The sequence below is a fragment of the Aulonocara stuartgranti genome (genome assembly GCF_965226115.1).
Source record: "Aulonocara stuartgranti genome assembly, chromosome: 16".
Lineage (NCBI taxonomy): Eukaryota > Metazoa > Chordata > Actinopteri > Cichliformes > Cichlidae > Aulonocara > Aulonocara stuartgranti.
Window position 1 is genome coordinate 2,008,219 of NC_138952.1, and position 72,089 is coordinate 2,080,307.

Here is a 72,089-nt window from a genome sequence, read left to right on the forward strand (position 1 = left end):
ACTAAGGTTTAGTGTGTCTGTCATGCAGCACAGCAGGACTGAGGAAATCAGGAAAACTAAACACTCTGAACGGATTTATTCATTTTGGTGTTTGAACACTAGATGGCGCACTTGGAGCAGAAAGTTGATTGTTGGAAAGTTGGTCCTCTTGCTCACTCCATCTCGTCTGTCTTGACAGACGTCATCAGAGCACTGATGGCAATGATAATGATAATAACAATTTAAAAAATAGAGTAAATTAAAACAGTGAAAATGGAACTATAATCAAGCACAACATAGATTCACCAAATTTAAAGCAAAGGTTTAAAACAATAAATGGCCATAACTTGTAATCCATGCACGTTTAGATCAATCAGCCCCTTATTTCTCTCAGTGTGGACATTTGTTTTGGATTGTGTGTGAGAAAGTGAAGACAGTTATACTGCATTTTTGCTCTGGAGCTCTGAAACTTTGTGCATATACTGTTGGACCTGTTGCAACTGCTACTTTGCATACACTCACACTAAAGCACATACATGAGCACAGACACACACACACACAGACAAAAACGTCGTGAGACAACAATGGCATGCAAACGTGAAAAATTAGGGATACCCAGGGGTAAACGAGGCAGTAAAACAAAACAAGCACGTCTGATTTCTCTGAGCACAAAAGATTTGGTGAGTGTGTGTGACTGTGTGCGTATGTGCTCTGCAGCATTTGTAGGTGTGTTGCCTCTGCTGTCCATGCTCAGCTCCTTGGTTTCATACTAAGAAACAAAACATGTTCTTTCTTTGGCTGAAGCAGATTTTCAAATTTGATTTAATGGTGGCAAATTCTCGTTGAGTGTTCTTTTCGAGGGGTTTGCAGAGCTAGCGATTTCAGCTTCAGATAGTCGCTAAATTTCCATGAAAGCATCCTTTCTGAACATCACTGGGTTGTTTGCGATGAAGAAAGAGAAAGTTAAAGAGGAATGAGGTTTTAGAGAGATTGTGGACTGGTTTCAAACCCATCATTGTGACCACTGGAGAATTTAACCCTTCAAAGCCTGAATCATGAAATTATTGCTAGAAAAATCCTTTTGTTTGTTTGGTTTTTTGTGTGTTTTTGAACCTTCTGACCTTCATTTGCATATATGTGTTTTAATTTGAATCATATTTGACACATCTGGCATTTGTGTTAAATGTGTTTTGAACAGAACACTAAATCCTGGTTCACAAAACACAGACAAACAGTGAAAACTTTAAAATACCCGTTGTAGTTTAAAGTGTACATTTTTCTAATGCTGTCATTATTTTTGTTACTTTTCTATTTCCTGAAAATTCTTATAAAACTTCCAGAAAATGATCAGTGTATTTACAGAGCAAGATAATTCTAACCAGAAACTTTATTCAGAGTTTCCAAGTTTTAAATTGTAGTCCAAAGATATAAAACAGACATAAAAAGGATGGAAGAAAAAACGATTTTTGCATGCTGGCCGGAGAAAGGGTATAATGGTATAAATGCAAGGACACGAAACAGCAACGATATCAAATGACGAAAAAAGGTTTAACATAGTAAAACCTTAAATAGTTTCCTTTACGCACATTTTATGCAGATTTAATGAAGGTTTGTAAAAATCTTCACTGTCGAGCTGCGAATAACCTCAAAGCTTTAAAGGTGGAAACAAAAGGGGAAGAGTGTGTGTTAAGAGTTAAAGAAAACATGACTCTTTCATTCTCTCCATTTCCCAAAAAATACACCCCCAAAATATTTTCTTTTTCCTTCACCGGGGGGAAAAAGTCAAGTTTAACCTCTCACTCTGGTGCCTGTTTTGTTAAAGGAGCCTAAGTGAAGACTTATCTCTTCTGCAGCATGTGTTCACTGTACATTCTGCGAGTCATTAGGGTCATCCAAAATAACGGCAGTTCTCACTACCTGAGGATATTTTTGTTCTCCGAAAAGAAGGATTTATTGATTGGAATCACACTGTGGCCTCAGCATGCAACACAGCTACAATACCTTACAGCAATAAAAACACATTTGTTTCAGCTCTGATGACGTGAAAAAGCAAACATAATAATTTCTACTGCTCATCAGGGTCGCGGGAGGAACAATCCCCCTTCCCAGGCAGGGGGGATACTGAGGTCAGCTGAAGCCTTCTGAGAGGCACAATCTCTCTACCTTGTCCCCCTCCATGGATCACCATCTTGGAGGAAGGGTTTGTTGTTGGAGACAACGTCTCCTGCACGAGAGGCTGGATCAAGTTTGACACTAATGAGCCTCACAAAGACCAAAATCTATATGCAGCAACCTTACCTGAGGCAGGAATACCAGGGTACTACCTGGGGGAACAGGTGGCAGAGCCCACGGCAGCTCAGTCCAAACAAGAAACTTGGATCCACCCACCACAGGAGTGGTCCAATCCCAACTGCTGAAGCTGGCCTCAGGTACAGAGACCATAAGATAATGTTTGCTTGTTTTGTAGGAAAGTGGTGATTGTGACTGCGCCAGGCGTTTGGGAAAAATAAAGAGACGTGAGTGGGACACAGTAACGCTTGCATACACGTCCTTTTTCACTCCTCTTATTTTTAGCTTTCTGTTTTTCAAAACATGCCTCGAATCATATGCTATTGATCTCAAACGCAGATGGTTTAATTGGAAGCCCTGTCATTTGTCCGAGCTTGATGTAATTGCACAGTTGCTGCTTTCTTCGCAGTATTCGTCGAATCCTGCCTGCATGCAAAAACATACAAACTCTTGGTTATTGACAGTCTCGCAAGTACCCACGCTATTTTTCTCCTCTCATTCTGTCTCCTGCACGTCTTCAAAAACACAAAAACCCAAAAACACACACATGAGCGCAGAGCCAAGAATTTGCTTGTTAGAAGTTTGTTACTAGAGCTGAGCCTTGTAATTGACTAACCTCTGCTCCGCCGCTCTCCTCTGCTTTGCTCATTTTCGTCAATTCGGTCCAAAACTCTCAAAGAAATGTGAACTTTGCCTGAACTCCCTTCTCAGAGAGACACTGAGAGCGAGGGTGTGACAAACATAACTTATGTTGGTTAATAAACTGCACATGCACAGTGTGCGGTCAGAGTGTCATTACCCCATGTGCTGAGGTAAAGAGTGAGGTACAGAAAAGCCAAGAGGCAGAGAGATGATGAGGGATTTAGCAAAATAGCCACGAGCTATCTTTAAATTACTGAATGTTGTAATTATACCTGAGCTTCTATCATCAATCAGATCAGGCTAAACTACCTTTTATTTTATTTGTGTCACGTGTGTGACTTTTGACTCAGTGAAGGTAACCAGGACATCCACTCTGCAATGTCTGCAGCGGTGAAGTTCATCTTCAAAAGGTCACTGCAGTAAAAAACAACACCGGGGGAGCTCAAACTAAGGAAAGTCCATCACTGCACCGCGTGATAGGCTCTGAGGTAAAGACACAACGCTTCAACCTTTGACTTTACAAGTGTCAGAGACGTAATCAGACCAAAGTTACCGAGGTTTTCAACCAAGCACGAGGGGAGCGGTGCAGACGAACTTTGCAGATAAACGAAAAGAAATTTTTATCCACATAAAAACAGCAACTTCAACACTTTTTTTCATTGCTTGCTTTCTTGCCCAGAGTTAAGTGAGAGTATTGCCGCCGCTCCCACCTGATACAGTTTCAGAGCTCACCTTTATCCATGAAAAACTCTCACCAGCACCACTACTGCTTTGATTAATCAGCAGAAAACCTGCCCGTGTGATTATCAGGCAAGTGCATATCAGCAGTTTGCTGCTTTTAGCACATTTTGTGTCATTTAAATGCACTTCAATGTTTTGCATCATTTTGCAAAATCCAGTTATAAGGAGTGAAATGTTGCCATAAAAAGCAAAATAACTAAAGTAAATCAGCATTTTGTGCAACTTGGACCTGTTTGAGCTCTGAGCAGATTCTTCTGGTATAAGTTTGGTCTCTAAAAGAATATAGCATACAGAATATTTGTTAATATGAATAATAATAATATGAAGAGGTTTTTCAGTAGTTAAATGCATATAAAACCCAGATCATTTCCTTTCTGCTAATCATATTTAAACTGCACTTTCAACCTCTGAAGTCAGTTATGTTATAATGACGAGTGTTGTTGACACGTCGGTGCGTGATTTTAGCTTAATTATGATCTAAATTAAACCCTAATGAGACAAATCATCAGCATATCTAACAATCATCATTTTAAATGTAAATCTGCCATCTAAACCTTTGTGTCCATCACACACGTTTCAGAATATGGAAAACAGTTTGGGACGTCTTACTTCACAACTGGGGTAAATTTAAAAATGTAACATTTATTACAGATAAAAATCAGAGAAGACCTGACCTCTGGAAGGGAAATACTTTCTGTTGAGCCTGCAATGACAGGCACACATCAAATTGAGTTTTGAACTGTGTGAAGCAACACATCAAGCTAAAATACGCAAACTGGAGTACAAAGGGAAAAATGTCAATCTCATGTTTCTGTATATTTCAATATAGTGCTAAATGAATGCTTTTGATTGGACAAGACCATAAACTACATATTCATACGTGCTATATGACGTTATGTGTTTACACGGCACTCGCTGCTGGGAAAACTTAGCTTAGTCGTTTCTCTCCCTGCAGGACAATAAAGATTCAACAGCACCAGACACTGCAGCTCAACAAGAACACAGGCGCTATTGGGAAAACTCCGTGTTTTAGTTTATTATTGAATTAAACCTTCAGTGGTTTTGTATTTCATGTCGCCTAGCAAGTTAGGGTGAACAGTGCAAGATAAAAATAATAAGGGTAACGGGAAAATCGTGTTAAAACAAAAGCCTTGAGAAACAAAATTAGGAAGCTGGCAAGTGGACTTGACAAAAATAAAGTCTTTAGGTCTCTAGACACAAGAGTCAGAGAATGTGAGAGGAGCTCTGTAATGTTTCCCACATAATTTTTAATAAATGCAAGCAGAAACACACTCACAGTGGTGAGGAAAGGGAAACAGAGGTGTGTGTGTGTGTGTGTGTGTGTGTGTGTGTGTGCGTGCGTGCACAGGCCCAGTCTGCATGTGCATGCTGTCTGAAGTACATTTTTACATACGTGTGACTTGTGCACACAAAATGAATATGCAATGCGTGTGTCAAAGTTTCCTGCTGGGACCCGTATCCATATTTTGAAAAACAAGCCTCCAACTTATCATCTCCGACGTATTTCACAAACACTACTGCTGAAATTTGCTGTGGGAAGTTTTTGTCTCCGCCTTCTGACAATGGGAATAATTACACAATCACTTTTGGATGAGTTACTAAATAACACACTTGTCCACACTGATGTAGAGTACGTGTAATATCCATGTCTACGAGCAAAAAAGCATCATGCATGTGTGTGTTTAGCCCCTCCTCACACTAAAGCTGTTTGCCCATTCATGAGGATGACATTAACTCCAAGTTGCTGGAGCATCAAAACATTTCGACTGGCTCTTTCAGAAACTCAGCGGCTGTGGCTTACTCTCCTTCCATGGGGCTACTCTTCTTCATGTCACTACATATAACACAAACTTTGCACACTGTCGACAGACTCTGTCTCACTGTGTGAGAATGTTTGGCAAAGGCCAGAATGCGATGGCCAATGTTCTGCACGGTAGCTCTAAATAAAGAGATTTGTGGTAAAGTTTGTCCTTCTTCAGTGAGATTCAGTTTGAACATGAATATGAGATTAAGCTTAAATGAGCTCAATATTTCTAGTCAGTCAGAAGTAAAAATTTACTTGACAAATTTAATTTTTGATTTAATGTCTTTTGGTTTCTTGTCTTATTAATTTCGTCATGTGATCTTTTTCCCTCTGTTTTCCTCTTTTTGTTTGGTTTCCTGTTCGTGTTTTACAGCACAGAAAAACCTTTTAAACACCTTTTTGCAGGTTGGCGTACAGGACGGCCTCGCTGCGTTACAAAAGAGGCCCTCTGTGCTGCTGTTTTTGATTCTCCAAGTGGAAAGAGGGGGGTAAAGTATCAGTCATGTTTATAAAGAACTGTGATTCAGAAAGTAATTTTATTATCAGTCATGACGAGAGCCAGAGACACAAAGGGCTCCAGATGACAGCATGCGACACATCCTGCTGAAGTCAGAGACCCAAAACCACCAAGTCTATTAGCAATCCAGCTTTCCTTAGATGCCTTGAAATAATTAGTCACAAAGTTGCCGTCCCCGCCAAATCTTGCAGATCAGGGTGCTGTGATAAATCCCACTGGAAGAAAACTTGATGTGGGATTGTTTCCCTGAGCTTCTAAATTTGTGTATCGCAACTTAATTGCGTCTGAACGCTAAACTTGTGTAGTGTTTTACTACTTTGGTTACTCCGTGCTGGCAGAATGCTTGCTTCACTGCACTGGTGGGGAAAACCTTTTTATTTGTGGTTTCTAATTCTTTACTCTAGCCTGCTCATAAAGCACTGAGATGAGCGATATCATGTGGTGTTCATCAACCAGGGAGCTTTTTCTTAAACTTTATAGTCGTTTAAACAGAACGATTAAAGTCCATGACACACAGGCAAGGTTTGGACAGCAACGGGAGCCAGCAAGTTTAACAACGCCTCAGTTCTTCATGCTTTCATGCATAAGGACCTTCAGATTTACCAAACTTTGCAAACCAACATCCAGCTTACATCTTGGACTGTTTTCACGTGGATGCTTGAGATGGTCCGTGAAAAAAACTCCTTCCTCGGTTCTGAGAAAACTGTCCGCCCTGATGACGTCAGCAGGAGTGGTTGTGACTTTACTGGTTTCTGAGTTTGAAGAACTGACCTCGAGATTCTACCCGTTCTAAACAGTGACACTGACCATCACCATCACCAGACCCTAAAACCTATCAGGTAACTGTTACACCAGCTGTTCCACACATCAGGGGAACAGCTGGATGGTTTTTCCACGGGCTTTTAAGAAATCCGACTTCCTTTTGCAACTAGAAGAGGTGCCCCCTGTTGGTCAACAGAAAAATGCAGATTTAAGGCGCTTTGCTTCAATCTTTTCGATCTGAAAGCCACCTCCATCCTGTATATGGAGCAAAGTGCATTCAGTTTATAGCTAGAAACAATTATGCTGCTGGTTGCATTATAGAAAGTGCAGTAGGCTTTGTGGGGCTTTACCCACAGCGCTTATACATGGAAATATATCTCAGGTACTATTGCCTTAATGTTGGACTGTTTTCTCAATATGTCTGCGTAATTTCACGGACGTGGACTCAGTGGAGCAGCCCTTCAACCACGAGTCTGAAATGAGTCATGGACTAATTTTTTGAAATAGTGGGTCAGTGGTAAGTTACGGGACTGATTATAAATCTCATTATAAATAATGTTTTTTTTAAATAAATAAAAATAAAAATAATTCATGAGGTTTGGATATTCCCTTAGAGCTCATAAACACCTTCAGCTTTAACATTCTTTTTTCCTCTTTGTCCACTTCTTAATCAAATTCATCATCGTCTTTCACAATCATCTAAGCAATCCACTAAATCAAACGCAAAAGAAAGTTTCGGTTTTGCGCGACTTTCCTCTTCATCCCCCATCCTCATCCTCAGCACCGCTCCTCAGAGGGCGCGGGCTAAGTGTTTCGGTTTTCTTATCTAGAAGGATCTCTATCCTGTTTTAACGAGGCACTTGACCTCCCTCGGCGCTCTCCTACTCCCTGAGTGACGCAAAAAAAGTGGGCTGGCGAAGCGCTAAATGCAGCAGTTTAGAGGACTATCTGTGCGCTACTCCAGCAGACTTCACTTGGAGCGCCTATATAGGTTCAGTCGTCTGTCTCGGATGTTACACCAGAGCCTTGTCGGCGGAGATACCGGCATGAGAACGGATGCGTTTGAGAGGTTAAACACGGACTTTTCCTCAGACTTGTAACAACCCCCCGCTTCATTCATTAAGTTGGGAGGTTGATGAAACTTTTCTTGAATGAGTCTCCCGCCGCTGGCTGGCGCATCTGGATTCAGGTTAGTCGGAGCTGTCAAGTCCAGAGTTCAGTTCTTCAGCCGGAGCCTTTTACCCCGTTTTTAAACTTTGTGGCGAAATACTGGAATTAGTTTAAACCAAACTCTTAATTTTGACAACTTTTTGTGAACATTTTTTATTGCAAGACACAAACATGGAAAACTCGGTCCTGAGAATGACATGCTATCTGGTGGCTATCTGTCTCTTGGATAAAAGGTGAGTGAAATTAATACGGAATGCAGTAATTCTACTAAAACTTTAAGTCAAGCTGCTGTTTTAACGCAATTAAAGAACATCTTTCATCGAGCCTCCTTATTTGAACTTAAAAATCTGTTAACAGGATGTTGTGAGATGTCAGATTTATTTATCGACGTAAAATTTGTATTTCATTCATTCAGCTAAATGTTTCACTGACAGGTTGTCTGCGCCTAAAATATAAATATAATGAAGTGTAAACAGTTGTGTGCTTTCTTTTTTATTTCTATTTATTCTTTATTATCTTGAACACTTTTGCCCACATGCTGGTTCCAGCTGTAAAATTTGGAAAGGCAGCTTTTGAACTTGTGCTGCTCTTTACTCTCAGAGCCGGAAACACAACAGGTACCAACAGAAGTCAAACTGGAATTGCAAAGCCACAAAAAGCAATCCCACACTGAAAGTGTAACATGCAAATGAATAACATGCAGTGGCAAGTTGTTTTATTGATTGATTGATTGTTTTTTTTAATCGCTCCAAAGCTACTTTGCTTAGATAAGCGGCACACTGTGTGTGTGTGTGTGTGTGTGTGTGTGTGTGTGTGTGTGTGTGTGTGTGTGTGTGTGTGTGTGTTCCAACACTGACGACTTTTTCTTCTCTTTGCTTCGTGGAGAAGTTTTGCAGAAGACACTCTCGCAGGTCCCACGTGTTTACGAGACTATAAGCAGAGTGTGTGTGTAAATGCTGTCTCTTCCCCACACCTGTATTTGCGTGTGCATCTGGGAGTGCGCGTGGCTGTTTGTTGGCTGGCTGCATGTGCGGCACACACAAACCTGTGTTTTGCCTGTAAAGATCATGAAAAGAAAAGCAGGACAGCTTTCAGTCATCAGGAGCGCATCGTGTGTTTTTCTTATTGCTGCTGTTACTGTTCGTCTGTGGAGCACAAACGCGCTTTAGAGGCTGTCAGCTGAATTATTGCTGTTCACACGATTAACCTGAAACAGAAGCTGAGACAGTTGAGTGCAGAGACACACCTTACTGCTAATAACAATTTATGTGCTAAAGTATTTCCTCTGGTTATTTTATGTGGCAGGTACGTAGGTTTTTATTTTTGCCTTAATTCATTGTGCTGCAATAAAAACATCCTGAGTTAAGTATGCACATTTTTAAAGACTTTAAAGGCTTAATCATTTTTTTAAATATTACTTTTATTTAAACCAATGGCAAAACAGATGCACAATCATAAAGTGAATCAATCTGAAAAGTAGAACATACTAACAGATTAAAGAGTACAGTTCCCCTCCGAAACCACCAGCATCTGGAGATGTTTTTATCAGCGCTACCACATAGCACACACATTTGTGTATTTTGGGGGTTTTACAGGAATCGGTTAAACCAGGGACCAACAAGTCATGGCAGGGTGCAATGGAAAGTGGGTGTCGAGGTGACACCAGAGGAACATTAAAAGAAAACTTACGAGTCTCGCTATAACGAACCTTCGGAGACTAACATCAGTACACAGAAAAGACAGAAGATTTGACTTGCACATCTATCTTGTCAGTAACCTGATCTAAACTTGCTCCGTGCAGGGTAGACTCCAATGAAATCTTGGGCCTGAAGCTCCCCAACATCGACCCAATCCTGAATGCCAACACGGTGTGTCTGACACTGCCAGGTTTGACAAGGCGCCAGCTGGAGGTGTGCATGCGTAACCCAGACGTGACGGCTTCAGCAATCCAGGGAATCCAGATTGCCATCCATGAGTGCCAGCACCAGTTCAGAGGGCACCGCTGGAACTGCTCCAGCCTGGAGACTAGAAACAAAATACCCTACGACAGCATAGTCTTCAAAAGAGGTCAGTTTTAACCCAATTTTTCTACTTAAAAAATAAACTTTTAAAAGTCCCAATATATGAATTACACAAAATTTACCACACAGTATTGTCTAAAGCGGGTGAATGAGTTTAAAAGCTTCTTTTAGTGAACTATGAAGGTGAAATGTCACCACAGGTTACCAGGTATAAGTTTGCTCTTGAGTCAGACTGTGGTTTCCTCCTCAACTGCACTTCAATGAAGTACCTTGAAAGGATGGGTTTAGAAAGATTAGCTGCCACAGAGATACAAAAGCTCCCAAACAAAAGTTAATATATTTCCTCAAACAAGATTATAAAAAGAGATTATTTTCCACGTAGTTATAATTCATCAATGTTAACTCGGAAACAAGTCCTCCAAATGAACAGGTTATCTCTAGTTATCTCTCGTTCCTAGCAGACTGGTATCTGCTTTCTAACCACCTCGCTGAAGCTTCTCAATAACCCATTCAAAAGAGCAGGCAACTTCAAAAGCAGTTAGTCACCTTCAGATTACCAAGCCTCATGCATATCATTTTCCTTGACGCTTTGTAGGGCTTGGAGCTTTGCAAGTCAGCCACAAAGGATGAAAGAGGAGCTTTAGAGTTGGGAAGCCTTCAGATGGTGTCATCGCAGGTTATTGACTGGAAAAGGCATCAATTTCTTAGTAGCCTGAGCACCTGGATAGATGCAACACACAGTGCGGTTGGTAGTTTGAGTCTTCAGTTTAGCTGGCCTTCGATTTTACTTTCATCTTAGGAGTTGCAGAAAATTGGTTGAGATGCTCACGTGTATTGCTTTGGCTTAGCTTTGTGAGTTTTTAGTGAAAGTCTTTCAAGACAAGCGTGAAAAACTGGCTTTTTTTAAAATTTCCCAAAGAACGTTTCTCTGAGACACTAATGATGACCTTACCTATCATAAAAAAATTCCTACCATCTCTGCAAGAAAAACCCTGGTTTGTAACCCTCACTGAGGACTATATCCTATCACTGCCATGAAATAACACAAAATATATAATAATTTTAGCTACAGTAAATACTTTCTCACCTCTGGTCTTGCTTTCACTCCTAACTGACTCATTGAAAAGCTGTTTGTCATTATTAGCAGAGGCAGTTGCTCGTTGTCTGGCATCCCTGGTTTGCCTCGGGTGCAGAAACTCCAAACCACTGACATAAACAAGCTCTTTAAATCGTGTGATTCATCTGTTACATGTTGATACGATCCTCTCCACGCAAGCTAAAAAATGGATACAAGTTGACACGCTGCAGCCATCATTGCGTGCAGTTACTGTAAGCATGAATGCTTTGAATAAGGGATGTTTTCAGAGGTGGATTATACAGAAGGTGAGTGCATGTATTCAGTGCAGCTCCTCCTGAAAAAACTCAAATACGCTCTCACTCGAGGCTCGTGTGTACCAAACTGGTATTTTCTTCCCACATCATGTAGTGCAGCAACAAGTTTATCTGTGGTGTTAAAAGCTCAGAATTGAAGAAAGTACTTCCAACTGGAAAACTCGCTTACTCGGCTACGTTTGCAGGGCTTTCTCAAATCCTACATGTGACGTTCTAAACAGGTTTTTGAATAGATTATCAGGTGCTCTACATTTTAATATTTATTCTGGTGTCACTGCATCGGATGGTGCTCGAATCCTGTCTGCTGATGGTTTCTCGATAACTTTTACGGGTCTATGTTCATTCCCATTTAGCCCGCATTAAAAACTAGGCTAAAGGGAGGGCCCAGCAGGACGGAGATGGACAGAAATAGGAGAATTGTTCCCTCTCTTTCTGTGCCTTTCTGCATTTCTTTTGCCATCTCGTTCTCTGTCGCCATGTCTCTGTGTTCCCTGGCTGGGCTACTCCTAATGCTTTTTCTTCCCTTGCCAGTGCAAGTGCTTGTGAATTTGCTCTCAGCACTTTCCCAACTCTCCGAGGCAAAAGCACAAACCTGTTTAGTCGGTTTCTGTAACACAAAGTGACAGTTTCCTTTGAATCTTTAATTCATTTTGCCACTTCCTCTGCCATCAGTTCAGCCGGGCGTGCCACAGCCGGTGAATTATTTGTTAGATTGGTCAAGAGCTAAAACGGGCTTTCTAAGTATGAGGATGTGCTTAAGTGCCATGCTGCGCTCCTCTCCTGCTCAGTGTGGGTCAAGGTGGTTGGGTGGGGGTGGAGGAAGGTTGGGGGCTCTGATTGTGAGTCAGTGAGTCAAATTATTTATAGACGGTACAATTTTGGAGTGTGTGCATTTATTTCTGGGGTGTATTCAAAAGTATAATTGCTCCTATTTACATGTTAAATATTAAGGAAGCTATTATGTATTACTGTATGATATCAGTAGATCACATGCATTTCCTCTTAAGAGTCAAAGCAGAGTGAAAACAGAGATTAAAGGATATCGGCCATGTGAAAAATGAGGATTGCCCAATATCAGCAGTTTGCTCACAAGGTGTTTATAGCTTGTTTTTACTGCCTCCAGTTGGCAGCTTGTAAGGATGATGACTATCAGCTTCTCAGCCAGCCTCAGCTCACTGAGCTATTGAGGAGGATGTTACCACCGGTGGAGACGTTATTTCAGTTAGAAGAGCCATGTGAACATCTACTGTAGTTGGAAGCACAGTCATCATTCAGAATATGACAATATCCTGAAAACGTCCTTTTAAGTTTTAGAAACATTGTTACTGGACTCCCTCTGACTATCATGAGAACAGCATTTATTGTGCAAAGGCAAATATTTCTATGCATACAGCAACAAAAGTGTAAACTCTTACACCATATCTCACTAAAACAAATTAATCAGGGTTTTATTTTCAAATTTATTAATAAGGAAGTAACTTCAAACCCTGCTTAAAGGGGCAGATCCAGTTAAAAGCTTTTTTTATTTGACTCCAACAAGCAGCCTGAATCATTTCCCCTTCGAGCTCAGTGCTATAAACCCCTAAGTGGTTTCTTTTCATGTTTTCTTTACAAGTTTCCATTATAACCGTAGCCGGTGGGGCTGCTTTTATACAACCTGAGGGTACCTTGACAGGCAGTAAGCTGAGATCTAACAATAAACACTATAGAGGGCAGGAGTGCAAATGATTCTGTCACACTTTATCCTTCGGTATTCACGGATTCCACAATTAGATATGGATTTCTTTCTCTTTTTTTTAGCGTACGTCCAGTGCACGTGTGTGTGTAAGTGTAAGGAGAGGCTGCTATAACAGCAGTCTTATGATTTACAGGTCAGTCGTCGTCAGATACACTCTTACATGTGCTGCATGCGAGTTACGTCATGAAGAAAAAAAGGGATGCATTTAACTCTAATGTCATACGTGGATATTACACGCACACAGTCATTCATCTGCCTCCTTTACATGGATTAGTTCCTTTTGAGTCAATTTAAAATGATTACAAGGTGAAAGCTGCGGTACGGCATAATGAGCCTCTCTAAGTTAAACACATGTACAGCTCATTTGGTGGCGAGTTGTCATCCAAATAGAGGAAACGACAAAAGCAAAGATCAAAGTACAGCCAGCAATCAGCCCAAATTCAAAGACTAGTAACAGCCGGGTTAACAGTTAATAAGTCAATTTTACTTATATTGCACATTTTAAAAAGAACCCGGTTACAAAGCATAATAAACACAATAACTGAAAAAGTCGTCTAACCATGGTTAAGAACAATGGCTAAAAATAATCCAATAAGGGAGCAGTATGAAGGACTGACAGGGAGCTTGGCCCAGTCGCCTCAAGTTTGTAGGTGAGAGAAGTTGTTGGAATGACCTCACGGACCTGGAGGTAAAAGATCTGTAATCTTCTGTGGAGCTAATCCATGGAGTCAAGCTATCCTTAACAAGAGCAAGATTTTAGCTACAGCTGGGTGAAAGATCCACGGATGGAGTACGTGTGTGTGTGTGTGTGTGTGTGTGGTCGTGGAGGTTGTCACAGGAAGGAGTCACAGCTCTATTTAGTCACAGTGTGCGAGTACCCCGTGGGTCCTCTGATGGGAGTGGTGGAGCCTGCGAAGTTTGGAACACTGAATTGTTATTGTCCCAGATGTTTCCTCCGCTCTGAGTCTCGGCCTGTGCGTGTGTGCATGTAAAAAAGAAAAAGCTCTGCGTGTTATTTATGATGCATAAAATAAAGAAAGCAAAATGTAAATGTGCTCTCAATCTCGAAATGAGGAAACTTTGAGCATGTAAATGTCGTGTAACACTGTAACTGAAATACAACTGTGGGGTATTTATAAAAATCAAAAATGTACAACAAGTAAAGCTTTGAATTGGTATCTTAGTCATATAAATGATCAGTCACTGCACATTTCACTTCTCTATCGCTCTTTTAGCCAGCAGTTTTCTCATTTCACTTTGGTTCCACATATATGATGATGTATTCTGCTTAAGAGTTATTAGAAATTCTCAAAGTTTGTCAACTCTGTCTCAAAGTGAAACACTTGCCTCTATAGCCACTGACATGGTCCTCCGGTTAATCTTTGTAAGAACTGATGATTCTTATGTTACTTCACACACAGCAGTAAAACACTGAGCACCATTTGAGAGCATACAGTCCATCTGGCATTTTAAATGAAAACATCTTTCCACTTCCAAAGTGTTTCCTGGTTCTGACACTTCTTATTACCTTTTACTTTCACATTAGCTTAAAACAACATGACTATGCTGCCCCTCTACCTGCAGGTTTTCGAGAGAGTGCCTTTGCGTATGCCATTGCAGCAGCGGGAGTGGTGCACGCGGTGGCCAACGCCTGCTCCATGGGCAAACTGAAAGCATGTGGCTGTGACGAGAAGCGACGAGGGGACGAGGAGGCTTTCCGTATCAAACTCCATCGCTTGCAAGTCGAGGCCATCCAGCGAGGGAAGGGTATGGTGCACGGTGTTATGGAGCACTTCCCGGCTGACCTGCCAGGGCCCCAAGACTCGTGGGAGTGGGGCGGCTGCAGCCCTGACGTGGAATTCGGAGAGAAGTTCTCACGGGATTTCCTGGATGCCCGTGAGACCTACAAAGACATCCACGCTCGTATGAGGCTGCATAATAATAAAGTTGGGAGACAGGTGAGTGAAAAGTGTGTGTTTGTGGGTCTTTTTTCCCCACGTTTGCATAACTGCTGCTATTTTGTTGTACTACATTAAAAGATTTTAACATCAGACACACAATTTACGACAGAACAAATGAAAAAAAAATAAGCTCAAAGGGCCGATTGTAGATACTACACATCCGCTTCTGTCCTGTATCAGTTTATCAAAAATGACAGTGTTTTCAGCTGTTATGAACGTTTTAGAGGGTCAGGGGTTGTGATTCAGAAGTGTTTCATACTGCTACTACTACTACTTATGTGAGGTTTAGGTTCATGTGGTCGTTGCAATTGAGTCCTTCCTCAATAACGTCTAAAGATTTAGAGAACTGGTAAAATAAGCAATAAGAGTAAAAGTAAACAGTTATCAAGCTTTAACATAGTTATATTAGATTGTATGGTCACAGGGGACGTCAACTCAAAAGCATGGATGATGCTCAACTAAGCAGTAGAACCAGTAGAATCTCATAAAAACTACTTTTAAATCTCAGAAGGTTGATTCTGTTCATCGGGACGTTTTCAGTGGGAGAAAAGTTTCATCATCATCATCATCATCAGGTGACTTCTTCAGTCTTAGCTGACTGCAGGTTTCACTCTTATAAACAGGACATTTGCACAATCACTGAAACCAGCACCACTGAAGGAACAATGAGCTGTGAGGTCAGTTATTAATATGCAAATAGTCCAACATGTAAAAATAAAGACAAGATGATAGTTTATTAAATTTTAATGAAATTTGCACATTGTTTCGGTGAAGTTTAATAAACTCCTTGCTATCTAAAATATAACAGGACACCGGAGTAAATTCTCGAGCATCTCACACTTCTGATGATCAGCTGTCTGCTTGACGTTTATTCAGCTGTGTAAAAACTAACTTTAATCTCAGACAAACCGATTTACTCAGAAACAAATAAAATACTGAAAAAAGCCAAACAACAACAGTTTTAAGTTATCTAAGTGACTCATATATCATGTTTAACCTGAGTAGCGAAAGACGGCGGTGGGTTTGAAGCCGGGAGTCCGGTGTTCTCACGGCTCTAGTGAGCCTAGCCCCCGGCTAGCTATCGAGCTAGTGGGTAACAGACGTCTCCGAAAATGTCGGAGCGCTTTTGAAAATATGCGGTGTCTTGATAAACTGAGCAGGGCCGCGATGGGTCGCGGTATGAATTCTGGGACAGTTTCTTCTTCTTCGGGGTTTAACGGCAGCTGGCATCCTTGTACATGCAGTGCTGCCATCTTCTGTTTCAGTCCGTTATTACACCTTTAAATCCTACTACTTATTCCTGCGTCTTTTGTGATCTTACAAAGCTTCAAACGACGTGTCGACTATTAAATCAGTCGTCGACGTAATCGTGACTAGTCGACTAATCGTGGCAGCCCTAGTCATGTTATGGGACTAACTGACCTTTTATGGTCACTTGGATGAGCGACGAATCGTTTCTCCCACCGAAAACATCCAGATGAACAGAATCAACCTTTTGGGATTTACTTATCTGGATAACTGAGTGCGCATCAAGACAAATACTTTTAAAGTTTATTGTCTTTGTCCCACACTAAGCTTGTCTAACAAAAAGTGACTCTCAGTGTTTGATGTTTGATGTTAGAATTCAGAAGCAACTTTTGAAGCGCACTTTATGAATTCTACTTTATGCCTAAGGTTTAGTGTAAGCTTAACTGAAACTTAAATTTATGGCGTGTTGTGAAAGTGATGAAAATAACTGTGTTATTTTGTTATTAAGGGTAAAAGTAGCACGAGCTTGAATGGTTTTGACATATTTGTCCTAATTATTAGCACATTACTTGAAACACCGTGTCTAAACGGTTCAGTAGGACAACTTGACTGAAGAATCGTCTCTTCAGAGAAAAAACAACTTCACCATCAAGCCGGTCGTCTTCGCCGGTCGAGGGCGAGCTGTCAGCCCAGATGAACTGCTTTGTTAAAATGGGCCTCATATCCTGCTGGTCATTTTAATTAGCGTCAGATCAGTCAGGATGTCATCCAAAGCAGCAATCATCCAAAACACAGCACGTCACTGATTGTGTGGTTTACAGTACAGCGTTCGGCGTATTTGGGGTATTTAGGACACAGCACAATACACTAAATGAAAAGCACCTGTATTTTCAAAACTTTGAAAATTTTGATTGGGTTTCAAACGATGGAATAGAAAGATGTAAATGACCGTGATAAGCAACGTCCAGTACTGCGAGGGCAGCAGAGACGAGAAACGGGCGTAAATTGCTCATTGTTCCCCATTTCCTCCAGAGTAATTTGGGCCTGTATCTTTTCATCAGTTTACTTCTGGTTTCCTTGATTATGCAGACAAAACACAAATGTGGAGTGCGTAAGCCGAACTCAACAACAGCTGGCCTCCCTGTAGTAGAAAGAGTGATAAGGTGACATAACCTCCAGTCAGTACGGTGGAAATGTGAGTAAACAGAAGCGGGGGCTGAAGTGAAATGAGTAATGAAACAGTGATTCATTTTTCTTTTGTGCATGTTTCATTGCGTGCATGTTGCTTTTAATTATTTTGAGGTAGAAAACTGAATCGTGCGCCGTGTTATTGCAGCACGTTCCAGGTTGTCTTTCTTTTCTGTCAATCATTTGCTGTGTATTCATTTCTTCATTCAGGGAAATCTGTTCCTGTGAGCTGTGGTTTGGAGTTCTTCTATGTGCTAACGAGAGCAAACTAATGGGCTTTAAAAAGTTGCATTTATAGCACATACAGTAAACTCACTGGCAACGTGTTAGTGCTGAGTCAGGCCCTCTTTTGCCTTCAGATCTGCCTGAATTCTTCGAGGCACAGATGGAAACCTTCCCCCGAGAATTTGATATTAAGAAGACAGCGTCAGATTTTGTGCTGCACATCCATGATGGGACTCTTCTTTTCACCACATCCTAAATGTGCTCTGTTGGACTGGGATCTGGTGACTTTGAGTACAGTGAAGCAGTTTGATACGATTGAATCTTTGTGACGTGTTGCGTTTTCTGGCTTGAAGTAGCCATCAGAAGATGGTCATACTGGGATGGGCGTGGTCAGCAACAACACTCAGGTAGGTTTGGAATTTAAACTATGCTCATGTGGCAGGAAGGTGCCCAAAGCGTGACAAGAAGTTACGCGCCATGTGATCGCACCATCAGCAGCAGCCTGAACTGTTGATACAGTGTGAGATGGATCATGTTTTTTACACCAGATTTTGAGCCTACCATGTAAATCTCACAGCAAAAATCAAGGCTCTCAGAGTAGTTAATGTTTTTCTCGCCTTCTGATATCATTTTTGGTGAGGCCGTGCAAATTGTAGCCTGTTCTTAGCTGACATGAGTAGCATCCGTGTGGACGTCTGCTGCTCTTCTTAATTGTAGCAAGCAGTTATTTATCTGCTATCAGCTCAAAGCAGACTGAGCATTTGTCTCTGACCGCTGGCATCAACAAGGCATTGTGACACAGAAAAACTGCTCCTCACTGAATATTTAGTCTTTTTGAGACGTTCTCTGTAACTCGTTGTCATGGTTTTGTGGGAACATCCCAGTAGATCACCAGATTCTGAAATCTTTAGACCAGCTCATCCGGCACCAGCAACAATCAATTAAATCACTTTTCTGATATTTGATTTAAACATCTGAAACTCTCCCATGGATGCCGTTTCTTATTATTTAATCGTGACCTTTGACCTTAACTGAGCCAAGTGAGGCCTGCAGTTTTTTTAGATGTTGTTCTGGGCTCTTTGTGATGCACTGGATGAGTCGTCGCTGTGCTCTTGGAGTATATTTGGCAGGCCGGTCACTCCTGTGAAGGTTTACCACTCTTCCAAGTTTTCTCCATGTGTGGGTGATGGCTCTCACCGTGGTTCACTGCAGTCGCAAAGCTTTACAAATGGCTCTGTAACTTTGAGCCTACTTTACTTTGTCAGACAGGTTCTAGTGGTTTAAATGATTTCTTGATTCAGCAGGTCTGGCAGTAGTCGGGTCTGGGTGTGGCACTTAAATTGAACTTAGCGTTCTAAAAATGTGGTTAATCACAGTTAATTCATGATTTAACAAGCGGCGCAGTTACTTTTTCATACTTTTGCATTAATAAAGGAAATCATCATTTAAAAAGTGCATTTTGTATTTATTTGGATGATCTGTGACTAATATTAGGATTTTTTAAAATCTAAAACATGAAAGTTTGACAAATAAACAATATATTTGTTACACAGGCTGTTAGCTAAGTAGCAGAGATAATTCAGTAACTAGCGAACGTCCCATACATGCATTTTCCATTTGCTAGCTTTGCATAACTTGTTTCCAACATTTGTTGCTAGGAAACATAATAATAGATAACCAAATTTTTTTTTAGTAAAAGATATTGAAGCGATTACACGTTATTTCCTTTTTCCTTTGTTTGTTGGTGCAAATCAACTTTATCATTTTTTTACAATGACACCTGACGATATATCAGATATCATTGTCACCAACTGTTGACTCTAGATAATCTCCTTTGACTGACGTGATGACTGACACAGATACCAGTGACTTCATTAGCCTTATATACAGCGCTTCTTTATTATACATTTGGCGTAACCTTAATTTGTTTTTTTTAAAGAAACAAACAAAAAGATTAAAAACGAGTTTATCAGCCACACTTTCATCTTGCAGGTGAGAACAGCAACAACAGCTCAAAGAAAAACAACCTATAACTGGCAACATACACTTTAATTTCCTTTACAGTTTAGTGTTTAAAGGAGGGTATTTTGAAATTCTGTTTATTGGTTTCCTTTTTGTCACATGACCTCGTTGGAGTAAAAATCGTTTACTGTTGGCTAATCTGGTACATCTGGTTATCCAAAACTGAAAACAAAAACTATTAGTTGGACTGGAGTGGGAGGATTTTGAGATTGCAAAACTTGCTCAGTGGATACTTTTATGGTAAATATTCTTAAAACTAGTCTTCAAATATCAAACCCACCCCAACTACAGGGGCTTCTCAAAGGGTCTCACCAACTTGTTGGGTTGCAATAACTGCTTAAGTGATGAGACACAGAGGCCGTCCTGTGCTGGAAAAAAGGCAAAGATCAGAGAGAAAGGGAAACCAAGAGAGGAGGTGGAGCAGAGGGTAAGGTTAGGAAAAAGACAGGGAGTAACAGAGGACAAATTTATGAGTCATCACAGAGGTGGTACTGTGAAATACTGATAGGTGCAATAAAACCCTCGCAACACACACACACAGCTCCTAGAATCAAACAGAAAGTACTGACAGGTGGGGCCTCCTCAAAATAATGGCCACCCTTCTCTGCGTGTCTTTTGCTCCCACCTACCCGCCATCACCACTTCACCTCCTTCCACCCCCTGCCCGACTCCCCTCTTTCAGAGCAGCAGTCTGTTAGCAGAGGAATGCGGTGGTTTTTAGCGGGGTGTGCATGTCGCCTCATGCCCACCCCAAGGTTCTCACGACGTCCCGTCTTGTTTTTAGCCCTAATTAGTGGCTGCTGGCAGTTTGGAAACAGATGTTTAAAACCCTGCAAAAGATTTTAGACTTCAAACACCAGGGCGGAAAGTAGAAAGAGATTCGCCCTTCCTTCCCTCCCCTCTTCCCCCTCTCCTGCACTGCCTCCTCCAACCTCTTTGCAACAGGCCTTGCTGCAGAAATATCAGAGTACACTTTATGTATGCGCACAAGCTTTAATTTAATTAAAATAAGAGATTTAAATAAATAAATACTATATAACAATTATTACAGAACCAGCCTCTCCAGCCCCTCAAGCACAGTCCCTCCCTTTGTTTGTTCCTCTGGCTTTCTCCAGTTAAACAAACAAACTCCCGTTCAGCCGTTATAAGAGCGCTTTTAAAAGGCTGGCGACATGTTTTAAGAGTTTATGACATGGAAACTCATCATCCCAAAGTACATTTCTTGGCAGACTCACAGCGTTCTTATCAATCATTTAAACAGCACACCTCAAAACAAATGCTTGGCACACGTTCTTGTGTTCGTGTTGCAGAGCTTAGAGCCATTTCGAGGTGCTGTTGAATCCTGCCTGTTCATTAGGCAGGTGGTGACAATGCTGGCTATGTAACAGTCTGCTGAGTTACTGGCAAACATCTTCTTCATAATTACAATTTACCATCAGGGCCTGACTTCAGGGGAGTAAGACGAGATGGTGTGTTGCTTTACCGGGAGTAAACTATACGTTTCAACTCCTCTTCAACCCCTTTTCGAGCATGTGCAACTGGCAACTCGCACTTAAACATTGGTAAACATTTGAACGCTTGCCATGACTAAATCATAATAAAGTTGTGTTCATGATAGCACTTGTGTCTCTGGTATTTCATGGACGCAGGTGAGCTTGCAGCAAGTGCAGCGCTACGTGACGGGGTGCAACACTGCAGTTTTGGCTTTGAAGTAAGAATAAAATTGCAGGTACCCTTCATCACCCGTATTTGCGAGCATGTCAGGTTATGACGGGATAAATAGGTGTGTTTGTAAGAGGGACTTAAGTCAAATCCTTCAGATCTAATGGGATTGCTCAAAAATTGGAAATGGCTTAGCAAAGATGGTGCAATATACTGAAGAGATGGGGAGTTTTGGTATCTACCCACACTGTTAGCCCAAGAGTAGGAGGACACAGAGAAGTGCATTGTATTGTTAAGTAACACTCTGGCAAAGAAAACTGCATGTAATTAGATTCAATAAGCCAGTATTCAGTATTATTTTGTAGTGTTGATGTTTCCGGGCAATTGAAGACTTACTTTGTGAATTTCAAGGCATGACGCTCCTTCAGCGGGGCACCGAAGCTCCTGTAAGATTTATCAAAGTCATAATTAAGTCATTATGAATCTGAGCAGCAACCCTTGGAGAATCATCCCAACCAGCTAAAGTGGGACTCTTACATCTCTTCACGGCTAATATAACCCTGGAGCGATGATGATCTGTTCTTTGGAAGCCAGTTGTGTTAATGGACTCTGAAACCACACGTGTGCGTGCGTGTGTGTGATCAAAAATAGAAAGATTAGCCCTGCAATCCTCAGACGCCATATCATCAGAGGAAGGCGGGGCATTCCTCAGTCCTGACAGTACCGTCTGACCTAACACACACTCTGTGGCATGTATGCATAAGCATGCGTACACACAGATACACACAAAAGTGCACAAGGAGGCAAACGCTCCATAGTTCAACAGGTGGAAGTGCTTATGCTGGTAATAACATTTTATTAGAGTCTCTAAATAAGTAGCTGTGGACAGCGTCTGCAGCTAACAGAGAGTAAACGCTGTACATACAGCTGCAAATTCACACGCGGTCTGTGGAGCGCAGATATGGAGCGCGTTTGCTCAGGAAAAGCATGTCACTGCGTCTGCGTGGTTGCGTGTGTGTTTGTCTGCATACGCTTAACTGTTCTTTTGAAGCGAGGCGTTTGATTTGTTTAAAGTGATGTCTGGGTTTAATGTGTTGCTGTGGGATTTGTTTGTGTGCTTTGATATCGCTCCGGCTTGCTGCTTGGCTTTAAAAGTCCTTTAGTAGGTTTTCTTTGAACTGACAAACACAAGGCAGCATGCAGACTAGTCTGCTGTTTATCCACTTAACTGGGTCGACGGTGGGACACGCAGACGTTAGATTAGGATTTTCCCAAATACAGTCGGTGGTGATGACACGAGGATCGGCCACCGATTAAATTCAAAGCACCCAACGAAACAGGGAATATCATTTTTATGACCGAGTTGTGTTATTAGAATATTGCAGAAATTGTTTTTTAAAGTAGATGAAGACTGATAAAAAAAAGACGGAACTTATACTCACAGACAAACTAAGACAATGTTACTTTGTGTCGAGCTGCAGGACTTTCCCTGAGCTGTTCACCAATTGTTTTATTACAGATGAGTCAGTATTGACTAAGGATGACAATCCTGCTGTAACATTAGGCTAAAAGGAGTGTGGTAATACTTTTACCTTTAGCATACTGCGATCCTGGATCACAGCGTGTGTTATGAGAGAGCTGCCAAGGGCAAGTGCACGCAAGAAATGGAAAAGTGCCTCATTATGTGCTCTATGAAAAAAACAAAAACCCTCCAATTACATACAGAGGTTTGTTAAGCACACAGGTAAAAATTCACTTGACACATGACGTACTTCTTTTTTTTGTAACACAACACGAGTCATTAAATAAGCAAATGTGTAATAATACTAACAATATTAATAGTAACAGACTGGTAAGTTGTCCACGGTGGACCCTACCATCTCCCTGTGATAGCTAGAAGAGAAACCCCCATCTCCCCCCCACTCCCACACCACATGCATGTATATGAATGGCAGCCATCACTGCCTGTTAGTGCCCTTTTTTTGTTTTCCAGTTAAACGCATAAAGTGCCTAAAATACTCGTTCTATTAATTAATGCACTCTGACCCATACTCAGGCGCTCTTTGATCTCTACTTTACTTCATCCACCCGTGCTCGTTGCACAGTAGTCTGCTTGTACTTTCCCCCAGTCTACTGTGTTATGTAGCCTACGGTCCTGGTCTGCCACCAACATGCTGTATTTGATCTCTGTCTGGGGTTATTTTATAGATGCCTGTCTCTCTAGCCAATTAAAACCTGCCAGATGTTTGTCCCTAACTGTGGTCCACTTTGAAGAAGTCTGTTGTGTATGTGCTGGGTAAACCAAAGCATTAGTCATAAAATGGCATTTATTAATAAATTCTTACTCCAGTGCTTTGAAAGGATAATGTTTAATGCAGATAACTATTCTTCATCAAATGCGTTACAAGGATTTAAGACCCAAGAACGCAGTGAGCCGCAAATTAAGATTTCTTGTTTTCTCTAAAAGCCGGCAGCTGTTTTATTTGTTTAACACATTGTCCTTTTTTATTCTTCCCAAACTCTGGCTGCAGTACCTGAGCACACTAACAGAAGTAAGTGTCACTCAAGCTGTGTGTATGTCCATCTCTCGTTGCCAAGACACTCCCTGCTGACAGGTTTGATACTGCTGACCACAATCTAATCTATACGGCTGATAGGCAGGCGATTTGTGATAACACCCACGCACACTTCTCTCTCAAACAGCCTTTGTGTATCTAATCCTTTGGCTCATCTCCTCCTGTCAGCCTCTTTTCCTCTCTCCACCCTTCACCTCTGAATTTACCTCACATTCCTTCCTCCACGGGCCCTAAATGCCCTCGGGGTTCATTTTCAGGATCAAAGATTTTTACATCTACAATGACACATAAAAAAATAATTTAATCAACATTTCAAATGTAATCTCGGTACACAGTGAAAATACAATATTACTGCACATGACCATCTATGTCTGCTGTGCATGTTTCCTGCACAGGTAGTGTAGAGCTGCGTGCAGGAGCAACAAGGTCAGCAACATATTTGGTATTCATGTTAAATAAACAGCTGTTAGCCAATGCCAGTAACTTTGTTTTCTTTCAGAGAAGGGTTAAGTGATTAGCGTGACAAACCAGGGAAGGACAAACGGTAACCGGTAAGACCGACTCGGGCAGTGAACACAAGTGTGTGCATTATTGTTTCCAAACTATCAGACTGCCAGAGTGGTGTCAACAAAAGTTTGGCCTTTTCAAATGAAAATGTAGCGCCCATCATCTAACTAAATATACTGATATATATTCTTACATTTTTCTGTGTTACTTGTCTGTGTCTCCTTTGTTGCGCAGTGTAATTGCCCCAAGGGACAGATGAGTAGGAGCAACTGTAACCAAAAGGAAAAAATAACAACCTTTCATCTGGTCATTAATCAAAACAGCCTCATTCTTGGAGCCATCTAGATCTGGAAAAGTACACTTAATATGTTGATAAATGAAGAGGGACAGGGGGAGCTCATTATGTTAGAACGGTTACCAACACAAAACCTCATTTTAGACCAGCTTCTTCTATAAATAGATGAAGTCAACAAGTGAATGTTGTTGACTTTTTTTTCTGTTCGTCATCTGTCAATTCATCCTTCGTGAAAAAGAGGAGTTAGCGCTCAGTGAAGCCACAGCAATTATTAGATGTGACAAAGATGTCGTATTATTAAAGGTAATGTCATTCATCTGGGTAAAATAACTCACTCGGGTGCCCTCGTCTTTCTTTCTACTTGCATAAAATGTCCTTTACCAGTGCTCCTCTGATGATCAGATGAACCAGCGTCACACTGATTTCATGTTACCTCGTACGTGCCTTTCATCTGCACGTCAGAAGAATATCTTACATCTCCCACACACATCAATCACTTTTCACCAGCAGTTATTTTCTTTTGTTGAGGCTTTTTTCAAACTTTACCCAGTCAGACGACAGGGTGTGCACCATGCCTCGTGTTTAAAGAATAAATACACCCTGAACAAGAACTCAGACATTATTCCTTTGATGCTGCTTTGACAGATGTGTTAAAATTTAAATGGAAAGAAAGACGCTTCCCTGTGAATCTAGCCAAATGTTGCAAGATGCAGCAGAAATGCAGCAAAAATTTGGACACCAAGTATCGAAATCTCTTGCAAATCTGTTTGGCTGCTTTCTCACTTTATATCAGAAACCAAAAGCAAAACAAAAACTGCAAAGTTAATATTGCTGCATCGGTCTGAGTTATCAGAGTATTTGTAGTTTGGAAAAAAGTGAGTGGAAGACTTGAAACACCTACTTGCCTTTTAACCAGCGTGAGAGCAAGGTTCAAAATGTTGTCTTAGAGATGCTCAGTGTTGTCGTTACAGGAACTGTCCATGTGCCAGCCTCGGTCTTCACATATCTGTTCAGTTCTGTTTTATTTATGTTTAACAGTCATCTCAACCGTGACTGTGACCCGGCGACTGTTGAGATCAAAATGAAAGTTTGGCAACAGGTGCCATCGAGGAAATCACGGGTACATGGCTGATACGAAACCTTTGCAAGATGCCCTTTAGTTCTAAAAGTTAGGGTATGATTGTGACCGTGCAGCGATGGGTCGAATGCATGCTGCTCATGGATGTGAAAAGCAAACGTTGATGCTGTCTTTAGTGATGCATCAGAATTCATTCACAGAAGCCTAGAAATCTGTGGCCCATTTCTGCAGAGTTCCTCACTCTTCTGACTCTTTGAGCGTTCGTATCATCAGCCTTCTCCCGAGGAGGAGCGTGCTGTGCTGATTTCACTTCTGCAGCTCTCTGTGTGGATTTGCTTTGTTGCACTTTGAAATTTAGATATGGAAGCCAGTCGTGCTGTGCAACTGACTGATTATGCACAGCACGCTAATCTCCATATGCACTGAGCATCTCAAGAAAAGATTTTCTTTTATGTGAATTTCTCCACTCTGATAAACATGAAAGATGTTTTTAGGGATGCTGCTGTTCTTCTCCGGCAACAATATCTCATATTGAGAAAGAAACTTTCTCTTTAAGCTGGTTGTTTTGTTGTTTTACTGTTCTTTGAAAGCTCTGTCCTGCTGTGAATATACCATCAAACAGTAGCAATGTGGATGCAATTATGACTCCTAGGTCAGTTTGTCTCTTTAAGGTTTAAGTGGGTTGGAGCGTTTCATGATTACAGACTTTGCTGTGTGTTTAAGGCCAGCACGTTTGTGATTCTGGGGTTGCCTCTGGCCTCATGTAAAAACTGAGCCAGAAGTTACAATGTGAACTCAGTGCAAGTGCCGCTTGAGCAATTATAGTGTTGTTTATCATAAAGCCGTACAGCGTCTAGTACAGCGTCTCCTCGCCACTGATCACAGCGTCTTGAAACTTTCCTTTCAACACTCCCAATGACAGTGTAACCATGTTTATCCAAAAAGCACACTCCTAAGTCACTTTCTGTTATTGTAGCACATTATGAACATACAGTGATGGGCAAGGTTAAAATATTTTGCATTCTTTTGCACGATTGTTATAATATAGCATCTAAATGGCTTTAAAGTGTAGTATCGGTGCCTCCAACGTTTAATTTTCTCCACTTAAAAGACTCATTACTGGCAAGCTTGAGTGATGGCAGAAAAACATATCTCCAAACATAAACATGTATTTTCAAACACTATATGTAGGATTTTGCAGCTTTAAACGGATGCATCACATCCTGATGTGTTTGTGCCGTTACTCATGTTTTTAATATTACTGGTCACCTTTGAACTTTGCCTCGGTGGCAAACACGAGGGTTTTCTTTTCATGTGCATTTCACATGTTTGTCATGAACAGATGACTCACGCCTTTACTTGGCAATGTTAGCTCAAGTCGGAAACCCACAAAGCACAGCATGAAACAGTGTGCTGCACACACACACAAAAACCCTCAAAACATTACGACGTTTACAAATTGGTCCTGCTACCTCTGCATAAAACAGACGACTGGGTATTTGATTTTTGGCTTCCATCCTAATTGGCCAATTTTGGTAGGTAACAAGATTTTAAGACTTAAAAAGCTCAATAAAGGTTTATCTCGTGTTTTTTCTGTACTTTCTATTTTTCCTCTTTAAAAGATTAGATGGTAGTTTTACCATAAAATTTACAAACACAAAAAACAGAGCTTAACAATACAAAAGCAGAGGAACAGCTCAGGCTTTTCACCACATACATAAAAATGTGAATATAGACAAATAGCCACAAACACCTTTTCTGAAGCCATGTATTGATTTTTGTCTGATTCCACCTAAAGTGAACAAGTGTGGGTGAAGTTCTTGTTTTTTCATGTGTATGAGAGAATAAGCACCCTTATTGCTAGCACATGTGTAGCATGTCTTTAATTGTGCGAGTGTCCAGCCTGCGCCAGTGTGTTGATAGGGGTGGCAGCAGTATCATCTGTCAGTACTCTGGGTGGCCTGGTGTTCCTGTTGGTAATTGGATCTTAAAGTTTAGGGCTGGTGATGACTGATAAACATTCACGTGCACACACACACACACACACACACACGCACTGAGATGCACCGAGGGTTTGTCATGAGTGATATATGTGTACGCAGATCCCGCACCGTTCGCTATAATGGGATATTTTGTTTGTTTATGTGTGCAGATTTGGATTGTAGACTCCATAAACATTCTTTGAGGCTTAATGTAAGAATTAAATTGTGTGCAGTGTAGTAGTGCAGTGTTTTCGTATACTGTATCAGGGCCTGCTCAATGAGCAGATCTAGCTGCTGATGTCCGTGCAGTTCCATTGGACAGCCTTAAACTATTAAAGTGAAAATATGTAAATAGTGTTATGCTCTGATGCCTAATGTGCAGCTACATGTGGGTTATGCTCAGAGTCTCTACCTGATGCCAAAAGATGAATAATGACAGCGCTATCTGTTTGGGTGATACCTGCATCCATGTGTGTTATTTGATAGCAGCATATTTAACAACATACTGAGAGTCAGACCACCTGGATTCTTCAGTATGGAGCCAATGTTCCTTCAAGCATTTCATTTCATTACTAGGACAGTGGCTTGCATGGTGAAATAAAGTTAGTACAGCAACACCCTTCATCTGTATATGTTAACCTTAAAACAAAACCAGTAATCGAGGCAGGTGTTAATCTTCTTTTTTTCTTCTCTCTGCTCTTTTCCTCGCCTCTGCTTCCTTCCTCACTCCATCCTACTCTCTCTCCTTTTCTCTGCGTTTTTCCCAGGTGGTGCTCGACCACATGAGAAGGAAATGCAAGTGCCATGGGACCTCGGGGAGCTGCCAGCTGAAAACCTGCTGGCAGGTCACTCCAGAGTTCCGGGTGGTGGGTTCAATCCTCAAAGAACGCTTCCACATTGCCACGCTTATCAAGGCTCACAACCGGAACACTGGACAGCTGGACCACTCCCATCACAACAACCATCATCACCATCATCAGCACAATCACCATCACCATCGGCGGCGACCCAGCATCAACGAACTAGTCTACTTTGAAAAGTCACCAGATTTTTGCGAGCGAGACCTGGGCTCGGATTCAGCGGGCACACAGGGCCGGATCTGCAACAAGACCAGCCCGGGCATGGACAACTGTGAGAGTCTGTGCTGCGGCAGGGGCCACAACATTCTGCAGCAGACGCGAAGCGAACGCTGCAACTGCAAGTTTCACTGGTGCTGCTACGTGGTCTGTGAAGAGTGCCGGATAACAGAGTGGGTCAGCGTCTGTAAATGAAGAAACACACACCAAAAGGCTAAACAAACAAAACGGAGAGAAAGAGACATTTTTTAAGCCAGAATATTACTTTGAAATGGGGACGTGACCATAAGTTGTGTGCCCGTTCTTTTTTGCGGTGGACTGCAGTTTTTCTTTGCAGAGAAGATGTGCAAGAACAGAGTGGGAAGCAGTTGAGCCAGCAGAAAGATAGAAGTGTATGTTGGTAAAGAATGTGCACATGCAGCATATGTGAAAAGGTGCCACAACTCAAAGACCTTGGATGTATACTGCCTTCATCACGAGGTCGAGGAACATAGTAATTTAAAGATACAAATCTGAAATAAATTCAATATATTGTGACTGGCACAGAGCTGCATGAGAGTCAAGTGAGCAAAGAGGAAGTTTAAAGTAAGTAGTAGAGAGAAAGTTTGCAGGGGGAACATAAGATCTGCACAAAACTTAAACTCAAGTATATTTCTGAAACAGATCGTACACCAAAAAGTTGTCCCTCGATCCTCAATTGCAAGTACCATCACTTATAGCATAGCATAAATCCAGCCATGGTTATTATTTACCTTGTCTCCTTGTCTTTATCTGCTACATGTAGAGGCAAAACGTCAGGACTCATAGTGCACACAGTTTGACAAAGCACTTACATATCTGGGGCACTGAAGGATTTTATACCTTGTTTAAGGACAGTTCAGAATTTTCCATATTTATTTATAGCAGCTATCATGTTGCACATGGAATACGTTGAATGATTGTCTGGCTCAACTGAAAGTCAGTGTTACTACCCCTGCCAACACTAATCATAATGTTAAAAATGTTAAAAAAGAGGTAGAACTGATTTGATTGCAATGCTGCCTTCATGAGCAGAACACGACAATGACCTCTTTAGAAACAGCAACGATGAATTTGAGTGGCTGAAGTCTAAAGATCAAAAGTGTGATCTGAAACCCGGATTGGTGGCGCTGACTCCAAGTATCAAAAAAACACTTCCTTTTCTCTCATGGTGGCTGTCTAGATACTGTAAATGTTTCCACTAATAAGCTTCAGACAGACCAAGAACCGTGTCTATACACTATAAGATTCATTTCATAGTCCCTGTTCGAAAACCGTTTGAGGTATTCAGAAATCCTTGAAGATGTCGCACAGCTCCAGATTTATGTCATCCAAAATGTGTGGTCCGTGTTGTGTGTGGTACGTAATGTAAGAGGACCGAGAACGGTTTTCATCGTCAACATGATCTGAACAGCACTGTAAATAAAAATGAATAATGCTGCACCGAATACCATCAATAATTTTTAAAGTGCCTCAGGAAACTGAGTGCGCACAAACACGCTCCAGTTCCTCACACTATAAACATCCAAAACTGTCATCAATCAAATGTTTCCTGTTTTGTGATGCAATGTAATGTGTGCAACACTGTAAGCTTTGTGTAATATATCTACACTCACCTACTTCACACTTCTTTGATGTGTACTACAGGGATATTCTGATGTCAACTTCTAACTATCTATAAGAAAAAAAGAACATTGATATGGATTTCTGCCTGTACACATTTATAAGATCATATTTGGTTTCATGAAACCTGTATGAGTACGGCTCCTTATCAGACAGTGTAATTTATTTTGAGTAAATATATTTCTGTGTTGAAAGCAGAGAAAAAAATCTGGGATTATATTTCCAGTGTAACAGTTTATTTTGATCCTGATAAGTAGTTTGCACATACTTAACTGTGTCCAGGAAAACTCTGGGAAGATATCAGCAATATGCATTTTTTCATGTCATAAATGTATGTATGTGTGTATTTGTATGTTTTAATATGGTTATTATCTAAGTTATTTTATTTTTGTGGATAACTTAATATTTGTAAGACAATAAAGACAGACCATAATAATGAAAGAAGCTTTAATGTGATGAATAATAAAGAACCTGAAAACAGTGGATTTTGGGAAAAGAAACATGTAATGTTTATTATTTCATGAACCATGCTGAAGATGATGAATTCTTTGCTTACTCAGTGCTACAGTATGTTAGGCGTCAGGGATTTTTATTTCTTCAGTTTCAGCTCCATGAAAAGTCGATAATCCCCCTGATGATCAGATCTTTCTTTATACTGTAAGGTCAAGACCCTACAATACTACAGAGAAAACTCCAACAATGAAATTACCCCCTATGAGCAAGCACTTTGGCGACAGCGGGAAGGAAAAACTCCCATTTAACAGAAAAAAACCTCGAGCAGAACCAGGCACAGGGAGGGGCGGGGCCATCTGCGCCGACTGATTGCGAATTAGGGAAGAGAGACAGGACAGAAAAAATCAAACACGTAGTTATTTGTGAAAAATGGGTCATTCTGAAGATCTCAGTCAATCCGTGCTATTGTAATCGGTCGGTCTCCGATTACACATTCGTAAAATTTCTTCCCTACTTCCACGATCAACTGTAAGTGGTTTTATCAAAGTGGAAGCAACTCAGTCACAATGTGGAAAACCATGTTAAGTTACAGAGCAGCATTTCTAAGAGTCTAGTATGTAAAAGTTAAAACTTGTGGGAGCATTAAAGAAATTCTTTCAAGGCATTCCTAAGATACTGCATTCACAAGAATGACACATACAGATGCACAGCTAGACAAGCAGACAACACGAAGCCTCTGGTAATGGCTGGTGCTGGTGTAGGGGGGGAGGGGGGTCATAAATCATTTCAAACTTTTTTTTTTCCAGTGATTTTTCTGAAGATCAGAGCCAGGAAAAGAAAATCTGCTGAGTTTTCTTTTAAATAACTTAGTTTGTTGCAGCCCCAGGCCTTTGTGCAGGTTTGCAATGTGCACATGTGTTTTTGTGTTGCAGGAGTTTCCTGGGTGGAGATTCAGGAGATGGTTAAAAATGCAGAACACCTGGCTAGAGCCCTGCCCTGGTATTTAAAATCTCTCTAGGCCTTCCTGGTGTCCACTTCTGCTGCGTCTTCATTCTGGTCCTGCAGCAGTCTCTGGGCCTCATTTGTACATCATGTCCTATAGACTTGACAACTCATCTATGCACTGCTTTACCCACTAATAAGGACATAATGGTAAATATTACATTTTTTAAAGAAAAAAAAAACTTTGGTAATCCCTATTCAATGGGTAGCATGTCTCTGTTCTTTGTTGTGACCTCGGAGCTAGTTGAAACAATTGGGGGCCCATCCGGGATTTGAACCCAGGACCTCTCACAGAGATTCAAGAAACCCGTGGCTAGTGTTCTGCCCAGGTGATTAAAATTCTGCCTCTCTAAGCCTTCCTGGTCTCCACACCTGCTCCATCTTCACTCTGGTCCTGTAACAATGCTTGCACCACCTCAAACCCCATTTGGTTCTTTCTTCTGTGTTATCTACATTTACTTTTAGGATGCACATGATGTCCCATATTTGCCAACTCATCCATCCACCACTTTACACTGATACAGGCTTTCCTCCACATCATAAATATTATTAAGTTTAATTCATCTTTGGTAGCCACTATTCAGTTTTTGATATAAGTCCATTGAATGTTGCGACCTAGCATTTGAAACACAAGTAAAGAAAATCTGAGTGGCAAAAGAGGGCTAGAAACAATACCTTTAATTTGACTCAACATTATGTTAAATGTAATCTGTGAATATGTGTTTCTGTGAAAAGAAAGCAAGTGCTTTGTGAGCAAGTGCATAGAAATTTTAATTCTTTCTACATTATTTATAAAGCCTAGAAAAAATACCCTTATTTGAAACCATAATTGTAATTACAACAATTACATTAATACTGCACTAGACATTTTATCAGGAATCTTGACACATACCCAGAACAGATAAGACCACATGTCTGTGGTCAAGTGTAGACCCTCCCTTACCAGTTGCTGCTTGCGTGCAGAGAGAAATCCTGTTGAGTGTCCTGACTCACTTATATATTCTGCACCCTAAGGGAAGTGATGAAGTCACCAACTCAAGTGTAAGAATGCAAGGGATACACTTTCAAAGTAAACAGATGTGCAGTAAAACGGTGCTGTTTCAGAGTCGTGCGATTCTATTCTTAACCAAACCTACAACTCTTCTCGCTATCCGGAGCACCAACTGCACGTGTAGCATGCATGGTCCCTCTTACATTGTGCTGCCTGGTAAAAAAGCTGCACAATAAATAGTTTATGTGAGACGGTGTTCTTGCAGTGACACAGTGTGAACGCCACATGAGTGTTTGTTTATGGAAGCATGTGTGTTTCTTTTTGCATGCGTGACAAGTGACAGGGTGGGTGTATGCATGCTAGTATTATGTGTTCACAACAACCTAAAGCCACGGCTGAGTAACCAACTCCAACTGCTGCGGCAGGCTTTAGTTGCAGCCAAGCCAAAGTTCAGCTGATCCTCTCTATTGTATCTGAGAAGTATTACACAGACATTCAAAATGCTTACTTCTTGCTTTAATGGTTTCAGGTTACTTGGAAAGAAACGCGTGGCAAAATGGACACGTAAGAACCTTATCGTATTTGATATATCATAAACATATATCATTATCCTTGGTAAACACGTGCTTGATATTAGATTACCTAAAAGAGCGAGAGAGAGAAAAACATTAATCTTCATGAGAATAGCTCGAGCTTGTGAACGTCAGAAACACCAGGCCCGGGCTTGTGTGCTGAGTTTATTTGAACAGTGGCTGTTATTTTGATAGAGAGCAGGTTCCAAAGTGACTGCAGATTTGAGCTGAAACAACATCATGCTGGTGAATGAGATTTATTATGTTATTATCCCTTGACATGAACTGGCATGTCACTTCTTAAACATTCTCTTATGTTTTCAAGAAAAAGGTCAGGTTCTTTTGCAATGAAGCCTAACTGGATACTCACCATGCATATAAATAACAGGAAGTGACATCTGTCTTCACTGGGCAAAACCAGGGCTTAATCTTGTAAATCAACATCTGTGAATGAAAATATTGGGTTTCCTACGTAACATTGGTTGGGAAATGCACAGGTTTTTCTGCCACTTCTGGGGATAATGCATTTCGAGAAGACTGATTGGTTATGTTCTGCATATCAAACTGTGAGCAAACACATTCATCAACTTCAAATCTAATTGCTTAATTGACGTTGTTCGATCAGATGCCTCGTAATGTAAACGAACTACTGTAATAAAATTCTGCATATTACTTCGAGCAACAAGGCCACAATTATAACTATGTTTTTGTAACTGCTGTGGATGTGTATGCACACAGGAGATAACGACAACGATAGCGAGTCCAGTCATGCCTTTCTAGCACCTTATATTTTTGTGCATGAGCATTTACGCATGTAAGTGTTTCTAGTGTTTCTCTTTCTCTTCATTTTAGGGCATGCTTGTATTCATGTCAGTGTGCGGGCCTTTTTGTAGCAAAGTTTTGCAATCCACAACAAATCTAGTCTCTATTGTCTGTTCCTGTTCCCACCCATAGCTGTATCCTCAGCCACTGTCATGCTGGGTTGTTTTGAGTAGGCAACCGAAAGTAGATGCATTACCATGAATCGAGCCACGGGTCTTCCTAGTAAAAATAATCACTTCAAATAAAGACATAGAGATGGATCAAGAAACAATAGTAAAAGAAAGTCGTGAAAGAGGAGGTCAGACACAAGGAGACAGACAGCTCATTGCTGGATGAGGAATAAATGTTTCTTTTCCTTTTTTTTTTTTTGCTTTTTCCCTCAAGGGTTGCAGGAAAAGAACAAATGTGAGGGACCAGTCTCTACAAGAAAACTCACTGAACATTATAACAGTAACGCATGCCAAAACAGCAAGTTGAGTAAAATGGATCAGTAGTGTGGCCAAAAGTATCATATATTAGCACAAGTGATACACTACAACAGTGATCATTGAAGCTCTGTACTATCATAGTTGCAACAGGATTTTTATCCATTCATTTTCTTCCACTTTGATGGTTGCTGGAGCCGGTCCCAGCTATCATGGAGTGAGAGGCAGGTACAACCTGAACATGTTGCCAGTTTAGCAAAGCTAGTGCACAGAGAGAGAGACAACCTTTCACACCCATGAGCAACGGGAATGTCTTTTGACCCGTGTGGGAAAACATGGGGACTGAGGCCCCAGCCAGCTGGTGGACTCAAATCCTGGATGTCATTGCTGTGAGGCTGCAGTGCTTACCATCACACCACTTTTCTGCACAGTGGTATGATGGTAATTCTATTTCAATCAAATAGAATTAGAGACATAAAAGTGCAGTTTGGTTGTCTGTAGTTCAGTGCTGGCAGATGGTGATTTATTCAGCCAACGATCAGTAATATATGAAGATAAATAACTCAAGAACTTCTGTGCATTTATTTCCACATTAAGTCACTACATCAAGGTTACATAACCAAATGCATCGTGCCAAAACGAGGAAAAAAATACAGAGCTAAAAATTTAACCATGAAGATACTCCTAATATGAATTCTTACGTTGCTAACGCCAGTGTTTGTGATTTTATTTCACATTATAAAGCTGGAAAAAAGCAGTGTTTCCAGTGTGACCTGGGAATAAAAAGACCTTCGGGCAACATTAGCATCCTACCAAGTATGTGGAAATTCAGAATGTTCTCAGAGCAGGCAGACAACTGCATGGGAGTCAATGCATGATTTACAGTCATAATCTCAATGGGATAAAAACTACTTGAAAAGTTTTTTCTTCCCTTAAAAATAAGGTTTCAAAAGTTTGTTTTCCCTCACTGATTACACTTCTACCACACATATGCAAAGTTCCATGCAATTAAGGCTTCCAGCCCTCATGCTGTGCTGCCCACAGTACCATTTAGTCAAGAACAAGTTTGTAGTCATTTAGCCAGTATGTCTTCTTTTCATGGCTTACTCCTAATAATTTGCTATGAGTAACCAGACCAAACTCTGAAGGGACTACATAAAATGCATGTTTCAATAAAGTTTGGAAGTTCTTGAATGTCATTTTAGAAGAACAACATCATAGATACTCTGCAGATCAGAGAAGGCCACACAAGTGGCAAATTTAATCACATCAACTGAAGCAGACCAGCCCTTCAGGGTTAAATTATTTCTAAGTTATGTGCTATGAAAAGAGTTCACTGACTTAAAGTGATATCACAGCGTTGATCAAAGTGTGCTGCGAATCACCAGGTCCTGCAGGTTTTAGATCTCACCCTGAGTCAGCACACCTGAATCAAATGATTAGTTCATTACCAGGCCTCTGGGGAACTTCAAGACATGTTGAGTAGGTAATTTAGCCATTTAAATCAGCTGCGTTGGATCAAGGACACATCTACAACCTGCAGGACACCGGCCCCCGAGGCCTGGAGTTCCCCCAACCCTGCTCTAGTTTATTCTATCCTACCCTTGTCTATGGGTGAGGAGAAGATAATGACCAGAGCTGATGACAACTTATTAGTCAACTATAATCATCACAAGCTCCCCCACAAATGCTGATTTCTCTGAAACAACAGACAGATGATGAAAAAACTCAGATTTCTGTGTTTTAATGGAAGGGATGATTCTGTATCTCCACCTCTTCAGCGGTTAGTAATGTGACAGCCAGGAAAATGGAGGTAATCCAACTGACACCATGTCAGATGATTGGATTCATCTTTAGCCACAATAAAAGCAGTGAAATAACCAGTGTTGGTCAAGTTACTTGAAAAAAGTAATCAGTAACTAATTACTGATTACTTCCCCAAAAAAGTAATCCCGTTACTTTACTGTTTACTTATTTTCAAAAGTAATTAATTACTTAGTTACTTAGTTACTTTTTAAAAACACGATTTACAACCTGAAGAGGTGATAAAGTGATAGATCTTTCAGCCCAATTCTACTTTTTCTGCATAATCCATCATACAAAATGTAATCAAATGGAAAAGTCTCTTTTTAAAACTTGTTTTATTAGTTTTAATCTTTTAACTTTATGCATCAAGCAAAGATTTAATTATCTGCAACATTCTCTGACTTGAATAAATTAGTTTAACATGTAAACCTATTTTCTGCACATTCCAGCACATAAAATAAAATATTTTTTGTGTTTACACTCAGTCTTTGAAATAGATGCAAGTAAAACACAGCAGAAAATAAATAAAGTCAAAGACTCAGTGGTCCTGTTGCTCTATTTTCACCTGTAAAGCAGGAGTGGGGCAGGCGGAGGTTTACCCTGGTGCAGGTGTGCCGCGGTCAGTGGAAGAATCCGCGAGTTTCTCTGTGAGTTTCCCATTACGTCGTAGCTACTCGGTGCTTGTTTGGAAGTTTAGGGGTTTTTCGCTGTAAAAAGAAGTTTTCTTCCCACGCACAGCGGACACTAATGTTTTTGTCATTTTTTATGGAATCAAACTCAAAGTAAGGTCAGTACTTCCACGCTTTAAACGCTGCACGCTCATACTCTCTCTGCACTCGATATATGATCCATTGTTGATCTGCACACAGCTGTTGTCACGAACGTCGCACTCACTTACGTCACTGTCGTGAGACATTCTCGCAACGCAGTAACGCAGCGTTCCTACGGGAAAGTAACAGTAATATAATTACCATTTTTGCAATAGTAATCCCTTACTTTACTCGTTAGTTGAAAAAAGTAATCGGATTCCATCTCTGGAAATAACTAATTGAAAAGTTGATACAGTAAAGATGTCAGCCATTATATCAAACCTCCCCCACACTGCATTAGTCGCTGTGAACTGTCTGGCACAAGCAAGGGTGGCTGAAAACGTGTTTGGAGGCTAGTTAGGATGGAAACATGAGCTCTCAGATTCAACTACTTTAATCTAGCATTCTCCCGACTGAATTTATTGCCAATTTTCTTTCTGTTTGAGTTCCTTTTCGGTCCTTGTCTGTCTCTGTTGAGTCTCTGTGTCCAGCGGGAACATGGAGTGCCATGTTTGATAGTAAGAGACTACTACATGCGTCCTCTGATGGAAGTAGAGAGATCTTGTTTTCCTCACTACCCAGTGGAGTTCTCCATTGCACCACTCACCAAAGCAAATGTAGACTGCCGTAGGGAGAACTGTAACACAGAGATGTATCAGTCATGCGATACCTTCAAATAAAGAGAAATGCAAGTATAACGGAGAACATACCCACCCGATTACTCTGCTGAAACATCAGCCAAAGCTCATATGTACTTTTACTTTTTCTCCAGCTGAAATAGTTGTCCTTATAAATAAATGTATCTTGTCTGTCAGCTTGTATCTTTACTTGATGATTTGCTCGATACCGGCTGGTATACACTGATATGGTAACATGGAAAGTACTGTGCTAAAATCTATTCTCCACATGATAGATCGCAACACTTTCTTTGCCAATTCTTGCAGCAAAGATTTCGGTTCAAACTTTTTGCAGGACATTTCTTCCCAAGCCTCATGTTGCGATTACTAATTCATCATTCCTACACCTCGAGGAATTGCGTTCCAAAATTAAATGGGATGTGACAGGAACAGAGAACATTCAAGGTAAAGCCACATTATATCATAGGCCTCTCCTGTATACAGTCCTTTCAGCTTCTTTACAAATGCTTGATCTGCGCTAACGCTGCAGTTTGATCTGTGTTATTAATTCATGCGCTCTTCCACCAGGGAAGGATCGAAAAGGAAACAGGGATCATTTTTAGCGTGCCTTTTCTCATCAATAATTGAAAACAGAGGCCAACAAGTACATGCTTTTAACACCATTTGGAACATGTTCCGCTCGACCTAAGCTGACACTTGCTGGATCCGAGTTCCACTTTCTTGAAGCCTGAGAGGGAATGAGATGGTGTAGAGAAACATTATGGGCCTGCTGACGAAATCACTTTCGCTCAGCCTCACAGGCACACACTTACACACAAATACACATAGTACAATCTCATCCTTGTCAGCTTGGGAGATGGGGAGTGACACAAGGAGCAATTTTCTAAAATATTGATCAGCGAGGGTCAAGCATCGCCTCACAAGAGGGGCTATTTATGGAAAAGGGCTAGCCCCTCTGGTCCACTGGTATTCCCGAGGAAGATCCTTTAGCTTCAGTGACGCATCGTGATCCAGCTGAAATATTGCACTTAGAGCTCGACAAAGTATAAGACAGCAAAATTTGGGTCGGGCTAGGCTAAAATGCTGACTTCAAATCAGGACAGTGGTTGGGAAATGACTCATGATTATTTCACAAGTCTGTAAGAACAAAAGTACAAACAAAAGATTGAGAAACGCCTGTCAAGCCACTGCCTATTCGTTTGAGCAATAGCAAACAAACATGAATGCTTGAGGTATTAAAAAGTGCCTTAATGCACTGTTGTCACGGCTCCCAAAGAAAAGAAATAGCACCAAAGCTCTACATTTGGCAGTTTTGCTTTTCCCGTAGACTATAGAAATAAACTTTGAATGTACCAGTTGGCAGATTTTCTTGTTTTGGATAAAGACAAGAATGGGATCAATTTTCCCAGCAAGGCATCAAATGACCTCTTGTTCCTTAAAACTGTGGCTTTACCTTCGGCGGTCTAGTCTCATCTCAGATGGCTGATATCTTGATTGTTTCCCCCAAACAAAGGAAAGACTTTAATGTGCCATTATTTGTTCTTTTATCTCTGCATTCCTTCCTCATCTGTCACACATTCTCCCGAGTTGCTGGAAAACCTTGTGCTACCCGCCATGCCTGTCACCACATGAGGTGAAAGTAACACGGACATTTTTCTATCTACCGTATTTCATGACTCTACAACAAAGCTGTAATAAGAAATATTAATGGATTGACCATCATCAAGCATGCGTGACTGGAAAAGCACCTTCAACAGTCCTACAAAGTTGACAAGGAAACAACATTTAATGTAAATCAGACAAATTTTCCAAGGTGAAATTTGATTTCTTTTCTCTGCTTCCAGGCGGGGATGAGTTGTCTTCCTCAAACCAGTCAAACTGCTGCATCATCAACTAAACCTTCAAACATCTGAGACATTATAATTAGTAATTTGAGCATTAGTAACACTGTGAGGAACAAGCAGTGCTACCCTTTAATCTTAAACTGTTCAGAGGGCTGTTTTATGTCCTTTCTCCTTTCCGCTTCCTACCTTCTTCTTTCTACTGACCCATGATAGACTGCAGCCCACAGCTTTTAACCAGACCAGACGCTTAACCTCAAAGAAAGGGTGTGTATGGCCCTGCAGACAGATCAGAACACAAGTGGTGAGCCAAACAACTTTGTCAGTAATTTCTCATTTGTAGCTCTGTAATTCCTTGTTAAATTCTACTGCAACCTGCAGTGCATCAAAACATTATAATGGACACTGAGGATCAGTAGAGGAGTTCAAGTAACTGAGCGGCACTGTGTCTGCAGAGCTGGTGGTCCGCTCGGATTGTCTGCCCAGTCTAACAAAATTGCATGCTTTGTTATGGACTTGTCATGTACTTTTCAGCTCAAGCTGCTTGTACTCGTGCGTGACTTGCATTATGCTTCAGGATACATCTATAGTTTTTAAAAAAGGCACTGTAATAAAACCTGCGCATTCGCAGAACAATGTCATATAATTATTATTCTGGTTTTAATGGAGATTCAATGCAGTGGAGGAATTCCACTTATCTTTTGCTGGGAAGTTCAAAATCCTTATCATCAACTTCATGGCACTGATCTCAGTCATGGTCATTAAGAAAACTGTTCTCAGCTGTAGTGAGCACATAGCTTTGATGGGAATCTGAGAGAAACCTTTTTTCTTCTTATAATCTAAATATTGAGCTCCACTCATCAAAAACACTTCTAATTAATCGGCATGTCAGAAAAACGGTCACCGTTTGGATCCCCTCCAAATGGTCACCATTTAAAGCACTAAAACTGGCTGATGCACATCAGTGAGAGGCAAGAGGTAAACTAGTGGCTGCTGTCAGTAATGCATCAGTGCGTTTGTGATAAAAAGCTCTAGTTTCTCTGGCTGTTTATGATTGATAGCCACCCTATCATGTATCATAGACTAGGGAATAAATAAATTTAAGGTGTAAAAAGAGAAGCTAGTGCAAACCTGCCTTAATTCTGCATTCTTTCTAATGGCCAGCAGGGGCAGACTCTTGTGGTTGCAAGCATGGATTGCAAGAAAAAGATAAACGCAGCCACCACAGTGGTTTGTGAAGCTCTGCTTTTGTATTTCTGCCACGTCGGAGGTTTTGGAGGATGCCTCACCACGTTTGTACACCCCTGCATTGCTGATCAAGTAAGGCTAGAAATGTTGATAAGAAAGGACTGGGTGTATCACAGACACAGATAATTAGTGTTGGCATCATTTTATTTTGGCATCCACCTGACAGTCATAGCAGCCACACCCTAACTTTGAGCTTTAATAAAGTTTATAAAAGAAGCACAGCTCCTGTACAGTTACTATAAAGAAAGAGATACGGTACAGAAATCCAAACCACTTTTAGTACAAGACTAAAAACAGACGGGGACCCGTTTTAACAGACGGGTCTCTGGATTGACTCTCTTTGGCTTCAAGTGGCTGCATGTGGGACTGCAGTTTGTTTTTTAGAAGTTTATGGGAAAACTACAACCCTGCTCCCTTAATCTGTGGCCTCAACACCTTTACTGATGAGTTTTTATTTTCATTTTTTTATTATAATCCCCATAATTCACAGTCAGAAGGAACAATAAGCATATGAGTGTCTTGTCTGGTGTCAAATTACTAAAACAGCGAAGACCAAAAGGGTCTGCTCAAGGCTCCAAGATGGGACTTCACTATCCAATACTCATACATAATACACTATACACGACAGAACAGCTGCAGTTCTTACACGCTTACATGAAAAGTGATGTCTTTTACTTGTCACATATCATAAATTCATTTCTAAGATTTTTTTCATTCTTTGTCGGTCCATAAGATAATCATTACAGTGACTAATACAAGAATACGTGGTTATGGACAGGCTGTAAATTACAGTGTGATTGGAACAATGAAAGACTTTGGTGTGCATGATGATTTACCACATAGTCCATTTTACATGCATAAATACATCAAGTATGTGTTTGACTTGTACAGCTGCCAAAATGAGAGTGACACACTCTTAAGCCTTCCTGAAGCTATCCTGCACTGTGTGTGAGCGCTGAAGGTGCTGCTGCTGCCGCATGCTGATGTTAAAAGTTTCTGTAAGCTACTGTGAGAACCACACCATACATTTCTCCTACATGTTCTCCTATTCAGCACTTTCATTTCATTAATTAAGTGCTATTGAGTCAGACAGATGTCACGCTTGCCCAGTTTTTCTCTGTACCCTTCACTCCTTTTCAGTGAGCTGCAAACAGAGGCGTGGTCTAAAACGGGTGAAAGAGTTGATTAGATGTAGGATAATCAGTAGCAATCTATTGGTAAAAAAGCCGAGACAAAGACATGTCCCTAGGCCATTTCTACTACCTTACCTAAAGTTCACTGTGCATGCTGTTTCTGCACAGACCTGCCAGGCTGAGCTCAGCCTTCATTCCTCACATTCTTCCGTCCTCCGTTCCCTCCTGTCCATCCCTCATTTCTCTCTCCTATGATCCCGCAGGGCAACCCTGCCTGCAGACTGTGGTACAACATGACTGGAACACTTGGCCTTTTTTTCCACTTATTGTGGGTTTATACTCTTTAGTTGTCTGCTCACACATACTTTACACTCTGGCTTTACTTATACTACCTAAACTATATTTATCCTATTGTACCATCCACTTTTTTACTTTCCATACGTGACTATGAAACTAACTATCGCCCACTTAAGTACATGCTTCTACAACTTTTCAAAGTCAAATAAACTTTTTGGCAACAGAAACCGATATTATTTTTGATTATGTGTCCAAGCCTTTTGAGTCTAGCACGCACACACTCACATTGCTTTTTTACTCATACATATGCAGCATGAAGTCTATTGTTAAAGTAAAGGAAAGAGTGTCTAAAACTTTCACCTTCAGTTTCATGCAGGTGACTGGAGTGAATAACTGATCTGTCATTTCTCTGGTTTTGCAGCATCATTAAAATCATGTCAGTATTTACAGTGGCTTGCAAAAGTATTCGACCCCTTGAACTTTTCCACATTTTGTCACATTACAGCCACAAACATGAATCAATTTTATTGAAATTCTACGTGAAAGACCAACACAAAGTGGTGTACAGGTGAGAAATGGAACGAAAATCATACATGATTAACAAACAAATAAATAACTGCAAAGTGGGGTGTGCGTAATTACTCAGCCCCCTTTGGTCTGAGTGCAGTCAGTTGCACATAGACGTTGCCTGATGAGTGCTAATGACTAAATAGAGTGCACCTGTGTGTGATCTAATGTCAGTACAAATACAGCTGCTCTGTGACGGCCTCAGAGGTTGTCTAAGAGAATATTGGGAGTAACAACACCATGAAGTCCAAAGAACATGCCAGACAGGTCAGGGATGAAGTTATTGAGAAATGTAAAGCAGGCTTAGGCTACAAAAAGATTTCCCAAGCCTTAAACATCCCACGGAGCACTGTTCAAGCCATCATTCAGAAATGGAAGGAGTATGGCACAACTGTAAACCTACCAAGACAAGGCCGTCCACCTAAACTCACAGCAGAACAAGGAGAGCGCTGATCAGAAATGCAGCAAGAGGCCCATGGTGACTCTGGACGAGCTGCAGAGATCTACAGCTCAGGTGGGGGAATCTGTCCACAGGACAACTATTAGTCGTGCACTGCACAAAGTTGGCCTTTATGGAAGAGAGGCAAGAAGAAAGCCATTGTTAACAGAAAACCAGAAGAAGTCCCGTTTGCAGTTTGCCACAAGCCATGTGGGGGACACAGCAAACATGTGGAAGAAGCTGCTCTGGTCAGATGAGACCAAAATGCAAAACACTATGTGTGGCGGAAAACTAACACTGCTCATCACTCTGAACACACCATCCCCACTGTCAGATATGGTGGTGGCAGCATCATGCTCTGGGGGTTGACAAAAAAAAAAAAAGGGAGGAGAGGGTGGGGGATTCTCTGACCGGCTGGAGCAGCATCTAATAACCAACTTGCAAAACAAAACAAAATAAAAACAACCCAACAAACACGAAAACACCAGACATCATGATACAGACTTATAATTTGCACCAATGTTTTTTTTTTTTTTGTTGTTTTTTTTTCGAAATTCTGTACGCGAAAAGTGAGCGCGAGAGCCCTCGGTGCGCCTGCTCGCTGCTGAAGTCAAAGTAAACTTTATTGTCATCTCCGCTACATACAGTGCAGTATATAGAGAGACGAGACGACGAGGCTCCAGTTACAGCAGTAAACAAACAATAAATATAAGAAGAGTAAGAAAACAAATATACACTTTAGGACTCGGGGTAAAGGATCAATAACAATTTAAAATTTACAGTTTGATGATTTAAAGTCTCTCACACAACCTGTCGAAAGGGGGCGGGCTGCTTCCAAATAGAGCACATTTCATTCATAATGTTGTAAATCCAAGCCCATCATGTATTCATGATTTGAATCCTGGGTTGTGCGAATTCCCAGAAATAAACCTTAGACAAAGTGAATCTGTGAACTAAGGTGTAGGTCTATTAGGTTATGTTGTGGTGATCCTCGGGTTGGGGGATGGGTGTTCATACTGGAGTGCAAAATGAAAACCAGTGGAAGATGGACAAGAAAAGTTCAAAGTCATCAGCTGCTCAGTTTAGAAAAAAGAGAAAAGAAGAGGAGGAGAAACGAGCAAAAGATGCAGGTAAGCAGATGTGTGATTGGATAATGGCAGGTCATCCTGAAACAATCAGAGTCAGAATACTTTAATCCCTAAGGAAATAATGTGGACGCTACCTGAAATTGAACCTCCCCCACCCTCATTCAGATCTGGTGTTTGGACCTATTTTGGTTTTCATGTGAAGCATGACCCTGATGGTGAGCGTGCCATGGACAAAAGTAAAACAGTATGTCGGATGTGACACTCAATTGGTGGGAACTAGTGCGTTAGCGCAGTTAGCTTCTTAACGTGTTGACGCACGGGGCAATCCGCGGTAACTCGTTAACGGAGGTTTGCCGCGTTATGGCGTTAATGCAATGACAATGCAGTCAGTTGTCTATGGGCAACTGACTGCACTCAGACCAAAGGGGGCTGAATAATTACACACACCCAACTGTTCAGTTATTTATTTGTAAAAAATGTTTGGAATCATGTATGATTTTCGTTCCACTTCTCACGTATTCACCACTTTGTGTTGGACTTTCCCGTGGAATTCCAATAAAATCGATTCATGTTTGTGGCTGTAATGTGACAAAATGTGGAAAAGTTCAGGGGGGCCAAATACTTTTGCAAGCCACTGTATGAAGGAACACAGATAAAGTATAATTTCTCTATTCTGCTCCTCCCTTCCCTTTCAAGTGTGACAGAGTGAGGTGATCAGGTACAGATTAAGAGGAGAATCAGTGATGAGGACAGATTTGAACATGTCAGGAGGGGAGTGCCAAGGCTGCGTTGCTACCACAGTGTTGAAACCTGCTCCATGCTATGTGTGTGTGATTGCATATGTACGCACACATACAGCATGTACCTCTACAGTCCAGAGACCTCACAGACCTACAGGCAGACTTTTAAACACAACTCTTTGTCTTCACTAGGATATTAACTAATGATGATGACTAATGTCCGCAGGTAAGATTATAGTTTTAATTACCCACTTGAGACTTAATTTATCATCTCAAGGTCAGTCGATTGCTACCTCACGTATTTCATGATCACTAATCTTACCATGACGTTAGCTTGCCTACCACCGTGGATGTGTGACAATCATGGAAACAATGTAGGATCAAGTGAAACAGCCCAGCCAGTGACCATCTGGCTACCACCAGCATTCTCTGACTGGATGTGCGAAATTTCTGGAGGTTGATGGAAGTCACTGGGAAAATGATTGCTACAGCCCCAGTCACACATTTGCCTTCAAAGTAAAAGTTGCACCTTTTGAAACAAGTTGACTGTGACACTGAGCTGCAAATTTTACTTTGAAGTAAAGTTTTACTGCAGCTCGGCTAGCAGTTAGCGAGTGTTTACAGACCGACATGAAAAACTACAGGTAGCCATGGCAATCTGCTAGCAACCGAAACATTCGCTACCGGGTTTTGTTGTAGCACCTTTTTTACAACCAGTTTCACTCAGCAACCTCCAGGAGCCTCTGACAACCAGCCGGGAAATACAATATGGTGGTAATGTGCACATGTCAGTAACGTAATGAAGATCCGTGACAACATTGAAGAAGATCAGTATGATAGTAACTCCACTGTGGCTACAATAATATTAAAATAAAGCTACAAAAACTGTTTTTGTATGAGTTAGGCGATACAAGTATCTTATTCAATAAAACACCTGTTACCTAGTGTAATTAAGCTAAAAGGTGCAATAAACTACAAAGAAATTGAAAAACAGGTATATTCCTAAAATGTGTAAATGAAAATAAAATTGCCTGAAATAGTTTCCAACTACAGGAAATGTTTTTGAATGTCTTCAAAATGTTCGCATGTTTTGTCTGTGAAGGTTCTCAGTCATCCAGGTCATCGTAGTCAAAGGAGCTTGCAAAGAAAAGCGTCTGGACTTCTTTAAGTTGCTTGAAGACGTTTCACCTCTCATCCGAGAAGCTTCTTCAGTTCTAAGGTCAAATGGTGGAGAGTCCCAGATATAAACCTAGTGGGAGTTTCCCCCCACCGAGGGACAAAAGGACCCCTGATGATCCTCTAATCGCCTGACCCAAGGTGTGAAACTGGGTGTGGGTCCCAATCAGCCAGAGTTTCGGGTGAGTTCATTGTGAAACCTGGCCCCTGAAGGTACAAAGTCAAACTTTCAATAGCAATAGGGGCCGCACAGCGTTTAGCACTGTAGTACCTCACAGCAATTCAGTTCCACCGTCAGGCCGGGGTCTTTCTGTGTGGAGTTTGCATGATCTCTCTGGGTACTCCGGCTTCCTCCCACAGTCCAAAGACATGCAGTTAGTGGGGATAGGTTAATTGGAAACACTAAATTGCCCATAGGTGTGAATGTGTGTGCGAATGGTTGTCTATGTGTTAACCCTGTGACAGACTGGTGACCTGTCCAGGGTATACCCTGCCCTAAGACAGCTAGGATAGGCTCCTGCGACCCTGAAAAAGGATAGGCGGAAGCAATAGTTCCTGCTGGATTACGTTTATTCCAACATAGGAAGTGCTATGAACAGCTGATGAGATCAACAAAGCCTGTTCCTGGACTATATGTTTTTGTTGTTGCGTGCGGTTTTGACCTGATTTTGGCAAAGCCATTAGTGGAAGAAAACTGCGACCTGGGACATGTTAATTGCTCAACCTTATTTGGTTGCAGTTGTACCAGGAGATCACAGGCTCAGAAGGGTTAATGGTTTTCAATCAAATTCCAGTGCGTTTGTGTTCACATACTCAGAAAGGTAAGGTTGACTACGTTAAAAATGTTCTTCAACTGTTTAGTTCTGGTCCTGACTGTTTTTCCAAAAATGCGCAGAATAATGTTTGCAATGTAATTTTGTAATTCTGAAGCTGATTTCCTGCCATGAAAGAAAATGACCCTAAATACCTGACTGGCTGCAGTACACTAGCACAGTATGTCATTGTTCGACATGTTTATTTCATTCGTGTCATCTCCAGCACCTGAACATGATGACACCATATTTGGCCCATCCTCACCTGCGCCAAATGTCTTGCGAACAGCATTCCTCTTTGTATGAGGCAGCCGCTGCTGTGAGTAACCACCTCTGTACCACTGACACAATCACACCTTTTGGCTGGATGACGTGTGCGTGAGGTAACTGAACATTATGTCTGATGTAGTGAGTGAGCGAGCAGTCACTTTATGTGATCAGTCGAATACTTGATACCCACACGCACCAGACATCTGGAGGGCTGTGCTTTTGCTGGGGTTATGACATTAGGAGTATACTGTTACAGGGATCGACAAACAGCAGGAGTGTGCGTATGTTTGTGGGTCTGTGCGTGCTTGCAGACACTTACATTCACTCACTAGTGTTAATGTACTTTGCGATCGTGTACACGCGCGTTCCAGAGTGAAGGGAACAAAGAGATCAGAGATGGATCAGACACAAAGAGGGAGTATTTAAGAGTGTGCCTACCTCCCAGTGTCACAGCAATAGCCTTCATCTCACCTAGACAAACCACAACAAGGCATATGGGGGGCAGCGGGATGCCTCATTGGTATATGAATGATCACTCCCGCCTAAAGGGGAATTCCACCGTAAAACAGATTTTATGCACAGGTGGGTAATATAGCAAACATCTAATCTTTTATAGCAGTGAATTCACTTTGAATGCATGACAAAGATACTATAGTGAAGCAGTTTGTGTGTGATGACCACTTCTGAGTTCACTTCATCTCATGTACCCTAATATGGGAAATACTGATTTTTTAAATTCTATTAATTTTTTTCCAAAAGTCCAAAAAATATCATTTTTTTTAGCCCTTTCTTATTATGCATATTTTCTTTCTCCAGATGTTGTGTTTGCACTTTCACCTCTGTTAAATACAAGGAGACAATTGTTGTTTGCTTTCTTTTTGTGATGGTAGTTTTCTTCTAGCTTTTTCTTTGTTCTGTCATTATGGTTTAAAAGAAAAATGTGTTTTTTTCTTGGAAAAATAATTTTCAGTTGTGTCACACTGTGAGATGAATGTGTAGTAAATTGTAGCACAAATTTAAAAGAAAAAAGTTCATGTGGTCAATCTCACATGTTTTGTATGGTTTGCTTGTTTTTTCCTCTTTTCCCTTCCTTATAATGTATCTTGATGTACATTTCAATTTCAATTTCTTAATTTATTTTGAAGAGTTGATTTATAGATGTGTTTGGAAACATATCAGAGTCTCTATACTTGCCAAAGCTCCAGATTCATCATCCATGGACGCGTTTCCTGTTTATACCTCCCTTGTTCACGAGTCTGCTCGGTGCTCTTCGGGTCTCAGAGACATAACTTTTGTCATCAGCTAGCCCAAAAGTGAAACTAGGGGAAACCATGTAAGTGCAAGTAAACAAAACAATAAAAACTATATTTATAGTTTAACTGACTTTACTTGAGAAAAGCTGAACAATTAAAACAAGCAAAAGACTTCTTTGGTTGAGATTTTTGATAAAATATAAATAACATTAATAAAGTGCTACTCTGTGCCAAACCTCAGAGCCATCATGTCACACTGCACACCTGGAAGAAACACTTCTTTATCTGTGTCTGGTTTTAAGTAACGTGAAAATGAGACAATACTGGCACCATGAGATAAAACAAAGAATTACAGCATCACGTCTGTATCATTTTTTTGTACTTCATTAAGAATAAGTTACATGTAACAATAGCTTTTGAATGAACACCACTCTAGGTAGAAACCTCTGCTGTTCTGACACCAGTGGCAGGATAAATGGTTTGAGGAGAAATGGAGACAAAGGCATTTAATTGAAAAAATAAATGAGTGTATTTTTTTGCTGTGTAGCTTGGCAGGTGTAGAGATTGTTTCTAAGAGAGGAAGGGATTCAATTCCCAACATCTCACCACCATCCATCCGTCCATTTATCCGTTCATTCATCCATCCATCTAACCACTCACTAAGGGCATCCAGTGCAGTGCAAGTCTCTAATCTGTGGGCCTGAGCAGCTGCTGCCTTGTGGCTGACAGACTGCAGGGCTCTTATTATTGTACAGACATGCATGCACTCACACACATGCAAGAACACATACACATGCATATACACACATACATACACCAAAGTCCTCTAATGTGGTAGGCCAGCTGCCAGTGGCGTGCCTTCCCCTCACCAGACGCAAACAGTGCTGCTGCAGCTCCTGGTACTACTTCCAAACTCAGGGGACTTTCCAGAAGAGAGGTGAGTGGGAAGAGTAGAAGATGAGAAGGTATGTTTGTGTAAGAAAAAACAGAAAAAGATTAAAAGTTGGGGGGAAATTCAGAAGCACTGAGAAGGAAAGAATGGTGGCATTACTCAACTATGTATCAACTGGCTGAACGTACCAGGAATGATAGTCAAAGGTAAAAGTTTTCTTAGGTGGGTCTTACTATGAAAGGATCGTCCTGGATTACACATCCCAAATTCAAAAGGCGGTGCCTCTTTAGTCTCCCCCTTCCTTCTCTGATCTAAACCAAGACCTTCTGGATTTTTCTGTCTTTTCTAAAGTTTCTTAGCTTCAGCTAACTTTGCTTTTGCCTCGTCCCCCACATTAGTGATCTTTTGCTAACTTAATGAAGAAACTATTTAGCACTCAGTCATGCATTAGTGCAAATGTCTAAATGATCTTTAATTCATACGTGCAATAAGCCTTCAAGCAAATCGGCTATTCGGGAACTTAAATGGAAATATCCGTATTAACTCAAGAATATAACTATTCCTTGCATGCCCAACCCTGGCAAGCCCATCCCAGCAGACTGCACATCTGCTGGTGAGGTCAACAATCTCTTCCCATCGCAGTAATATGAGGATGATGGATGCTTTGACCACAGAGGTTTTCTCTGTGGTTTCCTCCTCTCCAGACCTTAGATCCAGTCTCCCTACATCTACCTCTCTTCCCTTCTCTGATCTGTCCTTCGGTTATCTTCCCAGCTGCTGTCTTCAACAACAGCTTCAACAACTTTGACATGTTTTCAGTTTCTTAATTGCTTGGCTCTTTTCTTATGCAGTTCTCTGCCTTCACCTGCTTGTCCGGGTGATGAGGAAAGCTCTGAGCAAGTATAGTCAGGCTTAGGTTTATATAAAGAGAGCAGGATAATATTGTTTCATATTGCCATCGGCTAGAACTATCAGCAACATCTGTATAACAGAGGAATAAATTCTCATTATGACCAACGTGGGAGAACTGATGGTTATTTACAGTACATAAAGTATTAGTTACAGGAATGTGTCTTGTGGTATTAAGCGCCGAGGCAGTTAGTGACAGATCCTTTCAAGTCTTGTGACTTGCAAGGCGGAAATTCCATGACTTGTTTTTTCTAGCACATCCCACAAATCCTCAATCAAATTCAGATTTGGGAATTTTGAAGGCTAAATCATTAACTTTAACTATTTGTCAGGATTGTGATATAATTCTTCAATAAGTCTAGTACAACACACCATCCTTCACAGCTTGCAAAAAAATGCCAGTAGACTAGGCCACCTTCTTCCATTGCTGGATGGCCCAGTGCTCATATACCCCCTGCAGGTGCTTTTGGTGGTGGACTGGTTCTACTTGAAGAACCAACTATAGCAGACATGGTGAAAAGTAAAGTTGCTCATAATAACGGAAGGTTTGCATCCTCGTATAAATAATTTAAATTCAAAATCACACATTTCTATTATACTTTAAAAACAACACCCGTGCAGCGTGCACACACCCACACCTAGCCAGCTGCGTCTGTTCATAGGAGGTGATGGTGAGATCAAAGCAGCCATCATGTCACCCCACACCAGAACTGATCACACACACACAGGATTCAGGATGTTGTTAATCAGCAGCAGAGAGCTGCAGGGGAGGGTAAAGTGGAGGTAAAGTGGAGCTATGTTCCGTTCATGGGATGTTCAAGTGGCTGCTTAATTCAATCCTCTTTTACTTGGGTACTTAAGAGCAGTGTTAAATAAAATAGTAGAGTAGAATAAATATTAGAGGATGAGAAACTTTGCTACAAAACTATTCAGCAGATATATTTTGTAACTTGGCTCGAACAGATCAAGTGTGTCCAAAGTTCAGTGTTTGCTTTGGTTACCAAGGCTGTTCAGTTGCTTTTACCTGTATTAGCTGTAAGAATGTAAGCAAATATTCAGATTTGAATATAAAAATTCTCTAATTCTAACAAGATCAAATTAAACTGTAACTGATCCATAATCCAAAATTTGCTGAATAAAAAGAACAAATAGATTTTAATTCGTAATTGTATCTAAAATTTGTTCAATACACTTTACATAAATAAGATTTTAAGCAACGATTTAACAAACGAATCTTGACCCTGTTGATCACTACTGCTCTCCTGAGTAAAATCAACCACTGCACGTTTATCCAGCATCTGGCGATGGAGACATCTCCGGTGACAAATTGCTCTACATATGGGACAAAGATTGACGAGCCTGAAAAATGAGAGAGCCATTAAATGAAGAGGTACTGGCCTGTGATGAGGGGACCAGCCTGTTGCTGTACCTAAATTAAAGGGTGAAGTTAACTCCCAGGTCAGGTGAATGAGTGGTTGTCACTTTTGAGGATCAGGGGAATTTATTTGTTAAATGACCCACGAGTGTGGGTCACATACATGAAGGTATATTACAGTCACATTCATGCCCCAGGCATATACATTTACATAAAATCCACAATTACATCCGCAGTCATAGCAAGCTGAACTAGAGAAATCTCTATAGTTATGTTAACTGAGTCATTTTTCCTGTGGAGATTACTAGTTTGGTAGGAATAGATAACACCCACGCGCTTTTCAGTAAGGAGAAAATTACAGGCGTTTATAGAGGCTGGTTTCTGTAAACTGTTTTTTCTCTTTTAAGATACACGACGTATTATAGGACTACTGTAGTTTCTGAAATGTTCACAAAGTTTATCGTATTCACAGTTTGTGGATTAGATAAGATAAGAGACTTTCACATTTGTCACTGATGTACTCCAGAAAGTTTCCCCTCTCACATTTGTATCGTACAATTTTGTTTTCTGGTAATTCATACTTAATTCTTCTTATTATTATTATTAGTCCTTTATTTATCCAGGTTAAAAATCTCATTGAGATTAAAAATCTCATTTCCAATCTTATTTCATGTTACATGACAAAAATACAGACAAATAGGGTACAAATAATACACACAAAGCTTTGGACATGTTTATTTGTCACATCTGTGCATCTGAAATAGTTGCAGTACATGAGTCTGTCAATAATACCGTGTAATATTAACTATATACTGTCTGAGGTGGGATTGTTGCTATGGCTGGACTTGGTCTCTGACTTCCTGATAAAGACTCATTTTCTTTCACCTGTGACCGCTGAGGAACAGTTACCATGGTAATAGCATTCCGTGTGACTGATTAACGGTCAAAATGTTTCCATTTTGTGTTCTTTGTGTTAAAAATGTGATCACACGAATGGGAAAAAGATGTTGTTTCGGCTTCTCTCCAGAAAACTGTGATCAAATTATTATGCAAGTTTACTGAGCAGTTAGACTCCGCTCATTCAAATTGCTTCAGATCAAAAAGTGTTCATCTGTAAATTTGGGGAAATTTTTTGTTTGAAAAAAGATTGTCCTACAATTTCATGATTAAAAAAAAATGAGTGCATTAACTGTAAAGGAAATTCTCCGATCATTTTTTCTGCTTCTCCCACTCTTTCAGTCTTTCTATTTTAGCTTTTTTTGGTGATAAATTGCTAATCCCACTAATCAGACTGTGAGAGGAGTGTAGGGTGACATATTTGGGGATAGAAATATATGACCTACAAGCAGCTGAACACTGCGTTTTTCCATTTGTTGATGCAGTGTGTAATAATGGTCAGTAGTGTTGTTTTTATTGGCTGTATGTATGATCAGCACTCTCACAGTGTTTTCAGTACGCGGTGGGAGCTCCTGTGATAAATTTGTGATTTCTGGTCACTGCTGTGGGAAAAATGGTGAATGGTTTCAAGAAATGTCTCTGAACATTCCTGTGCTGTAAAATCTTACGGGAACTAGTCTTGAGTCACAGTAAGTGTTTTTGTGTGCGAGTTGAGTCATCGTTCTGAAACCAGTCGCAAAGTGGGGTCAAAGGTCAAATCAGGTTCTGCTTGGCTCAGCCTTATTTCCTGCAGTCTCTTGTGTGGCTCCCGAGAGCCAAGCAGGGAAGTGACTGAAAGCGAAGGCTTCATTCAGAAGCCTTATCGTGTTTAACGTCCTCTCATTCGCACACAGGAGTTCGCTATAATGACACAATTGTATCCAGATGATTCTGATGGAGGGGAGGAGCTCTTTAAAGTCTTCTCTCACAGGAACATGTTTACTTGCTCTGTCTGACCCAAACACACACACAGACCTGACAAATGGAGTTAAAGCCTCTGATTGAGATAACAGTGATTATTAGGTGGCGCTTTCATCATCCACCGACCAAACACAATAAACTAGTGCTACTACATCTGAGTATCCAGCGGGGACCATTACAATAGCATTGCAGTTTTAGACCTTAATTTATACTCAGTTACAATATGTTTCATAACATGAAGGTTTTTAGCTAATAGCTGAACCTAGCCCTAAATGGTCTGTTTGTAATATCAGTTTAAACCAAAGCTGTTCTGGTGTCCAAAAGGCAATCTTTAAACACAACAAAGAAAACTGAGTGTGGCCCATCTAATCCATAACGTAGACCTTTAATCCTCCCATGCATAAAGAACAAACCCACCAGTTTCTGTTTCCGATTTGGAGCCAGTTCCCTCAACGTAATTCCAATCAGCGACACTCAAACAACCATACGTCTCAGTTAGGCCTTCTCTCACAAACATTTTGCGCTGACTTGGAGTAAAACATACCAGCCGTGAGCCAACCATCTAGTGTAATTTCCATCCTTTCTCATTTTCATGTGTTATTTTGAACTTTAAATCACAGAACTGGAGGAAAGAACAAAGCCGAGTCTCTAAAATATACAGTCACTGGTTATCATGATGTTTTTTGGATCTTGGATCTCTGGTATGGTTGGTTACGGTTGAAATCGAGGCTATTCATAGCCATAGTAACCATGCAAGACACAGACGCTGATGAAAATGCAATCATGGTTTTGTGTGCATGTGTGCACACGTGGTATCATGGGAAGGTTTTTATCGAGCGAACTACAAGTCCAGACTGTGGGGTGAGATGCTGACAACATGGTCAATATTTCCATGAAGTCAGCCGTTCCTTCTCTTCACACCGGCCTTACATTTTGCTGCCATCAGTGTAGCGTGGCTTCGTCCCTGGTGTGCTGCCAGCTAACAGACAGAAACACCTCACATCAGGCTCTAAAGAGCCCACACTGCATGCAGCACAAACATGCTACACACTGCAGAAGTATTGCAAACATTAGTCAATATCTTTATCACTTTAACTGTAACAGTTTAAATTCATCTTTATCTGCGTTTTTTTAAACTTTTTATAGTTTATAAATTTCGATGCCACTCTACATTAGTGTTGACTGCAGAAGGACCACAATTAACATTTTCTCCCACAATGAAAATTATCATTACAATTTTAATGGAAAAAACCCTGATATTTATTTATTTGAGATTTTGTAAACAAATGTCTGATGATATTGCGCGCCTAAAGGCAGCACCTGCATGTTACAGAGCCTGTAAAGCCACTGTTAACACCCTGCCACCATTACCAGGTAATTTATAGCTTTAATTACAGACAGAGCGAATAACTGAAAGCACTCAAAACCGTTCCAATAGGTATGACCCCGGCAGGTCCTCCGCAGGGTCAAAGAGGATCACCATCACTCAAAGAGGTTCAGACCTGGGAATCTGCACTGGTTTGACTTTTGAGTTTGAGGTACTTACAAGTTCCCCAGCTGAATGTGAGACTGTCAGAGTGTACCTTTCTATGTGAGCGTATTTAGAAAAATTACACGGAGAAAAGCAACAGAAAAATCACTTGAACTCCCTCCAAGAATGCTGTACGTGTTCGGAAAAGAAACTGATCTAATATACACAGGATTATAGTTTTGCAATCAAAAAATTAGCTGCAGCCCATTAAACAAATGCATACAAGTACACATCATTGCCAGAAGCAGTAACACTAACACAAGAAGCATATTTCTGCAATGCTGTTAAATAAAAGCTTTCCAAAAGACCAGAAGCCAGAAGATGTTGAAAAACAAATACAAAATGAATTGCATGTAAAGAAAATACTTTTGTTAACCTTCATTAAAAATGGCTTGTATCTTGTCATCGCTTACATTCTGATTCTTAGTGCTACCCCACGGATGCAGGACAATCCGGAGTTTTCTTCTCATTATTGTTCACTGAGGTTCTCCTCGTGGGCAGACCGACCATCTTCTTCTTTTTATATCAACTTTGACTGCAAACATTTGTTTTACTTGAGCCACGGTGAGTGTGGAAAAGGGGAAACTGTTATTTCACCAACAGTCTCACTTTTTTATTTTTTTAACTGTCGTCCCTCAAGTGGAAACACTTTGGAAAGATGTGCTTTTTCTGGCTTCCCCTTTGGTCGCAATGGTTCCGTTTCTTCACTCAGACCTTTTCCTCCTTTCTTGCCTTTTGGGGAAATTATGGTTGAGTGGTGGCAGCATGCAGACAGTCCGCGGGCAGCCTTGGACTGCTCGTCTACCTGCAGAGAGCAACTGTTATTAGATGAGAGCAGTGCCAAAAATATGCGAATATACTCTTCCTTGTGCTCTGCTTGGTCCATCAGCCGGATGACGCACTAGGAGCAAGCACTTGGCAAAAGTGGGAATAAAAAAATTTCCTTTTAACAGGAAGAAACCTCCCGGTGAATCAGGCTCAGGGAGGATCAGCTATATGCAACAAACAAAATCAGCTGTGATTTCATAAATCTTACTGTAATAAGAGAGTAATATGCACATATTAGTAACTGAAGACCAGTCTCTTAAGAATAAAATCCCATCTTTTCACTCTTTAAGTCACTGGCCCAATAAACAGTGACATTATAAAAAGATTAAATTGAAACATTCAGGAACATAATGCTTTGTTTAGTGAATTATTAACTTAGAAGTGAAAGTAGCGCCAAACACTGCAGAAAGCACAAAACATCCATTAAACATTTAAAAAATGGCAGATATAGTTAGAATTCTTGCTGCATTACTTTCCCACAGCATATTTTTTTTAGATTTCCAAAGATTTCCAAAACCAACCAAAACCACAGTAATATCAACCAGATTCAGCCAGCGAAATGTCTTAGTTGGAAAAAACACATTACTGGTTTGAACCCCTGCATGGTTCCATATGTCTTTGGTCAGGTCGAGCGTGCGTGAGTGTGTGGTCTGCGCACGTTTACACAGGAAACTCGTAGATAAAAGTGGTGTCAGCGTATGTTGTTCTTGCATATTTGTGTTCATTTATATTACACCGAGGCGAGCCTTTGTGCGTGAGCGACTGTGTTTGCGCATGTGTTGATGCTGTGGGTGAGCAGGGTAGGGCAAAAGACCCTGATGTGGTTAACTACGCGCTACTTCAACACATGGTGAGGGGGACATGAAGCTGCACACGCTCATTAGGAGTGTCTGGGAACCTCCTGTGTCGGTGTAAGTGCATGGGTGCGCATGTCTGCACGATGGCCTGGGAATATTTGCTCCATACACTAGGAACAGCTGGCCTGCTAACCCCCAATGGTACACCACTATCACTATCAATCTTCCTATGAATATCTTTCTCTTCCACTGTATGAATATGGACATTTTCCTCTTCTGTTTGTGCATTTCACTGATGTTATTCATACTACGAATCTGACAGCTAACATTTAACTGCCTGTGTGGTTTGATTGGGTTTGATATATGATGCTTTATATCATTTCAGATGTGTTTTCGCTATAGAGGGAAGCCCGTGTTTTCCCTTTTGTGTTTTTCATGTGGCGGCAGTGTGACTCGAGTGCAGCTGAGATGTGGCAGAGTAAGGAATCTTCTACTAAAACCAGTGGCTGAGTGCTTTTTCTCTCTTTTTTTTCTCAAGGTTTGGTGGATTGTTTATTTTTATTTTTATTTTCAAATGTAAACACACACACATTCAGCTCTGAAGGGTTTTTTGTAACACAAATGTGTTGAATGAATGAATGACCAGAAATATCACACAAAGAGCTAGAGAAGAGCTACGAATGACCACAGAATACTTCACCTGAATGATATAGTGCAATATTAGTCATCCACCCTAAAATAACAGTGTCATTTATTTAAAAAGAAAAAAATGGGCACATGTCAACCAATAGCCTTGCACAGAGGAGGTACATGCATGTGTCAGAATGCCAACTTGTGCACCGTATGAAAAGAAAGTTTTAACATTTAGATGTGCAAAAAATACACTGAAATTTTTGGATGTCAACAAACATGTAAAGTATGTCAATATTTGCTAAAAGCATACGTGCATGCATTGGCATTTGCTCCCAGCTTTAACTTTAAGGCTTTAATGAGAAACTTCACATCAGTGCAGCTGAGCTCGTAGTCGGCAGGCTTATATACCATTTCCAAAATAACTTTGTTAAGTGTCGTGGTATCATATATCTGTTTCACAACACACAGCTCTGTAAATTGTGGCTATGACACATGTCGAGGTTCTCCACGAGGTCCTGTGGCGGTTCCCCGAGTGGTTCCTTGAGCGGTTCTCGTGGTGTTTGCTCTCTGAGCAGCTGCACAGAATCAGAGCCAATCCGCTGCTGAGTTGACTGTTCTGCTTCCAGAAGTCAACCAACCCAGGCAAATGGGGCTCTGCTTTTCCAGAGATCTCGGGCTCCCGGGATAAAACATCGTTGCTAACAGGAGGCCCCGGCAGGCAGGCAGCGGTCACCACAGCACCGGCCCATGGGCCAGAGGGAAACACCCTCCCTGCGGCTTCCCTCTCATGACAAATATTAAAGACCTGGCCTTCCACTTTGGCCATTTCTGCTTCCCTTTATTTGCGTGCCATTTTGTGGTGGTGTAAATAAAAGAAAAAAGTCAGTGTAATAGAACACCCCATTATGTGTGTTTAATATCTATAAGAATACTGCAAAATCCAAAAATACAAGAAAACAGAAGCACATTAAAACATCAACATCTGTTGAAGCGCTTTTTCGGAAGCTTAATTTCATTTATTTTCCCATCGTAGCTCCTGTTAAAACATGAGAATGCATTTTTTTAAATGCTATTACAGAAACCATTGCAGTCTCTCTCTTGCTGTCCTTCTTTTTGCTCCCTCCTCCGGTTTTCTCGCACGAGGTTATGGGATAAGTAGCTGCGTCCTCAAAGCAGGGCAGTATGCGTGCAGCTCTGCAGCAGATACACAGAGGATAATTGCACTAAGACGAAAGGATTTACTCCCCAACAACATAAAATCATATGAGACACTGGCTGCAGCTAGATTCATTGTTAGCTTTAGCCAGCTTTATGTAGCACTTTATCCATTAGTCAAGTCAGGACTAATTTTCTCTGTGAACCATTATGTGACTCATGAAACATTTGTGTGTGGTAACTCCCAACTTCTCACAATCCTTGAAGTAAAAAATATATTAACAAACACATAATTCAGTCTTGGTGCGCTTAGGTGTTGACCTGTATAAAACAGGGATTATAAAATGAATACCTCATCGTACCTCATGGGCCCGAGGGGCTACACTGAAAGCGAAGAAGGCATGTGGGAGAAAGTGATGTGCAGAGGGTCTCTTGTGGGTCATCCATTGCATTCTTTCAAAAGGTAATGATTCACCTCGTTCACTTGAAGTTTGCTTGCAGCACCTTGGGTGTAATGAAGACTTATAAAAACAATGTCAGAATGGAAAAGAAGGTCAGAGAAAGAGAGAAAGCCACAGCTCGTGGACAAGGTAGCGTTTGTGAGGGCACTTTTTTAGGATTATGTGAGGAGAGAGACAAAGTTTGAAATCAAACTCATTTTCTCCTCTTGCAGAAGAAGACATCTGGAGAGCAGGTGTTGCAGCCAGCTGTGGTCGTAAGAGAGACACGGTGCAAGAGCATAGGTAACTGCGCCCTCTACAGGTCACTGGGAAACATTACACTCCGCCTTACAGAACAGGGATAGGCCGAGACATGCCCAGGCAGTCTGAGGACAGATTGCCCTCCAGCTGTGCAAGGTGACTCAGGTGTCAAACTGCGTTTAATCAAGACGGGCAATAAAGATAAAAATGGAGTGTGTCAACTTGAATTTTCAGTTTGAAACATTTGTGCCTGGTCCCAGTGCTGTAAAGAAAGTGTAACAATGACACGGCAGCGACAGCTCGAAAATGTTCCAACGCAGTGGATGCCAGAGACACTAACAAAGTGTGATGTTGTAAAGAGCAATAAAGCATGTTTATGGCATCATGAAAAAAAGGCCAGAAACAAAAATGTAGTTAATGATGAGTCTCACAGGAGAAATGGCTTTTGGGTGTTAGATAATGTTCTTTTAGTCTCTAAGCTTTATGCCAAATCGGCATCCTTTACCGTCACTGCGTAACACGTCTCGTTGCCCTGGCAGCAATGCTTAGCAATTCTCATTAAAGAGGAGATGAAAAACTATCTCAGCGTGACACAGCATGTCTTAAGTAGGCTAAAAAATACCATAGGTCGGTGATTTGTTCTGTCTTGTAAAGCTTTCCTGTGTGTGTGTGTGTGTGTGTGTGTGTGTGTGTGTGTGTGTGTGTGTGTGTGTGTGTGTGTGTGTGTGTGTGTGCAAAAACTGCAAAAATGGAAACCTGTTTACACCGTCATGTGTTGCTAAGAGATTTTTACAGCACAAAATTATTGGAGCCAAACTGTAGTTGAGGGCTTCAAACGCAGCACTTTTATGGCTGCAGTAAATCATCGGGCAGATGTGTCCTCGTATGCAAAAGATGCAATTTGAATCTGAGTCTTGGAAAGTATACGCAGATTAAAAAAGTGAAATGTTTTGGAGTTTGAAAAAACACATTTCCAGATAACGCTGCTTTAATCAATCAAATCACCACAGCAAATAAAAAATAACAACTGAATTAAAAAGCATTAATTGGACTGACAAACTATTTGAATTATAACTCTTTGTTTTGTCACACAGCGGTTATGTATGCATGTGTCTGCCCCACAGTTAAATCCAATCATCCAATTTCTATTTAAAAAGTGGTTTGTGTTGTGTTGGTGGGTTTTGGTCAAGACACCCCAGACAGAAAGTCCCTTGTTTTTCTGTAGAAATGCAGATATTTACAAAGTGCAAAGATGAACGCACTTTTGTAACTTTGCTTGACTTTGTTCACAGTTTTCCTTTAGCTGGAAACCTTCAACCTAGAAAGGTGGAACAAATCCAAGCATGGCATAAATCATAACCTGTAAATGTTACAAAAGACCTCAAGCGCAGAGAAAAGCAAGAGTGCACGTAATTATCTTTCCACTGCTACCTGTGAGCCCTGGGCCCTAACAAAGCTTTAAGCCTGAGTTTTTCACTGTACATCACAGAGATAATCTCCAGATGAAGCTCTCAGAGCAGTAATGATGTTTAATCCACTCGCTAGGTGAAGATAATAACCCCGAAAGTTTTTTCTGCTCATTAAATGCAGACTGTCAAGATCTTATGATAAAGAGCAGTGTGTGTGTGTGTGTGTGTGTGTGTGTGTGTGTGTGTGTGTGTGTGTGTGTGTGTGTGTGTGTGTGTGTGTCTTTTTCTCAAATCAGTCAGGTAGGTATTTGTGTGTGTGAGAGTTTGTGTATTTGCACATTCCTGCAAAACCATGCATTATAAGCTTTAGTTTGTCATGCCCTAAAGATGAACTTGAGACTGCATCATTTGACTTCTTAGCTTTTGACATGGCTGCCAGTCATCATCAGTGGCTGGATGAAACCAGAGCTGCTGCCCTCAGAGGATCTTCCCTCACCCCATCTCTCTCTCTCTCTCTCCCTCCTTTTACGTTCTTTACTGCTTTGTCTTCTCTTTCTTCCTGCTGCAGTTCTCCTGTTCATGCACTGGGCAGGTAAATCTGATTCATATGACTGTGCAAGAGGGGCCCCGTGCAGAGGTCAGCACTACAGGTGCGACACTGTGCTGCAGAGAAAATGAATCAGAATGATCTGAGCCATACCAGCGTACTGTAATGTAAAGATGGAAAAAGTCATTTCCATATGAACTTACTGCTCCAAAGTTTGGCTTTATTGTGCGCTTAGTGCTGAAGAAAGTAGTGCAACCTGTCTGGAAAGCCTTTCAGCTGGGTCAGCTTAGCACGGATAACCTCCTCTCTGATGACAGGCATAACATAAATAAATTAAACAGAATGCAAATGCAGAAACCAAACAAACGAGATTGGATTATGCACAATTTATACAACTGTGTGTGTTTGAGTCTCTGATTCCATCACACTGTTAGCTTATTCTTGGTTATAATATATCTTAATTATCCCCAAACTGTCTGGCCTGTATACATCGAGCAGTTGAAGCAAGCCTTATAATCCAAACGCACAACAGATTAGTTTGGCTCGGCTCTTTTCAGAGCTTTGATTTTCCCCGGCCACAAATTGATGTCATGCTTGTCGGCTCCCCTCCCGTCTCCCGAGGAAGGCAGTAGGAGACGATAGCTGGTTGTTGCCAAGTTACAAAAGGTGAAAGGTTAAGGAATGCCTCTCCCTGTGATGGTGTTTTCAGAGAAGGCCAATGAAAGTACTGCTCACTCCTAGATACTCGGATCATGCTTGTCTTAGCGAGGACCCAAACACTGGTGATTTGGCTGCGTGTCCGCTTGGCTCTCGTCTCAGTCAGTGCCTTCTCGTCCTCTCTCAAGGTTTTTATCTCAGCACTCTGTACATCGCTTGCGCTTCTTCATCTGTACCTCTGGTTCATCTCTGGCTTTTTCTGTGTTCCTCCGTCTCCACTTTCTTTTCTCGTCAGTCTTTCTCCTCTTCATGTTAAACCTGTCCAAACACAGATGAAGCATGCCCTGACACACACACATATGCACACCCGCACACAGAGCTTGCTAATTCAAACATGATCATAGAGCTAAAAAGAGATTTGACCAGTTCTGAGCTTCTCACACAACCTGTCAGCCAAATCCATCCAGAAGCGATATTTAGAAGATTTTCCTCACATCCCAAAATGAAACGTATGTTCTGCTTGGTGTCAGATATCATCCACTTTTCACTGTGTAGTTAAAGTTATCCTGAAACTTATCTCTGTCTCACACATGCAGCATTTTTCTGCTTCCATCTCTCTCTGTATATCTGTTATCCACACGTGCACACGGAGGTCATTATGGAGAACCGCTGAGCTCTCAGAGCAGAGTGCAGCCCTTACACAGTCTGATATTATCATGTTCATGCCTCATTCATAACAAAGCCATCAAAAACCGTGAGCTTTTCCTACAGGTCATCTTTGGGTTTCAACCTAACCCGTGAAAGCCGAGGGTCATGGGAAGCTGCAGTTCTTGGCTCGACTGGATAGGAACTTCGTTGACAGGTTCTCTCGGAGGATGTTTGTAAAACGGCCGACCACCGATCCCACAGTAAAGAGAAGCCCTGGGTGACTGTGCTGTACATCACAGGCCAAGGACATGGTGAGCACATCGTGACCAATGATCTGAACCGAGGGGGAGGCTCTGAGAAATGACTGGAAGAGTGCAGCCTTTACTCTGGGTTTGGACAAGGACAGCATGTGTGCATCTGTGTGTGTGTGTGTGTGTGTGTGTGTGTGTGTGTGTGTGTGTGTGTGTGTGTGCGTGCTTTAGTGGGTTGAATTGGTTTGATTACGTTTTCAGATAGCAATCAGCTCCGCTCCGCTCGCCGCTTTATTGTGTTTGATGTCCGACGAGCATCGAGACGGAGCGGCTCAGCAGGCGTAGCTCGCTGATACAGACACGCACACACAAACACACAAACACACACGGTGGAAAGGAGTTTCAACACGGTTTAGCAAGCATATTCTGCACTGGCTGTAGCACAAGTGTGCAAAGGTAGTACCTTTCTTCCCGACTCGTCCACCTGTCTCCCGGCTCTTTGTGTCGCTCGGCTTCTTTGTCTGGATGTGTGTCATATTCTGGTGTCGAGCGGTTTTCGTTGTAAGTAAACACATTTGGAAATGCTCCGTCACTGTTTTAGGGTGGGAAAGGAGTGTGCGTATGCGCGCGTGTCTGGGAGTGATTGTGGCGGGGATGTAAAGCACACACACACACATCGACACACACATGCAAATGTTTGACTCAATGCCGTGGAAACAGGCGATGTTTGGTCCTGATAGTTTCTCTCTCTCTCTTTAATTGTGGGGAAATGGGTTTCAGATGTTACTGCACGACTGATCACTTTGGGCCCCGCTCGGCCCCATCACGTCCTCCCAAACCACATCAAGAAGCCCAGGACTGATGTGGGACGATAGCAGCCTAGTAAGAGAGGCCCACTGTGGGGCTGAAATGCTCCTCAGAGTGCCCTTGCAATAACAAGATCCACACTAGTAGCAGGCATGTGATCTGTTAGGCGTGTTAGGCTGTGCTGCTGCCTGCAGTGTGATATGCGATGCCGCTGCTCTGCAACAGGAAATCTAACATGAGCGGAACAGAAGATTTGCGTTCGCTGTCTGACGTGTAACTAAGCTTTTGTCCTAAATCTGGTGCCAGTGTTGTCGTTTCTCTCCTCGCCTTCTCGCAGTGGAGAGGTCAGAGGTTACGGCTCTCTGCTCAGCTGTATGTGAAAAGTGGAAGTATTTATCAGCTTGGAAAAAGACGTTCAGTCACCCAAATGTAAAAGGTGTAAAATTAAACACTGAAATTACTTTTCCATATTTAAATAAAACACACATATGAAATCAAACTAATGAAAACTGCCCTGCACATATTTTCAGCACCTGTTGAAGAGATGGCAGACCACTGTGGGTGTAACAAACCCACATTCCAGTAATAGAGCCCTTTGGTTGCTTTGGTTTGTTTTCCTTGGATGACTCCTTACCCCTGGGTGAGGACTCTGGTAATTCACATGGGAGAATGCAGGGGTTGATGTCATGTGTTCCAGCTTTAAGAGCAGGAGAAAAAGAGAAATACACAAACATGCAGAACGGGAGAAATCTGGGATGCAATGCTGCCCTCTCTTGTTGGGTGAAAAAATGGACAAATCTGTGTCTCGCTGCTGGAAATGAAGGATTTTCACACGATATAGCAGTAATCAATAACCTGCATTAATCTATTCATTAGTCACTAAATTGCACCATTCATACATCCTTAAGCCAGCTGCACGACTTCACCTGTGAATGCAGTCTATAGCTCTCACAGCCACATAGCCGGAAGTCTTCAGTGTGGCTGCAGTGGGATTCATCTCAGTGTCAACCAAGAATTTACACGTGAAGATGAGAAAGATTAGCATTATGTTTCTCTAATCCCAGCTAGTGTTGTTGTGTAATATTTACCAAATAAAGATCATAAATGAAAGTAACAATTCAGAAAACTGTCTTAAATCCCACAGGTCACACAAACCAGAATCTCCTTGTGTTTGATCACCATCACGTCAGCTTCCTCCTCAGACTGTGGATTTTTTAAAGGGTTTGCATTCCCTGACCTGAAGCACGAGCACTGCAGCTTTGAAAGCATTCACTAAAACAGATACTGGTGTATGTTATTGTGCCTATTTTGCTCAGGCATGAGGACAGAGTGTTAATTTTCAGCACTTTAAGTGTGAACTCTTGCTGCAGGATCAGATGGAAACCACAGCTTTTCTCTTCCTTGTTTGTCTCAATTATCTGCAGATAATTCTGGCTTCTAGCTCATATTTTACTTTTGTAATCTCTCCTCCAAACACTTTCAAATTTAAACAAATGTAAATAACTCTGAAGCGCACATTTTTTGAGCTAATATGATGTGAGAATGATAGAGAGGAGGGAGATAAGGATGTGGGACAGAGGGGAAGTTAGATAGCCACCACTTGGTTGTATCAGCCAGCTGGCCGGCATCCACAGAACTGTAGAGCTCTCCCTGATCTCTGGCTCAGTGAAAATACAACAGCCAGAGGGCAGAGGGGGCTGAAGAGGGTCCATTTGCATCGAAGCTCGGCTTGCTGTTTCTGCCGTTACCGTGGATATCGAGGGTATTTTCGTTGTCTGCGGCTCACAGCGGAGAAGATTATGGCAGGTGTGTGAGTTGGACTTGCACCTGCAGCTTTTTTCCCCCCTGTGGAACAATGACGTTCAAGTCAGCGTCTTTTACTTAAAGGAGTCTGTTTCTGAATCAAGAGTTTCACCGTGTTATATTTTAAATGTCCAAGAATCCGAGAAACGAGGCCAGATCACAGTGCTGCTGTGCCCACAGACAAAAACAGAAAACATCTGTTACCCATATTTTGTGATTGTTTCAAGAGGAGCAATCCAAGGTTTCTGTAGAAGGGTCATCATCATTTTGCTCGCTGTCCAACTGCAGTTTCTCTCTGTCTTCCTCCTGCTCTCTTTCAGTAGCTCCTATTGAGCATCAAAGCCTCCTCTCTGCGCTCCTACGGAGCAGGAATCTCCCTACTGTGTAAACATCGCTGCAGTCCTTTCCAACTGAGAAACAGATTGGATTTGAACCTGCGTGTGAACCTTAACATCTATACGGAATCAAAAAAGTCAAATAGAGGCGTGGATGGAAAGATGTCTGTTGTCTGATTTACCCTCATTAGTAAAAACAAACCCCGAATGGAAAGCGATGTCTGACTAAGATTGTTGTTGTGCATTTTTTGTGTTTCGCTGCAGATAAACTTCATTTCCATCTGTTGGTGTTGAGCTCAATCTCTAAACTATTCAGATGAATGTGTCAGAAGGGAGAGGACCAGGCGTGAGCCATTAAAGAGCGGGAGGAGAAGAGGGTTATTCTGGAGGAACAAAGAGGAGTTTATTAGGACTAGACAGTATGTCATCAAAGTCAGGAGCTGACAACAAGCACAGAGAGCGTGTGTGTGCTGAAGTCAGGGAGTGTGGCTGTTGCCTGTAGTGGTTTTATCTACATGAGCACTTTCATGGATTCTCTGGGCTTTGTCTGGGGAGGACAGGGCCTTGAAGATTAACAAACTCTTTGAATGTGTATCTTTTCATATCAGCACCTAAATTACTGGTGTTCATATCACTGTAGTGCTCACAAACCCTTAGAGTAAAACATGGCTTTGGATAAGAGTCAGACAAGGGCACAGCCTGGTGGGAGTCAGTGGTAGTGTCTCCTCGTCTGCATGCGCGCAGCCAACGTAAATGTGCTCATTCTAGGATATTTGAAAGATTTTTGGTCACTAAGAAAGACTTTAGGTAATACATCCTAATGACTACATGACTGTGTGACAGTTTTGCTATAAATATATAAAAACGGTCAAATTATCAATACAATAATATGCATGATGTTTATGACATTATTGTATTATAGATACTAATTTTCTCCAAAAAAGGGCGAGAACTGAGTTAACTCTTATAGCTGAACATATGCAGTAAATCCAGTGCTTTATTTTGTAAGTTGTGCATGTAAATAGACTTCTTCCTTATCCTTATACAGCAATAACATGTTAAGAGAGAGTTGTACTGATACCCAGCGTGTATGCATGTACCCATCTTTGAGTGTCTGCATGAGTGAGAGGCTAAGCCTCGGCTGTGTGCATGTCCTCATCTGCCTTTTGGCTGCTTCAGATAAGCACATCAAAGCATTTGTATTCTTATCATCCCTTGTTCTAATTATAGCAGTAAGCCACAACAGTAAAAGGATAGAACTGGCGGCTGGTATTATGAGAGAGGAAAGCCCTGCATCCACCCGTAACTCTGTGTGGATGTGAGAAAGAGATCATAGCCTTTGATCACCTGCCTAAGTTTGATTGAAATGATACACCACCAAAGCCTTGTTTGGATATCGTTCAACAGGAAGCAGCAGGTGGGGCTGCTTAATCACCAGATGTGGCTTTTGTGTTGTTACATGTTACGTACTGCATGGCCGGATGCAGAAGCTCTGTCAGCTACCGCTTCAAAGGAGGTAGCCACATCACGAGAGCATCACTGGAGATGACTAGAGAGCGCTTCTCATCTTGATGTGATTCGCTGGTATGCATTTGTAGTTTTAGAGACACAAAATCAACTCTTTCCAGTCAAATCACGGCTTTGTGTTCTCACAGAAATCAGTGGTAGCACGGATAGACCTACACCAAGTTTACAGGTGACATTTAAAATTCTGTGTCAGAGTAAATTAGTTTGAAGCACTGAGCGATCTAGCTTACAGGAATTATTGTTTGGTTGCACAGATTCAATCATATCTATAAAACTTTATTTTACTGTGTCAGCAGCTTTTGTGTCAGTGAAGTTCGGGTGATCACATGACCACTGTGAGAGCAAGTTAACGGGGTAAGTAAGCGGGCAATGCTCCCTACAAATACAGGCCGTATTATGAGTGGTTATATGTTGTTTTATTGGTGTGTGATGGATGGGCCACGAGTCACAGTTACAGCTCTACAAACACAGTCCTGATGAGGATACACGTGATCTTTCTCTTTGTATTTAAGCATGAACACAAAGCAAAGGTGGAAACCAGCACAGTTGGTCGCCACGTGAACAGGTAGAAACAGACGCTACAGCCTGACTGCTCACCAGTCTGTTACCTGTTGAAGTTCAGGCTCTGGCAGCTGGTCTGGGGTCAGCATTCATTCAGCTTTAACATCACTCTGGGTTCTTGGCCAGGTTTGTGTTAGCATGCTGAGGTTCTGTTAGCAGTATGTAGTATACAGCCGTTTCTGTCCTGGATGCTGTTTCCATTTTTTGTGCAAAAAAATGTAAATGATGTTGATATCACCTCTCCTCAAACCCTGTATCGTGGCACCACTCTGCCGTCCCCTCCTCCCACACAGGAACTGAAATCAGCTGACTGCAGTAAATGTGCAAGAAAAGAAAATGGATGTTTTGTTGTTTCTATCCGTCCTGTGCACAGATAGCTGAGAACGTTTGTAACCAAAGTGGCAACATGATTGTGATGTACTGTTACTAAAAAAAGCATTGTGATTACAGTAACACATTATAAAGTAAGGCATCCCTGTAATAATGTCAAAGAGAATTACAAACAAACAGCTTTTATTGCCTGTGAATCTCCCGTTCATACTTTATTTGTAAGTCTGCTTTCTTTTTGTCCTCTCTTCTTTTGCTGTGCTTCATTTTTATTGTTCCCTATTTTCTGCCTTCGTTTTACTTTGGTGATGAAGATGAACGTGGGGACACCATTCTTTGTGATGTACTTATGAAAGAGGAGATTTATTGTGGATGATTTTCCAAGTGCAGCCGTTACAGGATCCCTATGCCTAATCAAAAGGAATGAACCAAAAAAAAAAACAATACAATCCCAAACTTTTGGGAAGACACCATTATAGATCTACAGTGCTGCACCAAAGGTTTCCATGTGATTGCACTGATCACTACAGTGGGTCATTAGCTGTGAGTGTTTGCAGACAAGCCAGCATCTTCTATGCAAACTACAGCCAACGGCAGAGATCTGCTACTGGACAAAGTAATCACCACATACCTGTTTGTGACCAGCGACCTCCAGCACCAACAGGTCGGGAAAAATTCCCTAGTGACTGGAGGTTGTCATGGTGGCCTAGCTGGATACAGACACACATTTAGGAACAAGATGCTCAAATAGAAAAACAATCGTGTAGCAACTGTCACGTTTATTTTAAGTGTGTGTTACTGGACAAGCGTTTACCTCCAAGCTATAAGCTAGTTTCATATGTCTTAGACCTATTGATACATTGTGTCTATCAATAGACCTATTGATGGACACTGTGTGTGTGTGTGTGTGTGTGTGTGTGTGTGTGTGTGTCGTTTTGTTAGCAGCTCCACGAGCGTGCAGCTGCAGACAAAGGGATGAGAGCAGGCTCTTTTTACAAGTCTGCCGCATTCACAGTGACCCACCTGTCTGTGTGTGTGTGTGTGTGTGTGTGTGTGTGTGTGTGTGTGTGTGTGTGTGTGTGTGTGTGTGTGTGTGTGTGTGTGTGTGTGTGTGTGTGACTCTGTTTGTATTGAATGATCCCACCTGTCTCACGCTGCTCTCTTCAGATTGTATTCTCCACCTGTCAGTGTCAGCCGTGCTAATCCCTCTCACCAGCTCTGACAGGCACGTCTTCGATAAGAGACGACACATGATCCTTTTACTGTTTGATCTGACACACACACACACACACACGCACGCACACACAGCCTTCTCTCTGTGTCTTGAAAAGCAGGCCAAATACTGCATTGATCATTTCTTCCCTTTTTCCTCGTGTCAGACTTTCCGCAGTTATTCTGTGCAGCTTTTCAAAACCAAATCACATTTAAAACAGACATGTTTTATAACATGGTGAGGGCTGATGTGTGCTGGAGAAATCCTTTTATAAGTAGAAAAGTATTTTTTTTTCTTCCAGTGAAAGTTTATATAAGGATCTCTACATTTCTTGAATCAGTCATGTTAGATATGTCAATGTCAATAAAGTACTATTTTTTTCAAGTTTTGAGCATAAAGACATTTACTATTACTGTTAAGTCTAATTGTTGAATGTTGTCATTATGTTCTTAAATTTGTAAGGTCTGAGTTCAATCTGAAGGATCAACACATTCCTTTGTCTCTGACCACTGGCTGGAGAGGCTTTTATTGCAGATACATCCTATCTGGAAGATCTGTTTCTTGTGATGTTGCTTCCTGCTTTTATGATCCTTTTGGTGAGCAGGAAGTCATGCATACAGAGAGAGACACACATTCTCACACACATTCTCAAACACACACACACACACACACACACACACAAACACACACACTCTCACATGCATACAGATGTTTACACATACACACACATAGTGCCTTGTCTTAGAACCCTTTGGGGGGTTTTATGGTGGGCGTTGCTTTGCTGTGATGTGTATTGTGTGAATTGTAACAGTTTGTCAATAAATAGCTGTGAGGGAAGCTGCTCTTGGAAGGATTTTGGGCTGGAGACGGGTTAGGAGCTCCAAGAGCTGGTTCTTGACCAAAATATTCCCTCGCTAGCGGGTTGAAGATGTTCTGTTATGTCTTGTTTTCTTCATCTCTAAACTAGCGGGGCTTGTGGAAACACAGACCCAACATTTCTATCTACAGCCTTTACATTAAAGCTTTACGTTTATGTACAAATACCATGCAAACGTCATCTAAACTCGAAGGACTTAAAGCACCGCAGCATCTTCCTCCTGTGACTGCTGAGTGTTTTCCATCATCCTGCGTCTCCCTGTTCACTCCCTCAGTTCGCTGATGGGAGAATTCTGTCAATGAAGCAGATAGTCAGAGGTCTGGGAAACCTTCACTCCTCCGCTCTTCAGTTGTTCTGCCTGATCTGTCGTTCCACAGCTTCACAAGAACTAATTAAATGTTAGGATGAGTTGGTGAAGATGCCTGTTGACAGGAAATATCAGCAGCTGAGCCCTCCCTTCATGACAAACATCTCCACTCACAGACTATGTGCAGTCAGCTGGGTGTGACTGCCCTCTAGCGGTCAACTTTCACTTGTCCATGTAAAACTTGACAGAAACAGAGTTGTATGTTTTTGTTTTTATTTTTTTATGGCTGGCTGATGAAAAATATACTGCTCTGCTTCCAGAGCTGAAATATTTGAACATGAAAATACTAATTGAGAACCAGTCAAATTTATAATGTCTAACCTTAATTAAAATTAAAATTTTCTCTCTGCAATTTCTGAATAAAGTGACTCTCATAATATATGCATTTTGTTACACACAGAAAATGGAATCAGGCTGAAAGAGATCGCTACACATATCTCCTACAGTTGCAACGACCCACCACCAGGGGGCAGCCTTGCCACAGACAATGCAAAGAAACTTAAAATATCTTCTTGCATAATCCTAAAACATGCACACAGCAGCTTTGATGATGTTTTACTCTTTATCCTTTCAGCTCAGGCAGTGGTAGACTTTGATTTGCAAAGCAACATAATACCAAGGACGAAAAGTTTGACACTGCTGTCACACATACAAATTTCACAATTACATAAACAGTATGAACTTAAATTGGAAAAAGAATTTATAGATGTGATAAAAACAAGCATTAGACGACACTATAAGGGAAGATAGTATTTTGGACTCACACGTTTTTCCTCTGACTGGCTGTCCAGACTTTTGCTGTATATATATCCAATATCAAATACTAAACACAGTGAACCGTTGTGCTGAAAGCAGGTGGACGAAGTTCTCTCACCTCTGAATGCTGTCCAGCTAAATTAAATGTTGCATTCACCATCAGATGAGAAATCTGCAAGAGCAGCAGGGACAGAGAACAACTTCACATTAATGTGTGATTTTGTTTTTGTGCTGTTATGATAACAGTTGTACAGGGAATGATTGCTGTTGATTAATGTTATAAAACTGCCATTTCTTTCTTTTGGTTTTTGTCATTAACTGCAAACTTTATGTGACACTGCTGAGGAAGCACCACAAATCTCCACTGGGATGAATTAACTGGGATTCAGTGATTTTTTTTCCACCCA

General features: G+C 41.3%; 1 protein-coding gene and 1 long non-coding RNA gene across 2 annotated transcripts; one reads left to right on the plus strand and one right to left on the minus strand.

Moving 5' to 3' along the window:
• Positions 1-7,584: 7,584 nt before the first annotated feature.
• Positions 7,585-31,015, plus strand: wnt10a (wingless-type MMTV integration site family, member 10a). The gene is made up of 5 exons (XM_082508446.1): positions 7,585-7,944; positions 8,089-8,158; positions 9,727-9,992; positions 14,661-15,034; positions 28,588-31,015. The coding sequence occupies exons 2-5, from the start codon at positions 8,097-8,099 to the stop codon at positions 29,089-29,091; spliced, it is 1,206 nt and encodes a 401-aa protein (XP_082364572.1). The 5' UTR covers positions 7,585-7,944; positions 8,089-8,096; the 3' UTR covers positions 29,092-31,015.
• A 27,706-nt stretch (positions 31,016-58,721) lies between these two features.
• LOC309690719 lies at positions 58,722-59,494 on the minus strand. The gene is made up of 2 exons (XR_014271804.1): positions 59,259-59,494; positions 58,722-58,935 (listed from the first exon to the last, which is right to left on the minus strand). It is a non-coding gene; the product is annotated as an uncharacterized lncRNA (long non-coding RNA).
• Positions 59,495-72,089: the final 12,595 nt, after the last annotated feature.

Bases quoted from the DNA above. Each gene is read 5' to 3' on its own strand.
- wnt10a (XM_082508446.1), top strand. From the start codon at position 8,097: ATGGAAAACTCGGTCCTGAGAATGACATGCTATCTGGTGGCTATCTGT. The intron at 8,159-9,726 runs GTGAGTGAAATT...TGCTCCGTGCAG, and splicing joins ATCTGTCTCTTGGATAAAAG to GGTAGACTCCAATGAAATCT. The intron at 9,993-14,660 runs GTCAGTTTTAAC...CTCTACCTGCAG, and splicing joins CAGCATAGTCTTCAAAAGAG to GTTTTCGAGAGAGTGCCTTT.